This window comes from Perca flavescens, chromosome 22, assembly GCF_004354835.1.
Source record: "Perca flavescens isolate YP-PL-M2 chromosome 22, PFLA_1.0, whole genome shotgun sequence".
NCBI classification, from domain to species: domain Eukaryota; kingdom Metazoa; phylum Chordata; class Actinopteri; order Perciformes; family Percidae; genus Perca; species Perca flavescens.
Window position 1 is genome coordinate 4,323,743 of NC_041352.1, and position 72,089 is coordinate 4,395,831.

Genomic DNA, 72,089 nt, shown 5'->3' on the forward strand with positions numbered 1-72,089 from the left:
TAAGGCAGAGTAGCCTGCTAAAAAGGCATGATCCGCGGCCTAGAGATGGAAGTGGGCCCGAGATAAAAACCCACTTTCCACTGCTTTTTAAAGCCTCAATGAGTGGTAAACTATTTCTTTGTGCGCTCGCATTCCTGATAGTTGTGTCCACAGTGGACCACGATGCGTTTAACAAAGGTCGGGACTGAGGGTTTCAGATCCACAACTTTAGCCAGGATGTCTGCAACTTTGGCTCCAGGAAAGCAGTGTGTGACAGCATTATGAAACGTTAAATATTTGGTGAGTCACCGATAATTACTATGGTTGGGGGGGAGGGGGGGGGAGAGAGAGCGTACGAAGGGGGGGGGTGTGGATGGCCGGTGACGGGAGCGAAACTGTCACACGGTTACAGATGGACAAGGAAAAGAAGAGGACGATTGCTTACCGTTCGGTTGGGGAGATTGATTTTGAGGAACGTTGTCGTTTGGCCGGTCCAGGCAGTGTAGGCAACCGGATCGTCTGGCTACCGCGTCCATCAGAAGCTGTAGCCGCGGGGTAGCAGTCCTCTTCTGTGACGGCGGCTGGTCAGTTGGCTTTGAAGCGGGGCGAGCCCGGCAAACCACATCAGCCGCTACTAGTTCCGACTCCGAGAGGGCACTGAAACGGTTGGAGAGGCTGAGGGCAGGACGATGGAGCCCAACTCGAGGCTCCCTTTTGGCTGCGAACCACCTCAGTCCAGGGTGGCTTGATGACCGGTGTCGAGCAACAAGATGGGCGTTGGCTGGCGGTTGGGTCCCATAGTGCGGTATCCTGAAAGGCGATGAGATCCGGAGCGACTGATTATGAGCCACGTCCAAGCAGGCGGTTAGCAAAACATCTTCGGTCATTAAGTCCTCGGAAAGTCGACGAACATCTTCCTTGAGGTCAGCAATTTCTTTGTTTGCGTTCTTAAAAAATGAGGAAATTTTGTGTGGGAGTGGTGACTCGCCAGGTGTAGAGGCAGTCATGGGGCTAGCGTTGGTTTAGCCGATTGGTCTAGTCTTGATAAGTTAAGTTAGCGTGAGGCTAAATGGTTACTACATGTAAAAATGTATCTTTGGTTTTATAAAAACACTATATTAATATAATAGAAACTAGGCTATAGAGCCGATGGGTAGGAGAGTGAAGGCAGCTGCCGGCTCCCTGTTTCCCGCCGACTGCGGTCGCTTGTGGATGACGTCGACGTTGTGATGAGTTTAGGTACAACTGGGAAATAAATAAATAGAAATAATAATAAAAAGAAATAACATTTCAATAAAAAACAAAAAGAAAATGGTGTTCTAAAACTTTTGACCAGTGTATGTATGTATATATGTGTGTGTGTGTGTGTATGTGTGTATGTATGTATGTATGCACACACACACACACACACACACACACACACACACACACACACACACACACACACACACACACACACACACACACACACACACACACACACACACACACACACACACACACACACACACACACACACACACCTCATCAGATGACTGCAAACTGCAACCAAATCTATTTCTCAACTTTTGTAGCAATGTTTTCTTTCTTCATACCAGCAGTTTTTTTGAATACATTTAAACCCTGCATTCAGCTCAGAAACCGGCTGAATGTTTTTGAACCGTGATGTAGCTGGAAACTTAAGGAAACAACGTCAAATGTTTCCTTGAACTGCTCTTAATTATGAAGGGCAACTGTTGGTGCACCTAAAAACTCATAAAGCAAAATGCAAACAATTTACAGTATTTGTTAAGCCCAAACTGTTTATGTTGTGAGGTCTTGTTTTTATTATTATTATCTCAACATCTTAAAATCAACTTTATTCATACCTTTTTTTTACAAAATCAATGATAAAAGCAAAAAAGAGAAGAAAAAAAAAAGATATCAGTATTACAAGATTATTTTGAGCATTCCTACAAGACATTGTAGCTGGTCTTCATCAGACATGTAAACGTGAAATCTCTATCGGCCCAAACAACAAGACCATTTAAGGCTTCTCTGCTCAAAGTGCACCGGGAGATCAATGCTACTGTGTTACTGAGAGCATTCTCAAAGGAAAACTCTAGCTTTAGATGGATGTAGATGTTCAATGCATTTCTTGTGATGACATTTTATAATGTTACTTTTCAGTGTACACTCTTTGCATAAATCTGCACTGGCTGATTCTTCATTAGTAAATAAATGAGAACACACAGTATAGACGCAAGACCTAAACTTGCTTTCAGTCAAAGGCGTGCATGATAAATTATCATTATTATTATTATTATTAAGACAGATTGATAATTTATTTGTGCCAAGGTCAGTGTCAGATTAGATCAAAAAAATTCTAGCTGTGATTTGTCCAAAACACAGCGGACTTCATGCTGGATCCCGACCAATCAGAGCCTGTGTGGTGTACAGCCATACTAATCCACCTAAATATTGGACAGAAGAGCCAGGAGTCTTCTTTTAACTTTTGGCAATGCACAAAGAGGGAGCGTAAACCTTAACATGTGGATATTTGGCTCACAGTGTTGGTATTAGTGATGCACCATCATCACTGGAATGGCTGGTTTGGATTAACTTCTTTGGCCAGACAGACAGACAGAAAGAATGAATGAAAGAAAGAATGAAAGAGGCAGAGCGTGCTTGTTTCGTACATGGTGCATGTTGGCATAAGTGGACATTGGTTCAAAGTCTATATTTGGTTGTGCTGGAGAGACAACAGAGTCTGCTGGAAAGGCGTTTCGATCATCTACACACTTTAAGAGGCGTCTTCCCCAGCATTCTGCTCGCTGGGCTCCGCTCTCTGAGACAGGAGGAACGACTCCCACACAGCCAGGCACTGAAAGAGAAGACACACCATCAGCATTATAATAGAGGTTTTGGTGGTTTCCTTAAAAGTTTAATGTGCCAGACGCTTGAGAACAGTGTCTGAAAACCACTTTCTGACAATGCAACATCTGGGGACAGGGAGATTCCATAATCTCTTAAACTTTCTGAAAAAAAGTAGTAGTAGTTGGCCCAGACCTTTGCCCTAAACATGTAGTACAACCTATTTAGTTTGAAAGATTCTGATGCATTTATACTGTTTAAGGAGACAAATCAAAAATGCCTATTTTTCCTCTTACCAGCCTTTTGCTGCGTGTCATCCCCCATCTCTCTGCCACCTGTCTATCCACTGTCACTATCAAATAAAGGGGAAAAGCCCCCCCAAAAAGAATCTAATATAATCAAACTAGATGACACTCGGCTTGTGGAGCTCAAAGTGCCAAAAAATACATTTAAAAAACTCAACAGCAATGTCTCGTTCCTGAAATCATGACCGGTTACTAAAGATAATGCAAAATGTGGTTGTTTTTATGTAGGAACTATTTTCTTTCAACCAAACTACACCCGCCGAACCAATCACAGCGCAGAAGGAAGCCTACTCATTGCCTCTCTTCAGATCCCCTACAGTGTGCAACATTAGCTTAGAAATGGAGTCTGCTAATGTCAACAAACGACCGGCACTCACGACAAGACAGTGTGTGTTTCTGATGTGTACATTTAGCAGTGGCGGCCCTGAGACGGACCTTCAAATTCAGCCAGCACAATAAAAGCATTCCATTAATCAATGACATCCTGTTTCGTGTATGCCACGTCACTGTTTTGGCCAATGCTCGCTCAAGAAGTTCAATAAACCAAGGGATTTCTGAAAGGTACACTTAGAGCCTGGCTAAAAACATTAGTCAATGGTTTGGCACAACGTGCGCTGGAGTAACTCCTTAACTATGTATTGAACCCATTTTGAATAGAGAATCAAATCTGAGTCGAATCATTAAACCAAGAATAGAAATCCGACTCCAGAGACTTGCACCCCTACCAACACTAGGGTTGGGCATCGAGAACCGATTCCTACTTGGAATCGTTTCAAAAATTACGATTCCATCGGAATAGTTTCTTTATTGGAATCGTTTGGAATCGTTTAGAGGATTTGGTTTCAAATCCGATCATCACTTTCCAATTTAACTTGCTCAAGTTTTGGTTTCCGTAGCGGCCAGGTGCTTGTTGTGTTTGAGCCTTGGAGCACAGTAAGCGGCACTCTGGCTTTATTTTACGTTGAAAAAGCTGTAAAACTGCAACCCACCATTGAATCAAAATAAAACTTTTAAAAATAAAAAAGCTTATTTGTGAAAATAAGCATGTGACCCGTTTCAACTCCACCCCTCAAAGAATCGGAATCGATAAGAACCGGAATTGAAAGGAAGAATCGGAATTGGAATCAGAATCGTTAAAATCCAAATGATGCCCAACCAACACAGGTCTTTGGTGGCATGAATTACCAGTTAGCTATGGTGGGATGGTGGGTGCTACTTGCTAGTCCTCCCTCCATCAAAGTCAAATTTGTAGTAACAGCAATGAACCCAAACCAGAGCCTCCACAACCCATTACAGATACATGCGTGGCATCACACACACGCTTTCACTGTTCCATTTACCATCTAAAATTCAATTTCAATTCAATTTCAATTTATTTATAGTATCAAATCATAACAAAAGTTATCTTGAGACACTTTACAGATAGAGTAGGTCTAGACCACACTCTATAAATTCCAAAACCCCAACAATTACAGTAATTCCCTCAAGAGCAAGTAAAATGAAAGATGATTCAGACAAGCAACTCTCCAGTGAACACCAACACATATAGCTACTACTTTACAGTACTTCATTTCATAGTCCCCCAATTTTAGGGGACTAAAAGTAGTTTGATGAACTGAAATAAAGTCTGCTGCTTTTAATGTTTTGGTTCAAGTCCTTTCGTTGTCGAGTGTCTGCAGTCGTCAGCAGACACTTGGTGTGTTCCCTAAGGGCGTTCTTCTAGCAGCTTACTTGTTTTTGTGGCTTTTGATTGTGACTGACAGTTAAGAACATTCCACACTGGCCATAAAATCTCCTGGATTGTTCAAGCCCGCAGTTCTCCTGCAGTGTCATAACATTGGACGGTCTACGTTAAAAAAAATTAAAAAGGGAGTACATCACAATAACAATGTTGACACCCTTTACAATCACTTTAAATGAACTGCATCATAATCATAGTCCTACAGTTGGCCGAGTATTGACTGATGTTGACATATTAGAATTTTGACATATTTGTTGTATGTTGTCTCGCATTAACTTGACATCACATTTTAGTTTAAAAGTTTTGATGAAAACAAGTTTTGTACATTTTCACAAATGACAATTGTCATGGTTATTACTTAATGTCTATCTTCACTACTGTTCCAACAGACATAAAACAGTCAGTGTCTAAAGAGCTTTCCCAAATGTCTTTCCCAGCACTTTTCTCCCCTTCCTCTTCTTTTTTCCTCTCTCTCTCTCTTCTCCTTACCATCTCATCAGTGACGGCACATTACTGCACCGACAGAGGTGCTCAGAGAGTCCCGTTGTGGATGGAAGAGTGTATGTGTTGCAGGGGACTTGACAAAGCGAATCACGCTTTTATGGCATAAAAGCAGTTATCTAGATGGCAGAGGCAGGAAGCCAGGGAACCGGAAATAGAAAATGACAAGCACACACCAACAGGCACAGACACACTCAAAAGCTAATCTGTGAACTTCGGGTTCCAGTCTGTCAGCACCCATCAATAAAGCAGTCCGCTCTTCCAAGGTAATAGCGGTTTGTTTGGAGGCAGCAGTAAGTCAAAGCCTTGGCCCGTCAACACTAACATTTAACAGCCAATCTCTTTCAATAGCACCCACGGCACCTTGGTAGCACTGTGGCAGTGCAGGCTGGATATGTCATTGGGTCTGGTTAGGGTTCGACTGGAGGAGCGAAAACAGGGTTTAGGTAATCTGGACAAACCTGTCGGATCATCTAACGGCTCCGGTTTCTCGTTCTGTTGGACTTTGTTCATAGCGATGTCACTGCGTTTCCAGTAGCGAAGTCCAAATGAAGCTTGGTGAATCATTAGTTAGTACTTGTTGACCCCACTAGATGGCGCTCTTGGTTTTAAGAAAAGGATCGAGGAATGGCAATTCAGTGTGCTTTCAACCGTTTGGTGAACACAGAGAGCCATCTAGTGGGCTCAGAAAATGAAGACAACGGTTTGTGAAGCTCCATTTGGCCATCACTAGTTTCCAGGTCTCAGCAAACACTTTGAGGAGTATATTTATATCAAACCGGATAGAAACGTTGGGGTAATCTATGTAAATAAGACTCAAGTTGTCCTGGAAATGTCCTTTAAAGGAGTAGAAATTCATATGAATGGTATTATTATTAAAGAACTGGCCTTGATGCATTATGAAAAGAGGTTTAACTGAGCAGATGTAAGCTTTGGTTTGAATGAATATGCACTTTATATTAGACAGGAACATACACATTAACACTACATACATGCAGCTATTAATTAAATACAGCAAGACATACACACACACACGGTCTAGCAGACAAACGCAGCTCTAATTACAGGGTTCATTTGGCAAGCAGAGGCCTGAACAGCTGACAGCTATCCTCCAGGCTCCACTGGAGCTCAACAGGTAAACACAGAGAATCAGGACACACACACACACACACACACACACACACACACACACACACACACACACACACACACACACACACACACACACACACGCTAGACACACTCATAACAACGCACACAATCACGGGTTTAGGTTAAGTCAGTGTATCATTCGTTTTTCATAATAAAACCAAAAATCAAAGAAGCAAAAAATGACTTGTTTTATTAATGATCGTTTCCAAAACCACTTCCGGGATCACGCAATTTGCATCAGTTGAAAAAAAAATTGAATTTGGTTGAAACGCTTGTCATTTACACCTACACGCCAAAATTGACTTTTGGTCATAGCGCCCCCCGCTGGCAACATGAAATGTGCCTTATATGACAAACATCATCCGATTTGCATGAAACTCAGAATATGTGGTCTACGTGTGATACTGAGCTGCCCCCTATACTATGGCCACGCCCACTTAATCAGGCCACGCCCCCTTTCATAGATTCTTATTTGAACCGTTTAAGGTAGAGTCTTGTGTGAGGTGCCATTGAACTCAGCAGAGTTCCTTCTTTATTGGTGATGGTTTGTCCCGCCCCCTATGCATAAGCCACGCCCCCTTTCATAACATTTGAACCGTTTAAGGTACACCCTTGTGTGAGGTACCATTGAACTCGGCAGAGACTTCCTTCTTCATTGGTGATGGTTTGGCCCGCCCCCTATGTTCAAGCCACGCCCCCTTTTATTACTAATGGCCTGATTGATGTAAACACTTGCGTGAGGTATCATTGAACTCAGCAGAGACTTCCTTCTTCATTGGTGATGGTTTGGCCCGCCTCTTATGTTTAAGCCACGCCCCCTTTCATACATGCTGACCCATTTAAGGTAGAGTCTTGTGTGAGGTATCATTCATCTCAGCAGAGGCTTCATTTTTAATTGGTGATGGTTGGACCCGCCCCCATGCTTTAGCCACGCCCACTTTCACAGCTAATGAACCGTATGACGTAGAGTCTTGTGTGAGTTATTGTTGAACTCGGCGGGGAGTTCCCTTTTCATTGGTGACGGTTTGTGGCGTCTGAGTGCCGCGCAAATGCACGGTCGCAAGGAGCGGTGTCCGCCGGTAACCCCGACGCGCGCAGAGGCGCGAGGGCCCGTCCATCGCTGCTCGCAGCTTTAATTGTTTTAAGTTCTCCTGCCTCCCCCAATGTGACATGAAAAAATGCCGCCCCGGGCGGCTGCCCGGTTCGCCTGTGCCTAAAACCGCCACTGAATCCAGCTATCATTGGTTCCATGATTGTGTAATTGTTAAAGCGGGGGATTTCCAATCTCACAAGCCCACCATTCTGAGAGACACTGGGGTCTATCTGGCATCAACATGTTCACTCTGCGGTATACTGGCACAATCAGTTTAGAAATACCAGCACTGACCTTTAACAGCTAGTCCAATTCTGTGAAGACAGAAAACATAATCCTAAAATATAAGCAACATCCTTGAATTCAAGCAGTCCCCAAACAAGATCCCTGTTGCTACGAGATAACCATGGCAACACTGACAAGGCTACTGCCTCTGCAATTCCTAGTGATGGCGGAGCACTCAGCTCATCAAAAACCTGCATGATGACCCCAGCAGCCTCAACAGCTGCTGGATTTGTCTGGGAAGCTAACCGTCAACTTAAATTATGTTCAAAAGGTCTGAATCAATTATTCTGTCTCATAAATAATTACATACTTAACTAATCCATGTGTATTATATCCGTGGTCTGTCCTGGTTGATCTGGTTTGAACTTGATGCATGAAAACGAACATGTGTGTGACTCAATTCTTACTGTCAACAACATGAGCAAGAATGTGACAAGACCTCAAAACATGTAAATACATAGGCACTTATTAAATTAAATCAATCAATCATTAATATCAGCTTTATGACAGGCTCTTGGCTATTGGAATCTTTCATCATGTGTGTTGAATAGGGGTGTGACGAGACGCTTACTCCACGAGACATCACGAGATTGGGTTCACGAGAACGAGACGAGATTTCTCGTCGAGGTGAAAAGTTGTCTCGTGAGGCGATGTGATGTCAGCGTGATGGAGCGTGGAATTACTATTGAAGATCCCCCGGCCACTTTTAAATCATTTGTGTGGCAACATTTTGGTTTTCCTGCGGAAATAATAAACGGCGAAAGAGTGACAGACAAGACGAACACAATATGTAAACATTGTAAGAAAAAAATGCCGTATACCGCAGCTAACACGAGCACTATGCAAAAACACTTACAGCACCACCACAGCTCTTTACTAACTACTGCACCCGCGACTTGCAAGTTGATACATATCCTTCTCATCTCTGTGTGTGCTGTAATGCTGATACCAGCTATCTGATCTAAATGTTCCATGTACAAGTTAAGCTACAATGGGGGAGAGAGGTGACCCTATAGCGGTTATTGTTCCATGTGGTACAGAGCCAAAGCAACAATGAAAGAAGAAAAATGGTTGTGTAAGCTAAGGGTAAGTTTGTCTTGTCACCCACTTCACACGCGTCCTACCATGCCTGCTCCTCTGTCACTCTGTGTTAATGGTGCATGCATGTCATATGGGAATAACTGTCAGAAGGACTTGACGGTTAAAGGGATGACTCGGTGGTGTTCGAGCATTGGGAAATGTCAAAATCCTTCAAGATGTCATGACTAAAGTTCTTTTAAGACAGCATCGCAAACAACCAAACCACAAATTTTCATTATCACTAATGTCTTGAGTATTTCTTTGATTCATCTTACAAAGATTAGTCCATGAAATGACAGGAATTGGTTTGGGCATCAAGAACCGATTCCTACTTGGAATCGTTTAAAAGATTACAAATCCATTGGAATTGTTTGGAGGATTTAGTTTCAAATCTGATCATGGGTTCCAAATTTAACATGCGCAAGTTTTGGTTTCCGTAGCAGCCAGGCGCTTGTTGTGTTGCAGCCAGGGAGCACAGTAAGCGGTGCTCTAGTGTGGCTTTATTTTACATTGAAAAAGCCCCGTCAAACTGCAACCCACCTTTGAATGAAAATAAAACTTTCCTCTTATTTGTGAAATAAGCATATGACCCGTTTCAAATCCACCCCTCAAAGAATCTGAATCGAGAATCGTTAAGAACCGGAATCAAAAGGAAGAATCGGAATCAGAATCGTTAATATCCAAACAATGCCCAACCCTAGACAGGAAACAGGGAAGCAATCATATTCAAATGTCACATTTTACAAGTCAATATTTCAGCTCTACATGACATGGGTTACTAAACAGCCTTAATACTTAAAACACATATGCCCCTATTTTAGTTCAGTGCGCTCTCATTTCTATATTCATCCTACTACTTCCCATCCTATTTCTTGCTCATGGTATCTGTGAGTCTCCTTCCTCCTCTTAACACTGCTCACCTACTCTGCCTTCACTGTGCTCATGTCTCCTTCTTCCTTCAATCTCCCAATCTACCCTCATTCATCCTCAATCTCGATTTCCCAGTCTCCCCATACACCCCACCTAGGAGCTATACAACCCTCCCAGGTGCAGGCGTCTTATTAGATCCTTATAGGCCGCCTTTCTGGGCTCCACTCCAATAAATCATTCACAGGCCCCGTGGCTACAATAGCCCACACCTGCACCTGAATAACAATATCAGCACATTGCCCAGAGTGATCTCATCCTTTGGGATCACTCTCAGCAGAGAGTTATTGTTTGCGCATTGTGTCCTATGGAATGCCAGGAGAACAAAAGGGTTGAATATGTTTTAAAATCATTGCAACTGGTTTGCTGTGTAGAGTTCAATTCAAGAGTTCAGGCAAATGAGTCTGTGAGATTAAATCTATGTGATGTGGTTATCAAATGTTTTAATAAAACCGTCTAAAGCACGAATTTGGCCATGAAGAACATTCTTAATTGCGGTGTGGGCGAGAAAATATTAACCATATGATCACTAGAGTTATAGGTATGGGTGGCAACTGAAGGACGTACAATACATCATATTCCTAACTCCCACACTTTTCTCTCTTCAGACAATTACAGAATGTACCAGTTCCCATAATGCTTTGGGAGATATAAACAAAGAAACATAGTGGGTTAGCTGTGGGCTACGACGTTTGTTAACATTTTAGTAAACTGGCACCATAAAGACTAAACTGAATTCCCATGGATCTACAGACAACTGTCACTGAAGTACTATATTGGCCCGTAGACACCACTGGTCCATATATCCAAGATTTTTTTTTACTGGAAATAAGTCTGGAAAAGTGGGGTCGTCTTATATTTGGGGTCTAGACTTCTTTTATGTTAATACACCCACAACAACAGATGTCGCCAACAACACGAAACGAGTAAAACGCGTGTTGCCCTCCTAACTGAAGCCAGTCACCGTCCCTCCCAGCTAGCTAGTGCCAGGGCCTGACACATGGAGGGACACAGCAATCGTCTCGAACAAAGTCTCAGCTGGACTCAGGCCAGCTGATGATCGCGCTGCGACTCAGGTGTTCAAGTTGCAGAGGCTGGTTTTAGAACATAATTTAAGTCACCTGTTTCAACAGCCAATAGAGAAGTCAGCTGGTAAAGTTAGCTATAAACTATAGAAATGTAATGATCCATAATCCATTTTATTTAAATGTTAAACAGCTTGTTGAAATGGCAGAGTTTTAGTCGGAGCCTCAACGACCGCCCGAAAGCACGGTAACGTCATCTGGTGGAGAGATAGAGCGAGACTGAGCCGTGAATCAGAGAAATAAAATGTGTTTTGGCCGATTCATCACTAGAAGCGTAACTGTAGCAAGCATCACAAGCATCACTAACATTATCCACATTCATATTTAGACACAACAAATGATATATCCAGCTACAAAAAAGTTGGAATTTAGAATGGAAGTATAACGAGCTGTTTTCATGGAGATGATACACCATCTAAAAATGCAAACAGCCAGAGAAAATCTTACCGTGGTCCTCAAAGTGGCCGCTTCCAAGAGATTGACAGGAGAGCGTGAGATTACGTAATGATGGGATGCCCATTACAAGAGTAGTCATTCAGCTGAAGGCCTTGGAAATATTTACCGTTAATTTAAATGTGACACTTTCATCTAAAAAGATATTGAAAATATAATTGTATTTAAAAGATGTTAAAAACAACAGCCTACCTTGTTTTATTCAATGTGTTTTTATTAGAAATATTTTCGAATGAAATTATTTTCTTTGTAAAAACAAGATTTGGTCTTCAAAAAATATTTTTCCAAAAATGTGTCTTGAAAGAGGGGGGGTTGTCTTATAATCAGGGTTGTCTTATATACGGACCAATACGGTAAGGTATGCTAAACTACAACAACTAACTAACCAGGGGTCCATTTCAGGAAGGAGGTTTAACAAACTGAGACTAACCCTGAATTTAGAGTTGATTTACCCTGAGATGGGAAACAGAACAGCTGATTTGAGTTGGCTCAATCAACTTGCGTGCACCACCACGTTAAAAAGGCAGCATGAATGGAGCCATGATACTACGATTCACCATGGTAACAACCACAAACAAAGGGGTCGGCGGAAATACTCATGCATACATACAGCGGGTTTGAACATATAGTTAAAAAAAAAGCAACACAGCGGCTAAACGAGAGAGAACTTGCGAAAATGCGTAAGTTCCAATATAGTGTATTAATATCATATTTAATCATAAGTATAATATTACTGGTGAAATGGTATTGAACCTATAATCCATTTCATTTAGGTGCAATCCTGCGGGAGAAAAGGTCCTAGGCCTACTAATCCCATTCTGAGGCTGCAGCACATCATTAACAGAATTATAATTCATAATCTTTTTATTTCAAAGGGTTTACATCATTCACCTTCAATACTGTGGAACTCCTTTTTAATGGCTCTTACTGGTTTGTGTCCATGGAACACTACAAAAACGTTTAAGAAACATTTCAGAGCGAGTCACACTCTTCTGACGGCGCTTTGCTACACAGTGTTTACTAAAATGCTCCACATCACCAATGTTGTAAAGAAAACTGCCATTTGCACAAAAAAAAAATTGAATGCAACACAAAGAATGTGCTGGGATGTAGAGCATGTCCACGATGGGTGAAGTTAGTGATATGAGGACGGATAAGGTTATATAGGATACATAACTGATAGACACTGATAAAAACCATACCGCTCAAATAGGTAGGCTAGTATCTGGAAATGAAAATGCATTTATAGTCGGGGCCTCAATATCATCTCCCGACGCATGTTTAACACCCTACGAAGTTGCTGTTTATAGAAACCCCCATGCGGTATTTTTGCCTCACGCCCCCCACGCTCTTCATTTATTACACCCAACATAACTCAAACTGAATAGGAGGTTGATAAAACTCAATAACAGCGTTGCAGCGTTTCATATGCAAAACTTCAGAATACATTTGGAAACACCAGGCATTATCCAGATGGATTAAATTCTCAGAGGACCCACAAGTGTGCCAAAAGACAGCAGGTATTTGTGGCCGTAATTAATACTGGGGGAAGGGGGAGGAACATCCTGCACACACATGTGCTCTGGATGGGATTCAAATCACTGAATATGCAATATTAAAATCATCCTACCAAACATACAGAACTAAATCTGGTCCAAATACTATGTCTTGAAATTTGAACTCAATGACAAGATGTTCTCACCAAATATGGGGCAAAAAAGCATTGATTTTAGGTTAGGGCTGGGCAATATTATATCGATGTGCCTAGATATCGTCTTAGATTTTGGTATCGTAATATCGTGATATGACACAAGTGTTGTATTTTCCTGGTTTTAAAGGCTGCATCACAGTTAAGTGATGTACTTTTCAGAACTTACTAGACTGTTCTAGCTGTTCTATTATTTGCCTTTACCCCACTTTATGGACATTATGTCCACATTACTGATGATTATTTATCAAAAATCTAAGTGTGAAGATATTTTGTTAAAGCACCAATTGTCAACCCTAGAATATCGCCATATATTCTCCCTATCGCCCAGCCCTATTTTAGGTTATTCACAAAGGAATGATATCACAGTAAAGGAAATAAGCCAACCTCCCATCTAAGAAAACTCTATTCAGTGCCTTAATCTGCTCTAACCTTGCTTTGTACAAGGTATGAAATCATCCTATGCACTGATAATATACTAAATATTTTTCAACGAGAGCTTTGCTGAGCAGGCATGCTCTATTTTATTTTAGCACTGTTCTGATCTACACACCACAGACATGCTCAGTAGAAGCAGCCTACCCTCCAGTCAATCTGCCCATAGTTTGTGTTGTTATACATTTATGTTAATCCAACTAAAGTAACAAAAGGTAAGGACAAAGTGATTTTTAACTGTATTTTTTACATTTTGTTGAACAAAAAAACCTGTTTACAGATGTACAGTACGCACACTTAAAGTAGCAAGTTATCTTGTATATGTTATCTTGCAGACGTGTTTTCATTGTTCAGACCAACAATACATCATCCAAGGGAGGCTCTCATCACCTGGCCCCTTTCTGGGTGAAAACAATCCCGCGTTCCCCCATAGAAGGCAACAGCGTTAACAGAGGTAGTTGAACATACCTCCAAACTTTTACTTTAAAACAACCCGTTTTAAATTCGTAATGGTATGAAGAAGAGTTGCTATGTAGTTGGTTGATCTTCAAATTGTCCCGCTGTCACGTCCTAAAAAAAAGATCCTGATAGATAGGCTATAGACCAGACCGACATTGCCGAGGCTTCCTTACGCTGTCACATCAGGAGAGAAAGAGGAAAATGCTGAAAAGCTGTTGTGTAGCAGATTGACTTTCACACTAAGATTTGAGGCTCATAGGATACGTGAATATTCACAATCAGTGTGGTAAACCTCTAAATGATGCTGGTGACAGTTACTACCAGGGCTGGACATTAGCACCCGCCAAATGTGGGTAACACAGTCACTGTCACTAGCCACTTTGGCGGGTGGCATTCTGTGGAAGACTTAGGTGCGCGTATTTGGCCGAGGTTTAGATATGCTTCCTTAAGAAAATGTTAAATTTTTCAACATTTCTCCATGCATTTTGTGTCTCTTTGTGTAGTCGCTTTGTGTCTCCTTTTCACATAATTTTTGACCGTAATTATCACCATATCTGTGTCTAAAACATTGGAAAAGCTAGAGCAGATAATAAATAAATAACATTCCAAAAGTTTAAAGACAAAACTTAAAAGGTAAAGAAGTCCAACTACAATCATTAGATCTGAGAAAAGTCAAGCTTAGGTGCTGTTCAAAAACGGCTCAGGTGCTGCACCTAAACCTTATAATGCCGGGGAAAACCCTGTACAGTAACAGTTATAGTAGCATAAGACTGTCATCTCCAACTAAATCTCAGCCTATAGACAGTTGGCTACTAATAACAGGTTGATACTTATACGTAGTTGACTGGAGAGAAAAAAAAAAAAAAAAACAGCTGTGCTGTGTGATTGGTTGTCTACACTTTGGCGCTCCGGCACATCGAAAGATGACCTTTCCGGGTCATGCCACTGGACGACTTTTGAGTGTGGAGTCACCGAGGGTGGCGTCAACGTGTTGTTTGGAGGTTCCATTCCCAACGAATGGCTTCCTGCCTAAAAAGTTTGAGTCCATAAGTGTTGAAAGGGGGTTATAGGACCAGACCATCTTAACACACTGATGTTGCCATTGCAGGCGCATTTGTGTTCAATGAGCTAACACTGAGCAGCTAATTAGCCTGCAAACTACCTTAAACAGTGCACTTTTACCCCCCTGTGGATGCTCGTTTAAAAGCATGTCAAACAAGGCAAGGTGCTGGAAAAGACCTCCAACATTTTAATTTATAAAAAGGCACTTCCAGAGCAGGGAAAGTTGCTTGCCTTTCACCATTAACTGCTGAGTTTATCACCTACACATGGATTATTGTAATGGGGTTTCTGTCTTTTGCCAGTGACAGAGCGGTTTCCTTGGAGAGGCCACTGCTGCTTAATAAATGTCTTGTTAGCACTGTGTTCTCTACAAGTGAGTGGCTGAGCTGTGTCAAGCTGATGTACTGACTTGGTAGAACCTGTGTCATTCAACATTCTTTGTGTCCAACTAGCTTAAGTTGATCTGCCATCAATATGGACTCTGTGCGTTGTGTGTTTTTATTTTTTATTTTTAAAGGCTGGATTGATGATCAGTCTGCGCTGGCTGGCAGAAACAAGAGGAGGGACAACAGACTTGGAAAGACAAGAGTCTGGCTTCCAAGAAGCTGTCAAGTAATCAGAAATCATTGAGCACTGAATGTAATGCTCACTCACACACACAAAAGGAACAGATGGCAACAGGACCGGCACAAAAGCACTGCACCAACACCGCGGGCCAGGGGGAGTTCTTTACAACACCCTGCATTAAGCATGCGATGTGCACACAATCAAAGTGTTGAACTTAAACTATTGTTTAGCTCATTTTGGCTAACACACATTTGCTGTTTTGGTTTTGCCTTTCATCATCCAGTGTCCTGCAGCAGCAGCTCTGATAAAGCCAGTGTAGTCTACCTGCTGCAAAACCGTAGACTGACAAAGTTAGAGACCAGCTAGTCTATATCGATGCGCCGGTGCCGCCCGAAGATCAACCGGATGTCACTCTTTTCTGCCGGATGTCGTCACCTTCCTCTTTCTTTGTGTTGGCGATGAAATCTCTGGTGGATTTCTGAGGACTATGGTTAACTGCTCCTCAGATCTCTGCAGAGTAAATCCAGACAGCTAGCTAGACTATCTATCTATCTATATGTTCCACCAAAATAAGTTCCTTCCTGAGGCCATTTAGCAGAGGCACAGTGGCTCCATCTGCCGCTTAATGCCGCCCAAGACGATTGCGATTGGTTTAAAGAAATGCAAATAAACCAGTGTGAATTTCTCCTATCCTGGAGTGTTGTGTGGACAAGCTAGACCTTCCACCGCAGCGCTGTGGAGGAAAGTCTGGCAATGCGAGACTAGGGACGAGTTAGTGAACATAGCGGAGCATTTAGCAGCTAAATACACAGGTGTTTCCCTCAGGAGCCGGTGGAGACCAAAACAAGCGCTAGAAGAGAGAGAATACTGAACTGGCATCATAAGGTGGGCACAGAAACGACTACGACGTGTAAACAGACACCTTGCTAACATCTTTCCCATAACATGAAACTCCTTTTAAGTGCTGCTTACTACCACACTGTTTGTTAATGTTGATGTTATGATCAGCAGCTTATGGCTGCAGACATGATACCATGCCAGTAGAGCTGGGTGATATTGAGAAAATCAAATAGAGATATTTTTGATCAAATAACTATATAATGACTAAGTGGCTAAAGGCAAATAATAGAACAGTCTGATGAGTTCAGAAAATGACTTTAGTATAATGTACTTGTGTCATATTACGATATCTAGCCTCACATATCGATATCAATATAATACCGATATATTGCCCAGCCCTACATGCCAGAGACTAAAACTAAAAAAGCTACACCTCCATGCAAAAAGTCAGTTCGCCCAAGAGTTAAAGTACCTTACGATATGAAAAATTAAATACTTATAGAATAGTTAGGTGGTGAGCAAATTTGCGACACATTAAGATTAGCAGCTTACATTTTAGCAGATGAACAAGCTGCATTTCTCTTGTCTTTTGGAAAGAGAAAAAATGTGTCACGATGCTCCAAACTCGTACAAATGTGCACTGTTTCAACATGTGGAACAATGCCAAGCCTTTTCTGAACATCTCTTACATAGACTCTAGCTGCAAGCTGCAATGCTTTGAAATCGTTTATTTTCCAACATTGTTATGTTATTCATCAAAAAAGGGAAGCCTTTCCTCATGCAGTATTAATACACACACGTGTCCCAAACCTCGGAGTGTTCAAATTAAGAACCTTGGAGAAGCATTAATATTTCATTTCTGAAATAATCCAAAGTAAGAGCTAAATTGAACCGTGGTAAAACTCATAAACTTGCAGAAATCAGCCTTGTTTGTCTGTACTGTCGTGTGTATCCATTGCTGTATCCATGTATCAGGCACAAAAAATGATTTAAAGCTCAGTTTCTGACAAATAAGTTTCAATGTCTGTATTAGAAATGCTTTCCCATCCAGAAGCTGAGTGCTCTTTGGCTGCTTACACACACACAGACACACACACAGACACACAGACGTACTCATTTGTCGTGTTGCATTTGCTCGCTGCGGGCCACTGGGCTGGGTGATGAGTGTTTGTGTCATACTGCTGCTGCAGGGAGAAGCCATGAGACAAAACCCAAATATGACAAAGACACCAACACTGTCTCTATTAATATTATTATTACCCAAATACCAATCTCTTCTGATGTATAACAAGCACGGAAGGCTTGTATCATGTAGACGCGCCGACAGTTTTGTTGTCATTACGTAGAACTCCTCGGGGGTGGGGGGGACACAGAAGCCACGCACTATAGCTTTAAGTTTTGGCGTCTGTCTGAAGTAGAAGTGAGACGCTCAGATGATCAATCGTTAAAAGCAACAATGACCAAAATCGGCATCTCTAAATGTTCAAACATTGGCTTGTTTGTTTCTGAATGTCTTTGGGTTTTGAACTGTTGATCGGATGGAAGAGGGCATTTAAATATGTCATTTTGGGCTCTGGGAAATGACACATTAACACGTCTAATTGGTTTTTTTGATACTCGGCAGACTTTAAAACAGGAAATGCAGTGTAGGACAGCCTTTCACAAGCCAGTTGTTTGAGGAGAAATAAAGCGGCGCTACCCTCTGCTGGCGGAGCTCCCAGCCTCCAGGACCAAAATACATCCAATGCAGAAGGAAGCATATTTCTGTCCTAACTGCATGCTTAAGACTCCAGCAGGACTAACAAAAAGCTATAACAGAGTAAATGATTGTTACGGTAACAGCTTCAGCGCCTCATTCTCCTGCTGCTTGGAATGCTCTCTCCTTCCAAAACAGCTCCATTCTTCTTCTTTTTTAACCATCCAATTCCCCCGCCCGTCTTTGCTGGCTGGCTGCTCGTTAATCTGGATTTCCAATTGTCTCGTCCCCATTTTTTTTACTTCATCTTTTTCACTCTCCTCCATCAATATCTCCGTCCTCTCGGAATAAACGCTCTCAGGTTGAAACAGCGAGGAGTTGTTTGAACATTCAGTCCATAAAAAGTGACAATTTATATCATGACTTATTGTGAGAACTTGACCGACCTTAGCAGCTTTCTCTAGGCCTTTTCCACGGCATCTTATGGTCTTCATCCGCACGTGGCAGTCGTCATGGCGATGGCTCAGCTGTCCGTTTGAATCACAGTGGTGTGTGTGCGCCTCCGTCCAAAACACGGTCTTTGGTGTTGGATGGGAACTCCACGTGACCAACGTTTCGCACGTAAACAAGAGATCCGTCACCGTGACCTATCACAGACAACTGAAGCTCTCCTGCGGTTTCAAGTTTAGTTCGGCCGCTATAGCTAAAAATAATCTGCTACCTGGCAGTAAAAAAAAAAAAAAAAAAAAAAAAACAGAGTGAAAGGCCTCAGCTCTCTGGAGGACGAGCTGTGGAGAGCGTCCTCGCCTCAGTCAGAGCGCGCCATGGCAACACGACGGCCCTTGAGAGGGGACAGCTGGCGTCTAAGGTCACATGATCTTCCCCTCCGTCTCCTCCTGTACGCCACACGTACCAGACCCAGAAAATGATCGCTGTCTCCTCTCACCCTGCTCGCTCCCTCTTTAAATTCCTCCCCGGAGAGAAATTCCAGAGCTGTAGACAGCCTGGGTCGGCCATCTGCCGGTGCGGCAAAAACACAGGTCTTACCGTTCATTTTGTTGGAGGTATTGCTTTTAGGTTGCAGCGTTTTTTTTTGTTTGTTGGAGAAACGCTACTCCATGTCATGTAACCGGTGATCAGACTTGTCGGGGAATACAACTCAGTGCCTTTAATGAGCAGGCAACCCTGTTCAGATCCGATCAGAAATGTCTTTTTAATTTAATTTAATTTTCTGACCTTAGCAGCTTTCTCTGGGCCTTTTTCACGGCATCTCATGGTCTTCATCCGCACGTGGTTTTAAATTAAAAATCAAATGCTGACATTAGGAGAAACTCATAAGAGGTAAAAACAGGAGGATATACATCAAAAGGGCAACACATCGGTGTTAGAAAGGTTTAAGACAGGTTTGAGAGTCCCGTACAGGAAACAGGAAACATTACTGCCTCTATTGCTGCAGCAAGAAGCACTATGGAGGGTAGCCTGCAGTAGTCTTTATCCACGACATTCCACTTTCGGGATTGCTCCGTTGTTGCCGAAAATTCTGCTGGAAGTCCCTCTTTTCGGGCCGGATGCCTGTTACCGTCCTCTTTCTTTGTGCTGGAATTTTAAACTCTGGGCGATATAAAATAATCAAAACAAGTTAGCTTCCTGTGGCTATTTTGCAGAAGCACCGTGGCTCCGTCCGCCGCTTAGAACCACCCATGACGATTGAGATTGGTTTAAACTTTAAAACCAATCTCAAATCGTCATGCGTCTCTTAATTGTCCATAATGAACACAATAATCTGAATGTGAATAAAAAATAGCCCAATTATTATATTTGTAGGACTTCAAAAAAATGGAACTTAACATGGATGGTATGATAACACAATTCTTAGAGAGATAGCTACAGTATGGCTGGTTTTATATGCCAGTTACAGGTTTTCTTTTATTAGAATTTATTTTTATTACATTTACAAATTGAAAGTTGGAGCAAAGTATTTCATGTTATTCAAATACATTTTGCATGTATAAAAGGCCTCAAGTTAGAAGTGTTTTTGGCATTCTTTTTCTCTCAATAATTTGATACGTAGATCTTGCATTTCACCAGGGCAGAGGTCAATGATCTTGGTGACCACTGGTTTAAAGAAATGCCAATAAATCAGAGCACGAGGAAGGTCTGGCAATGCGAGACTATTATGAAGGTAACTGCCTGGGAGTTTGTGTAATAGCTGAATGTTTCCTGCATCTCTCTCTCTCTCTCTCTCTCTCTCTCTCTCTCTCTCTCTCTCTCTCTCTCTCTCTCTCTCTCTCTCTCTCAGAAACGTTGAGATCTATAAACGATCTGACGGAAAACAGTCATTTTCAAATATAATGTAGTTATGCTAAAGAACACAACAGGATGTCACACAAATGGGCCGTTTCATTGACACCGCGGCAATTCGCCCTGATCGTGGTGTGAATGCCCCGTTGGGTGTAGGACACCTCGCCTCAGGAACTGCACACATCCTGAGGCTGTTGGATGCATTTGTCGCAGATTGAGCATTAGCCAACACGCACTTAAGAAGTTGGTAGGTAGCAGCAGAAAGCACTTAAAGGATCTGATCTCATATTTTATGTATGTTTGGGTATTAATGGGACGGTTTTTGCTGCCCTTATTTGACATATTTTATTTCATTGTGTGTGATTTTTTTAAGCGCTGCACTAAGGCAACTAGTGTTGGAATGTAAGTAAGTACATTTACTCCAGTACTGTACTTCAGTTCACATGTTGAGGTACTTATACTTTCCTTGAGTCTTTTCTTTTCATGCCACTTTCTACTTCTACCCCGCTACATTTCAGAGAGAAATATTGGATTTTTTACTCTACTACATTCATCTGTTACAGCTTTAGTTACTAGTTACTTTAGTTATTCCACTACATTCATCTGTTACAGCTTTAGTTACTAGTTACTTTAGTTATTCCACTACATTCATCTGTTACAGCTTTAGTTACTTTACAAATTAAGATTCCTGCACACAAAACCCATGTAGTTTATAAAATCTGATGTTTTATTCTAAAGTAAACTAGCCAACAATATAACAGCCTACAAGTGTGGGTAGTTTAGTTTAACCCCTGGCTTATTTCAATTTGGGAGCCAATTACTAATCACTGTTGACTTCAAAGAGCCAATCAGCTGCTCCTGTACCTCACCGTCTTCTAGCGCTGCCCCCCCCTTCTATCATACAAACTCATACAATCCGTGCCATTGATGTGCGAAGATATGTGAAGACAGAAGTTTCCAAGACTGATGATGGGCTTCTATAATTAGGAATTAGTCTGTCCTAATAGCTCATGTATTCTAAATCAATACTGTTGGCTTCATAAACCCTGAAATATTGATCCCACGTTTTAGAGCACAGTTTTAACGTTCAGAGGTCTTACAGGCTGATTCCATCTACAAAGTCCAAATCTGGAGCTCACCTGCTCGTAGTACTCCACGTTCTTCTCGGCCGTGGATAGAAAGGCTGACTTGAGGTCAGTTCTCATGCTGTTCTGCCAGCGGGACCAGTCCCCCTTCAAGGCGTTGTTGGCCAGCTCCACGCGGTCCGCCAGAACATCCACCTCGTCCTGCAGCTGCAAGTCAAACACACACACACACACACACACACACACACACACACACACACACACACACACACACACACATTACTTAACACTCTCATGTCAAGTTGCTCTTAGTCTCGCACAGCGAAACTTGTTTTGGTGGAACATGTGTACGTTCAAAAGTAGTTTTAGTCGTGCAACAGAAAACTCAGATTGGACAGATAGTCTAGCTAGCTGTCTGGATTTACCCTGCAGAGATCTGAGGAGCAGTTAACCATAGTCCTCACAAATCCACCAGAGTTTAGAACGCCAACACAAAGGAAGAGGAAGGGGACGGACATCCGAAAAGGACATCCGGCGGAACCTCAGACGGCACCAGAGCAATCCCCTAAATGAATCGTCGTCAATATAGACTAAGTTGTTCTATGTAGTCCAAGTGTTGCTGGAGTTTGGACCTTTTCATATTTATATGTCAAAAAATACACTGACCAACTTCACTAAACAATTTGGTCTCAATTAATCTACACCACTGCTGAGTCCCACTGTGCTCTTCACGTGAGAATACTTTCTATCTCTACCCGGTTATTGAATTATTTCAGCATTTATTCATTGATGTTGTTAAGCTGACTTCACATTAAGCCTTTAAGAATGCTGCAGAGTTTTCGCCTTTTGCTCTGGAGGGCTCATCTGACAAATACACAACCAAGTGAGAGCAAAAGTTAAATATGTAATGTGTGTGTAGATCAGTGCATTTAGAGCCTAAGATAGTTTGATTTGCCTGATCCTGGATGGGCCTTTATACAAATACACAAGCAAACTAGATGGAGAATAAATATACTGTAAAAATCTGAATTAAAAAGTAGCTGATCATTCATGACTACATGAGTGATTCCTCTATAATAGGATTAAATGAAATATATGAATGAGTATCTTGTAAACAAGCTTATTAATAGTGTCTGTCTGCCGAGGCGTTCGGTAGTACTGCTGAAAGAAGAGTAAACATCAGACATACATTCATTAGTGGACACAACTACGACTCCACGTGAATGCTAATGTTGCTCGGTGTTTTTAGGAATAAGCAACTGTTTTGCTAACTGATTATTAACATCGTATATTATGTCCATGATGTGTATACAGCTTGTTCTGTGAGCAAAACGTTATACAATAACTTAAATGTGAAAAAGATGGTGGAATGCATTCAATTACCTGCAGCACAGAACAGGAGACAGACAGACAGAGACAGACAGAGAGAGAGACAAAGAGACAGAGAGAGAGACAGACTGACAGACAAACTGCTTTACCACTGCTTCACCACTTTAAATAAGACGAACTGACTTATTCAGTTACTGGGTGTTTTCTCCTCCTCTCAGCAGAAAGTTACCATGCTGCAGCTGAACAAAAGGAGGAAGTCACAACTAAGTAGACGTTGTGTTTTATTGCACAATGTAATGGCTCATAGGTTAGTGGCCTGTAAAGCATTAGAGCAGAAAAAATAGCCACTGCAACAGCTGACTTCAGACTTGCGACTCGACCACAAAGACCTCAGACTTCACTCTGACTCGAGCTTCGAGACTCCTCAACAACCTGTTTTCATGCAAATATTGCTTTTTAAATCTAAATGTATTCATGTATTTCTATTTTCTTTTATTGCCGCATGAACGTTGGGGAAAACATGACAAGCTGCAGGTCCCCTGCCCTTTGCCATAATGTGCAACGTAACGCATGCGCTATGTCTGCGCACACTCACAAAAAAAAAAAAAAAATGCATTGGCAATGGCGACACCAAGCCCTCTTTCTGCTTTTTTTAAACTAAAAACTGATGTATAATATCATTTAAATTAGCTTTATTGACCATGAATAAAACAAGCGTTGAAAAAAAGTGACAAAAACGTTTATATATATAAAAAAAAAAAAAAAAAAAAAAAAAAAAAAAAAAAAAAGAGTCAAAAGCATTGAAAAGACATCAGAAAAAGCGCCAATAAAAAAGTTAATTTTCAAAAGTTTGACGGGAAGACACAAGGGTTAGAGCAGTTTTGGAAGACATATTAAAGGTACTTTAGTAAAAAGTACCCATACAACATTATTTAATGATTCTTATAAACATTTAAAAGTCCTGCATTCTATGCACTACCAAAGAAATTTGCAGAAGTACTCGGTCTTTAAACAAACTTGATAAATAATAACTTCAGTCAAATCATAGTGGAATATGCCTTGGTGAAACACACTTGGTTCCTAAATCAGAGCTACACTGCCCCCTGCTGGCTGTGTCCGGTCATAGAAACACATCCCGTGTCTGTGGAGAGGTTGATTCACAGGAATAGCTCAGTCTTTGTATTTCAAGGACATGTTTACAGGAGAGATCAATTTAATCCGGTGCCGTTTGAAGTTCAGAACAGATCTGCATCGTATCAGTGAGTACAGTTCTGAGTGTCTGCTCGTACCTTAGCCTTCTGGGGGATTGTTCCAATCTTTTCCAGCCTTCGCTCCAGATCCAATAGAAAACAAAGTGACAGCAGTGTTCTAAAGACACACACTGCCCCGCACAGTGATGCTTAAAAAAAATAAATAAAATACACCACATGTTTTGTGTTACAGACTGCTGGGTTATGAAATGTGCCTTCAAGTTATCAAATTAGCATTGCAGCCAAGCCGGCTGTTTTGGGACAAAAACGCAAGTCCGTTCAGCTATCTGTTGGTCAGAAAACATATGATCTGTATCACGTGTGAGGGGGAAAACATTTAATTCAAGAATTAATATCCAGAGGCCTGCAGGCAGCCTCTAGTACAGGAGTGTCAAACTCCACTTCACTAAGAAGAATTACATCAAGGGCCAGACAATGTTGAGTTTATTGACATGCTTTTTTGTATTTGAAAAAGTCAGAGATCTTTGACTGTATTCTTGCGTGTCTGATATAGTCTTCTCACTTACAGTTTGGTCAACATCAAGCCCCCAAAAAAAGTCAGGGAAAAAGTTCCTCAGCCATCATAGAAAAAAAGCACAGAAAAGGTCGGGAAAAGTGACAAAAAACGTCCGATAAAGCGACAAAAACTAGGCGGACCAAAATTGATTGTGAACCGAAATGGATATGTGGCCCGGGTCAGAATCAGCAGGGGCCGGATTTGGTCCCACGGCCAAACATGTGTGCTCTAGGATGTTCACTACTCCTGTGCTACAGTACAGGTCTGTGTGTCAGAATCAGATGATTTCTGGTCATTGTACAAAATGAACGACATTTTTAGCAGCAGTTCACCCAGTATCATACATTTAAATCTGTCTGTCTGTGTGTGTGTGTGTGTGTGTGTGTGTGTGTGTGTGTGTGTGTGTGTGTGTGTGTGTTTTCCCTCACAACTAAATGGTCCAATTAATCAGAAGGTCAAAGAATAGGTATGCTAATTTTTCACATCTGTGTTAAGATAGTAGTCCGGTTCCTCAGTCAACGCTGAAGCATGTTTCTCTTGCTGTAATCACTCCTCCTGTTCACACTGGATGGAAAGAGATCGCGTCCTAATGCACTTCTAGTGGAAGTTATGGGGACAAAGTGCAGTACTCACACACACAAAAAAAAAAAAGATCCCATCTCTCTGTCTCTGTTGAGCTGCAGTGGAAGGATGGTAACAGCAAAAATGAAAAATTACGAAAATGACCTTTTCACAATCTGTACATTTTGACACTCCTCACTCATAGAAACAGAGCCATAGTGTGTTGAAAACTTGTGGACATGCAGGCAAAATGTCTTTTCTTTTTTTTTTGTCCTCGAACATCTATATTATCACTGACATGCCCGCTGATGGACTCTGAGTAAGCCAATTCATCCTGTAGATACAGGAATATGGTCAGTTTCCTACAAAGAAGCCCTAAAGGTTTCCATCACCCTGCACCCCAACCGGCCCTGTTCATAAGAAACACGGCGTTTCCTTCCTTATTCCTCAAATAAAGTTCTTACCAAGGGGGTAAGCAAGCGTACCTCCTATGGAGACATTTTGATGCAAACGAGCCATCCCCTGCTGTTAGCATTCTATTGACTCCCATTCATTTTGACGTCCCTTTGACAGCGAATAACTTTACATCTGAAGCGTTTAAAGACTCTATTTGTCCATCTATTTGTCAGAAACACGACAATATATAAAAGGCTCCATTACCTTGTACCTCACGTTATGACTCCGTAGCAGACGTTTTTGTAAAAATAGACTAATGATTGTGTCATAACCACGCGACTTTCTGTACTTATATTACCATATAGTCAGGAGAAGCTCACAGGCAGTTTCGACTTACATTAGCTCTTTAAGTTTAATTACTCATGTTTACTAGCATTTTAGTTAGCAATAATTAGCCTGTCCCTGTTATCTCCTTACATATACCTACGCTCTCCGTCTCTGTAAGATTGGGAATGATTGAGATTTCTCTCGGCACAGCTACCAGAAGACTTCACACTTTCAGACACGTTGCTCACGTCACATTTAGGTCGTCTCTCTCAGTTGGAAGCTGCGCAGTAGAGATGGCCCGATACCACTTTTTTGCTTCCCGATACCGATTCCGATACCTGAACTTGCGTATCGGCCGATACCGAGTACCGATCCGATACCAGAGTGTCATATATTTCATTATGTTTTAACAGCTGTATACTACTATCCCTGTATGGATGTGATATGATTTCTATCTTTGTTGTCTGTCTGGCTCAGGTTAAACTCTTTGTCAAACATGAACAAACACAAACAATGAATGCCACAGAACTTTCTTTTATTCTCCAGTTTGACAGTCAGTTATAACGGAAAAAGAACATAAATAAACTACTTTAATGTAGATTTTCTTTAGGGCTTTATTACGTGGTATCGGATCGGTGCAGAAACTCCAGTACTTCCCGATACCGATACCAGCGTTTTAGGCAGTATCGGAACATCTCTACTGCGCAGTAACGCTCAGCCATCACCAGAAAAGTTCTTCTAATATCCTTCACTGGTCTCCATGGAAGTCTATGGCATCACTTTGTCCATTCTTTAACTGTCTATGGTTCTTACCAATCAACATTTTCCCCACATAACTAATACATTATGAAATCAGATAAAAGCTGAATGAAAGCTGGGCGGCCTCTCATTCAGCCCAGTGTGCGGCCACATCGCCTCTTTGACAAAAAAAAAAGACACAATAAGAAGGAAGCCATAACAAAGGCGTCTATTTGACATTTCCCTTCTCATTAGCGCATATCTGTTAAAGGCAGAAGCACACACACACACACACACACACACACACACACACACACACACACACACACACCTAATTAAAGCAGGGATACAATCCAAGTCTGTGGGGGGAAATCTCAGTCCTGCTTCTTAATTAAAATCTCACAGATGGAATATGATATTAGTTGGGTGAGTGAGAGACACACAGACACACACACACACACACACACACACACACACACACACACACACACACACACACACACACACACACACACAGACACACACACACACCTCAAGTGCAGTGATTGAAAATAGCTCTGTCCTTTGCTTGCCTAACTTTCCGTCTTCGCTCTTTGTCTCCTGACATTTTGAAGCGAGTTGCCATCTATAGAGGCTATATGGGAATTTTCATTACGCCGCGATTAGCTGCTGGGCTTACAGTGTGAAATAATATTGACGGCTCGTATTCCCACTGAGCTCAGGACTGACTTCCAGGCCACAAGCCTGGATATTTTGATAATCCTCTCAGGAAGCTCTCCTTCCTCCCCAATATGAGCTGAGGGTGGTCCCGTGGGAGATGCCTCACTTTATTACACCTCCAGAAGATGACTGGAGGACACACCAACCAACCGTGTGTGTGTGTGTGTGTGTGTGTGTGTGTGTGTGTGTGTGTGTGTGTGTGTGTGTGTGTGTGTGTGTGTAAAATGCACTTACTGCTTCTTGGTCCACTCTTCTGGATGCCAGGGCCTCGTTCTTGGCTTCAAACTCCACCTGGATGTTGTCTCTCCGTCTCATAACAGCCTAAGACAGGTTTCCCACAACAATTGATCTCGGTGAGTGTTTTTCGAAGTGTGAAATGTCAATGTCAAATGTATTTCTATAGCACATTAAAGGTGCCCTGCCACACATATTTCATTACTTTGTGGTAATGTCTGAAGTTCTACCATGGACTCTAACATTCTTGGTGGAAAAGATGCCTTGGTTACCTTGTTTCAAGCCATTCTAGCGTGGTATAGAAAGCCTACAGGAAGACTCTGCTTGATTTGTGCCAGTTCCCATTAATATTCAACAAGCTAAGCTGCTCGACTCTGATTGGCTAACAGCTAGCCAATGAGAGCCTGGCTATCAGCATCCTTTACCCAGCCCAACTGGGCGAGCTCATGAATAGTAATGAGCTCAGGCAACATGACGTCAGACTGACCAGCTTTTGTAATTGGCCTGATTTCTCCGCTTATTTCTTTTCAGTGGCTAGAGCTGACTCCTCTGTGGTAGCAGTTCATTTTCACATTCACCACATAACACAAACACATATGGACCTGACATATTTAAAAACGGCTTTGTGTGGCAGGACACCTTTAAGACAACTGTGGTTCACCAAAGTGCCGAACAAGACTGAATATCAAATATAAAAATGATCACGTATAAATACATAGTTACAAATAACATGGAACAACGAACACAGTAAAAGACATTTAACGTCCACCCTCAGCTAGGACCAAAGGCCAGAGAAAAAAGGGGTGTCTTTAGCAGGGATTTAAAAGTATATATAGTCTGCGCTGTCGAATATAAAACTATTCCAGAGGATGGGAGCACCCACTGCAAAAGCTCGATCCCCTCTACAAAAGGAAGCGGTTGGTTGACCTCAGTGTTCTGACTGGTGTCTAGCAATGTAAGAGTTCAGCCCGATACAAAAGGAGCCAGACCATTCAAAGCCTTGAAGACAAGCAATAACATCTTCAAAATCGATCCTGAAACGTACAGGAGGCCAATGGAGGGAGGCCAGGACAGGTGTTCATTCTGTACTAAGTGAGTGTACTACGTTAAAGTGTGCAGACAGCCACATAATGGAAGAAAGGACAAGCAGACAGCAGAACCCACCACGTCCAGCTCTTTTGATCAAACAGTCCCAGGAAATAAACTCAGGAACAAACTGGGTGATCAGCGCACCCCCGTCTCAGTTAAAAGAAACCTGCTGCTACGTTTCTCTCGGGGCTGAACGTGGTCTCCTGCTGTGATGCGAGTAGTAGGGATGTCCCGATCAGCTTTTTTGACCCCCCGATCCGATTTTTTTTAAATATTGAATATCTGCCGACACAGAGTCCTGATCTGATACTTATAATTGCTCAGATAATAGAGCTGCACACAGTTTTTTTTTTTTTAAGTTAACAAAGTATCTAAAATATGTCTTAACGTTATAAAAATGTAACTTAGTGTAGCAAATAAGTCTTTTCTCTCAACACCAAACCAGTTCTCTTTAGGGTCCCACCCCCAACCAAAGAATCAACAGTCTCAAGTTCCCCGCTGGACAACGAAAACTAAACCAAGTGACGCCCCTTGCGGTTATTAACCAATCTTTGATTTTCTCCTGTGTTTAACGGCTCACCTTCAGGGTCTCGGCGCAGAGGACGTACTCGTGCAGAGCAGGGACGAGCACTTCAGACAGATGCTGGATCTGCTCCTCCGTTTCCAGACCGCAGCGCTCCACACAGCTGGCCACGCCCCTCAGCGGCTCGGCCAGCTCCTCCTCCGACCCCGCCCACTGGCTGTAGGTGGGGCTGTACTGCTTCAGCTCGTCCAGATACTCTGGAAGCACAGAGGACACACTGAAACAGACCGCGAGTCCGCAATGTGTTTACCCAGGACGCTGTAAGTTCAGAGGGGCCTGGACCAGGGCTGGACTGAAACCAAGTACATTTAGTACAACCTTGGGGCACATTTCCATTTCATGTCACCTCACACTTATACTCCACTTCAGTTGAGAGAGAAAGATATTGACTCCTCTACATGTATTTGAGCTTGAGTTCACTTTACCAACAAAATGTGATGAGAATAAAACCCCCAGCATCATATTTAACCCTCTGAGGACAAAAGACGCACCGGCGAGCCCAAGCGATGTTTGAAAACAATCATTTTAGACATTTATTTACCATTTTATTCATGTATTACGCTACTTCCGTGAACGCAAGACTTTTGTGAACTCATTTCAAGCACCAAAACAAGTGAGTGTAGGAATGTTTTCACAAGAGATTTGAGAAATATTTCAGCTTTAGGGCCAAATTATCGCTTTATAAATTGCTCTGGAACTATTTTGGGCGTCACTAGACTGAAAGCTTCAATTCAATTCAATTTTATTTATAGTATCAAATCATAACAAGAGTTATCTCGAGACACTTTACAGATAGAGTAAGCTGAGTTTGTTCTGAACATTTTGATATGAAACACAGGGATCAGGTTATATGCAAAAGAATTCAAGAAGAGATCTCAAAATGCCCTTAGGCCTCAGAGGGTTAAAATGAGCTGTAATGCTTCATTGTACATGTCGGGTTATTTCCGTTGGGTTATAAATTGAGCGTCCAGCGTCAGCTGATGAGTCAACATGGTCGCATTAGCTGAGCTGCATCAGCGCATCAGCTGGTCAACCCCCCTCGCTGCTAAATGGCTACACTACAATCAGGGTGCCCTACTTAAAGCTGCTTTAGTTTGCTGATCACATCTATGCTATTTTATTGTCTGTGTTGTTCTTGACTTTGATGGACCTGACAGAAATTGAATAAATTTAATGTCTTAGTCAGTTTATAGGAGTATATAACGATACTACATATTACTGTCCTGAGGCGGTATGGCAGAAATGGGCCGTTTCAGTGACACCCCCCAGCGCGCAACCTGCAGGGAATCTGAATGACTGAATGAAGTCCTCAGTGTGCCCGTTAAGAGTACCTCTCTGTTCCTTGATGATCCGCTGCGTGACTTTGTCCACAGAGCAGATCTTGTTACTGAAGTCGTCCACGTACTCCTGCATCAGCGTGAACTCCTCCGGCCGGCTCCTCAGGCCTCGTACCGAGTTGGCCACCGCCCTCACCGTCTCCCCCATCCTGCTCAGGAAGCCCGGACCCTGCTTCCTGTGAGACATCAACTCCTGCCGGGGTCACACGCCAGAGCTTTGATTAGCATCAGCTCCCAAATGTCCACACTGGCCGAAAGGCATTACATATAACTGGAGTTTTATGGACCATAAAAAAGATGCCTGAGTGCTCTTCATCTCTTAAATCTCTGGACTCAGTCTATCACTCCGGTTTGAGATTCATAACCGGTCATATCTATGGTACACATCATTGTATTTTATATGAAAGAATTGCCTCCCTAGAATCGAGTATTAAAAAAATGCCTCTTCATTAAATATCAAAGTTCAATATCTAAGGAGCAAATGTCATTAGCATCGGAGAGCCAATCAGCACGCAGCACGCTTCTACCAAGACCTAATAATGTCTGATCGGCTGTCTAACGACGGCTCACGCAGTCGGAGCTGAAAAATAAATCGAAAGATTTGCGCCGTAATGTGTATTGTGGTCATTTCTTTTCATTTCAGAAAATTGGTATCGAAGTATTGCTTAGGAAACGGTATCAAAGTCACGGTATCGGTACCGGTAAGAGGTTTGAATGATACCCAGCCCTACGCAATACAAATCTATTCATCTATAAGGCTCTAGCTGGAAAACTGCCACACTATCTCACAGAACTTGTGTGTTACTCAGAGGAACATTATCAGACTCTGCCGACTGGCTTTTACTTCACGTTCCACGAGCTCGGCCTGAACTCGCCAAAAATGCTCTTTTGGTAAACTGACCGGATACTCTCGCTGTTTCACTTCCTGCCCGGCTGTCTGTTTTTCCCTGCAGCTCGCGTGAAAATAGACCTGGCGCGTATCTTCAGCGGACGCATGCTTCTGGGACGCGCCGTGATGCGGCTGGTGGAGTATCAAGCATGGACCTGAATGGCTGCGATTGCTCGCGCAGATGCGCCCGGTTGGAAAATAGGGGTGACTCCTGGAGCAAATTACAGCACCTACTTAAAATCAACTCATTTGTGCCTTTTGGACAATTTAGAAAACCTGGTTTCAAACCTGCAAACTTCTACTTGTAACTGCTTTACATACTTGTATTTTCTTTTGCATCCTTACGGTCTTGTTTTTTTTTTTTTTTTATCAAATCACTGTTACAATTCAGAACGTTTTTTGTCTTATGATGGTGTCGCTCTTTTCTGTGTTGTTTTGTTTTTGCCTTTGTAATTTGTCTCAATGATTTCAATAAAAGTTGTATGAATGAATGAATGAATGAATGGGGGAATACAGGTGAATAAAGAGAGAATATGGGACTATTGGGCTCCATGGAATCAACCGGCAGACATACAGTACATGTGGCTTAGCGGGAAAAAAAACAACATTCTGCTCAATGGTCATGCAACGGATTTGACATCTAAGGCATTAAAGGAATAGTGCAACATTTTGGAAAATACAGGTATTTCCTTTCTTAGGAGGGAGATGGGAAAATGGATATCATCGTGTTCAGTACAGTTCAACAGTGTACAGAGTTGTACGAAGCTGGAGTCGGGACGTAGTTAGCCTAGCTTATCATGAAGACTGGAAACAAAGGGAAACAGCTAGCCTGGGTCCATCCAAAGTTCAGAATTACACCTGCCAGCACCGCTAAAGCTCACCGATTAGCACGTTCAATCTCTAGATCGACGGATTATCAGAATCAGGATTTATTGGCAGGTAATTAACACAAGGAATTTGCCTTGGTTGTTGTTGCATACATAAGAATATTGAACAATAATATGAAATACAATCGTACACAATATGTAATGTTATATAATATATTTGTGTAGTTACTTGGAATCTATGTCTGATGTAGGCCTAATCTGTAGGGGAAGTACTGCGATTGGATTTTTTGAGTAAGAAGCTTTCTAAAGTAAAACCAATTTATTGAACCTTTGTGTGTGTGTGTGTGTGTGTGTGTGTGTGTGTGTGTGTGTGTGTGAGACCTCTGCAGTGAGGAAGACTTTGAAGTGCTGACTGTAAGACAGTATGGGGTGCACCGAGATCTTGTTGAGGAAGCGGTGCAGGGCTTTCCTCCTGGTCTCGATGAAGTCGTCGTTGAAGCGCTCCACCATGCCTTTCATCACAAACTTCTCCGGCAGCGGCTGAGGACACAGCCAGACACACATTCAGGCCTTGTATGTGTGCGAGGTAGTATGTGTATGCGTTTCATTTAAAAAAAATTAAAAGAAATAAATAAAAAACTAGTAGTAATAGGCAAAGTAATAACTGTACTTCTAGGTATCTAGGTAATGAGCTAGATTAATTGGTGTGGACATCTCAATCTCAAGAGGGTTTTATTGCTTTTCTGACCTGATGGCATTCAATATAACTCTAAATCATAGACCGTAAAAAATAATAGACAAAGCTACCGGGTCTGAAAAGTGAAGCCAATGCGGAATGGCCTTCAACCTGCATTCTATCTAATTTCCAGCAGGAGGCGACTCCAGTGGCTGCAAAAAGAAGTCAGCTTATCAGTCCTTCCAGAAAAATGTGGAGTTTTTTTGTGATTGTTGCAGGCAAAAATCCTTGATTATGCGGCACGTTTTCTTAAAAAATGCAATGGAATATGCGGGATATTTATGTAATTTTATGCGATGAAATTGCGGGAACTTGCAAAAACTGCGGTTTGATGAAAAAGAGAAAAACAAAAGTGAAAACCCTGCTTTTCGATGATGTTCATGTCGCGTAATTACGTCACTTCATAACGTTCCCATGGCAACAGGGGAAAATGGCTGCTTGTGTGAAGTAAACGCAACCTTTTTCAACTTTCTGTTAAGATATATGTATATATATATATATTCATTTTGCAATGAAAATGCGGGGATTATGAAATCATTCAAGCCCTGCATATTTTGCGCGGAAATCGGCAATTTATGCAGCGTATTTGAAAAAATGCGGCCCCCGCATAAATATGCGGACTTTGGCTGATTATGCATAGAATTATGCGATCGCATAATCATGTTTTTCTGGAGGGACTGGCTTATATATAGAAGTCTGAAAGTGAGCAATTTCGTTGTACTGCTGTACATGCAGATGAATGGCGACAGTACCCAGAAGTCGTTCTTTACCCGCCGGCAAATCTCCACTGGATGACTCGCTTCAGAAGCGTCATCCTCCCCAGCTTCAACCTATCTTTCAAAAAAAAAAATCGCCACGTCCGGTGTAAAAAAAAAACAACAGATGGCAACGGCCACACTCGAGGCTTGAAAACCGCAGTCCACAAACCAAAGGGTTAAATGAGCTGAAACATCCCAGAACTCTGGTCCACGTGGACTGCAGATGCGTCAAGCAGCTGGTGTGGTGTGACGATACATACGTGGACAATGAGTGTCGGGTGGTTTTCTTCCAGTCTGCTTCGGAGCCACAGGAAGTCCTGGTAGCGCCGGCGCACCTCGAACTCACTGGAATCAAACTCGCTCCGCGTGGTCTAGAGAGAGAGGTTACAAATCAGGACCAAGACAAGATGACGCTTTAACCCCGGGATCTACCTGGAAGTGGCCATGTGATGCACAGACCTGAGCACACATTTATCAGGCGTGCCAGAATCTCTCCTTGGAATGGCACTGGAAGCTAAACTACTGTAGGACTAAAACACTCTGACCTCAGAGTAAGAGTAAAGCCCAATCCCAATGTCCCCTGAACCCTCAGCCCTGAAACCTCACCACGGAACCCTCAGCCTCAGCACGGAACCCTGAAACCTCAGCCCTGAACCCTCAGCCCTAAACCCTGAACCCTCAGCCCTGAACCCTCAGCACTAAACCCTCAGCACTAAACCCTCAAAACCCTCAGCCTCAGCACTGAACCCTCAGCCCTAACCCTCAGCACTGAACCCTCAGCCCTAAACCCTCACCCGCAGCCATAACCCCCTAACCCTCAGCACTCAGCCCTGAAACCTGAACCCTCAGCCCTAAACCCTGAACCCTCCGCCCTAAACCCTCACCCTCAGCATGGAACCCTGAACCCTCAGCCCTAAGCCCTCAGCCTCAGCACTGAACCCTCAGCCCTAAACCCTTAGCCCTGGACCCTCAGCCCTAAACCCTGAACCCTCAGCCCTAAACCCTTAGCCCTGAACCCTCAGCACTCAGCCCTGAACCCTCAGCCCTGAACCCTCAGCCCTGAACCCTGAGCCTCAGCCCTCAACCCTCAGCCCTAAACCCTCAGCCCTCAGCCCTGAACCCTCAGCCCTGAACCCTCAGACTTAACTGATGTCACCTGGTAAGTGTAAGTAGAGTTTGTGACGCTGAAAGGGCTTGAAATGGTATAAATAGGAATGGGACTGCACTTTGCGACATATCATGTTACCTTGATGGCACCAAAACATGTTACATACAATTTCTACAATTTTTTTTTTTTTATAGATTATTTGTTGGGGCTTTCCCTTTATTACATAGACAGTGGATACACATGAAAGGGGGAGAGAGATGGGGGATGACACGCAGCAAAGGGCAGCAGGTCAGATTCGAACCCTCGCCACTGCAGGACTCAGCCAACATGGGAACGTGAATGCTCTTACTGGGTGAGCTAGAGGCCGCCCCTATACTTTCTTCACGGCCTTCAAGGGGCCAATTGCCTGAAAGCAAGTTAGGAAATCATTCCCATTCCATCACAGGACAAACACACTACACACATGACATTTGGGCAAACGCCGCTTTACTGAAGCTCTGTGTGTTGTTTGTCTAAGACAAAGCCGCCCAATTTGGGGAACTTTGATTTGGCCCACCATGGAATTTGACTTGACTCATGCTTATTCTAATAATACATCCATGTTATTTTCCTCTTATTTTGAAAGTGCTGTGAAATCCTACTCGTGACTACAAAACACGCATTTTGTGCAGCTAAAAAGTACTTAACTTGTCTACATTAATCGAGCAATTTAATGCACAGTGCTGTTAAACTTCCTTTTTAAAATGACACACGGAAGTTTTATTTACGGAGAATTCCAAGAACTATGGTATTCTTATTCTATAGCTCCACACCTTGGTCACCACTCTGTACATGATGAAGGTTTCGATGGCAGTGACATGGCTCTCTGGGTTATCAACGCTGACGAAGAGGTCTCTGGCGTTGGCGTCCTGCTGCTCCTGCTCCTCCTCCTCCTCCAGTCTGTACTGGTTGACCATGGAGCTGGGAGAGTTGGGCATGGGACTTCCATCAGCCAGGGACGTGTTCTGCACCAATGAGACAACGCCACTGTTAGCACACTGTAATCTTTACAGGAAACCCCATTCTGTCACTATTCATGCGAACAACTGAGACGGTTGTCTAGGGATCGACCGATATGGATTTTTTAGTGCCGATACCGATTTTTTTCTTCCATCAGCATTAGCCGATGACCGATACGGGCTGCCAATTTACTTGAGCCGACATTTGGAGCCGATACTGCTTTTGCTCCCTCCATTTACATCATAAAAATGTAAACCCTGCCACACTGGATTTGTTTTCGGAATATGCGCTGCCATTTCTTTAGAAATAATAAACAAAAACACAGATCAGTGTCACTTCTGCAATCATATTACCCAAATTATGTGTGCAATGTGCATCATATGGATGGGTGCACTGCATATGGTTAACTGTGTCATCACAAAATGTCCTTTGTCAACACATTTAAATAATTGAAGAAAACAATAAACCTGAAAAGTAGCCATTGAAATAAAAGTGCTTGATTTGTAATTTTTTAATTTTTTTGTAATTTAAGACTGCCATGGTGCTAGTGGTGGAAACGCAAATATCGGCCCGATATATCGGCCGGCCGATAAAATCGGTCTATCACTACTGTTGTCTTAAAGGGTTTGTATATTTCGTTGCATCTTCCTGTCTGTATGACAGCAGGTTGAGGGGAAATGACACAAAGTTTAAGTTATTGTAAAACCCTCAAAGATCCGGACCTTTTGAAAAAAAAAAAACATTCGGGGCTCGAGCCCCAGAAGCCACCCCCACCCCCCACTCCACCCTTGGTGGTCTAGACCTACTGTGTAATTTGAAAGTTTCCTTAGATAAATTATGTGATGATCTGACACAATTAAATGTAAAGGAATTTAATTATTAAAATAATGGCTGCACAGGTAATCTGGGGTCCCTTTAACAGCTGGTAATCCAGCCTTGAGTATGTATTTAGTTGTTAGGTATTGTTCTTGCTGCTGTACCTTTGTACAGAAGCGACAGCCTGATGAAAAACGTATCACCGGAGTTATTAAACTCGAGCAGAGATAATCCTCTGGCATCACTCAGGAAAGAGATCGAACATGCTCATAAATGACAAACGGCAGAAGAAAGAGCCCACGTCTTTACTGATCCTGATTGATCTCACTGAAGGAGACAATAGGGCTGCACCATATGAGGAAAGTATGTAATTTTTGACTGATATTGCAATTGCAATATGATTCACAATACTGAAGGGAATGATCATGTTTGTATCATTATTTTCATTTTCATTGACTAATATTAAATCTTAAAAAATTAAAGTGATTATAGTGTGAATTTTGCAAGGATCTGTACCAAACAAAAGAGGTTTTCTGTAGTTTGTAGGATAGGATGTGTAGGCTGTGACGTCTCTGCAGCGCCACAATACTTCATTCAGAATGGTTTGACACATATTTTGCCTTTAACAAATATTGCACCCCCTCCGCGATTTGGATATTGCGCTAGTCCATGTTGCGATTTCGATAAAATTGCGATTAATTGTGCAGCCCTCGTAGACAAACAGTTTCTGCATGATTCAATTCTTCCAATTAGACTAGAAAGCATATTGTGGTAGTTTGGAAATCTATTCATCACAGGACTGAAATGTTAAGGTCGACCTAATATAAACCATTTTCAGGCTCAGACTTGTATTTGAACATGTTTACATGCTTTAATGACAAACTCTTTATTGTTCTCATCCCGTCTGTTTGAATATACCTGTCTGAAACGCTCCATTGTAGAGCTGTCTCTTTGAAAAAAATAAAAAGCCTAATCTGCCCTGATTGGTCAGCGTTTCCGGATCCCCGGAGCCTCCGCATCCGTGCTCGGTTGTTGCTGCCACTGTACTGTCTGCTGCGGAGTATATAGCAGGACTTTGTAACATGAAAAGTGTAGCCATTCAAATAGCTGTTTATAGCTATTCCATATGGCTACATTGGTGGGGCACACAGCTCTTTTGTTTTTGGAAGTTCTAAACTAATTTATTTTTATATATATATATATATATATATATATATATATATATATATATATATATATATATATATATATATATATATATATAAAAAACACACACATACATATATACATACACTGAGTCTGAATTAATCACTTCCTGCATGTGCTCTACAACAGGTAGATAGGTAGGTACAATAGGTCATCCCAGAGGTAATGACAAAGCTGTTCACGGTTAGTTACCGTTCTTAAACTAGATTAAGAAATGTTCTGCACTTTGTGTCAGGAGATAGTTTTCACAGTGTGACATTGCACAGACAAAATACATTTATAGGAAATACATTTTATCACATGTTCAACAAATCTTGCGCGTGCATCATAGGGACAAGTGGGGCTCTTTAATTTTTCAATCATGTTGGCTGTGCTAAAGCATATTAGCATACATTTTGATACATTTCTTTCTCTCCAAAATTTGGAATTTCAACCTCAGCTCCTATCATAATAAATAATCTGTGTAGCCAAAATACAGACAGACACTCAGACCCTGAAGGACAGAAATGTCCCAGCGAAACCCATTAAAACTGCAATTTTCAATCCCACGGCCATTACAGCATAAAATCTTACATTCTGTTATTTAAGGCTTTCAATCGGTTTTCCCTATGGGGCAAATAAATGCTATTTTCCTGGTTTCCTAGTGCTGTATTATAGAGTAGTGCAGTGTTTGATGCAATCTTGTTGCTAATCACAGACACATCCCAGACTGTGATTTCAACAAAACCCTCTAGCATTTAATATACAGAACATAATTCATTTTTTGTTTTCATAACCGGGACATTATGGTAACAACTGGCATATGGGCATAGGGCATTATCAATATTTGGTAATGATGATCAGGGCTGAAGTTGGTTAAAAGATTTAACCCAGTTTAAGTGGAAAACAATATCAATTTATGATTGTATTGACACAGACATTTTTGTCGTCTAAAGCTGCAGACACACCGACCAGACGGTCAGTGTCCCAGACTGATCAGTGTCCCCGAGTTGGTCAAAGAAGTTCCTCAGAATACACCGAAGAGACGAGATGCAATACGTCTCCATAACAGCAGGCGGTGCAAATCTGTATTGTTGCCCAAAAATTAAAACTGTCAGCTGATTGGACGAACGCGTCATGTTGGTCTGTTTTCTGTCAGCGACTTGTTCAGAATACGATCTCATATTGTACTAACATTTCAAAAAGTTCACCGAAACGTGTTTCCCAAAACATTTGAAGCGAGAAATAGGCCGTGCAGTTGCTGAATCTGTCTTCATTTCAGATCAACAAAGGTCAGTTTAAAACATTTTCCTCCGATTTTGAGAGACTCTAGTCAAGCTCATTCCATTCTCTCCACCAATCAGATGGGTTATTTGAGTCCGACTGCCGGCAGCGCCCGCCCCGCTGAGTATACATGTCAAATCGGCTAAAATGAAGGCCGACGGCCCCTCGGACGGACAACGGCACGGGACACACCGAACAGACTCAAGTCACCGACCTCGCCAGACTGTCCGACGGCCGATTATCAGCTCGGTGTGTCTCGTGCTTTAAGTAACAGGGAGGGAGGTTTTTTTTAAGGGTTAAATAGGAAAAAAGCTCAGAAAACAAAGACTGATGTTACCTCCTATTAACAACACACTTTCAGTAACTGGAGTTACAAAAGAACATTGGAGAGACTTGGTATTTTGCAGCTTTTCTGCGTTTGTCTCACAGGCAAGTGCTTTGTTGAAGACATGCAAAAGCAGGAAGTTCATTTCATTCAAGCTTTTTCCTTCCCTTTGGACAGCATCAGCTCTTATCTCTTCTCACAGCAGCTCTGGGGTGAATAGGCCGGAACGTCTGTGTGCTTGTTTGAAATGGCGAAATAAATGGGTGAAATTGAGATCAGTCCACTTTGAAGACCTTTGAGATGTGTGTGCTACCTTTTTACGTGTAAGTATTTAATGGAGCAGCTCAGTGCAGTTTCTCAGCCTAATCCTAGTCTTGCATTGCCAGACCTTCCTCCGCAGCGCTTTAAACCAATCACAATCGTCTTGGGCGGTGCTAAGCACTGGACGGAGCCACAGTGCCTCTGCAAAATAGCATCGGGAAGGAACTTGTTTTGGAACTTTTTGACTTTGATGTGTACGTTCAAAAGTAGTTTTAGTCGTGCAACAGAAAACTCAAGATTGGACATCTATCAACTAGCTCCGCTACCTTCTTCGTTGCTCTGCTTGGTTGTAGCGCTATCACATTACGTCCAGAGGGAATGTGACGTAATATGGATTGAGCTCCGTCAATGGTGACCCAGACCCAACATCTGGATGTGGGTCTGGCTTGTCAGGCTAATAAAATTGAATAAAACACCCAAATTCAATGACAGTAGTGAACTGATCATTCATTTTACTTGTGAAGAGCGTTGTATAGGGAACCATCCACGTCATTCTTTTTTGGACAACTTGGTTGAAAGAAACCCACATTTCTGATATAGAAACTTTTTGAAAAAATTAGTCAAATTTGACCCGAGGACAACACGAGGGTTAAGACTTTGATACGTTGTAATGACACAATTTCATAAACTTTCTAAACAATAGTTAAAAATAGTTACAATTTGCAGAAGCGCCAGCAGCTCCCACACAGAGAGCTCCACAGACTTTCAGACTGCTCTGGTATCCGACTGCTACTCTGTGTCCTCTCGGCTCGGATCTGTTAAAGACATTTCGGCAGTCGCGTGACATTCTTTCCACGACCACAACCGGGCTTCACCTCCTCAATCGTGGTTAAAAAAAAAAAAACGGCATCATAGCAAACACTATTAAAGCTCTAAATCCTTTGAGTTGCCGTGTCACTGTACCTGGATTTCCTGTCTCTCACACATCTGACGTGTTGGACCCAGCATGTAAATCTGTGGTTTTCAATTTCAGCCCTATAACCTGCCAAGAACAATGGATCTATGTTCTGACACATGGAAAGTACTAGGGAATAACTGTATTTATACCATGGTCTGGGTGAATACTCATCCGATTGGCTGGAGGGTGTCCATAAAAAAAGTGTTCTAGGACACCTACTAAAGAGTTCCGGTGAAACTGAGTGGTTACACTCTATATTACCGCTGGAGCGGGCTAACTCATTCTATTTTGTATGGTCGATGCACTGTGCTGAGCTGCTATTTCTTTTCCTTTAACTAGTCAAATGACCACGGAAAACAGTCCAATGTCCGTTCTACTCTCATCCTATTTCTAGAAGTGAGCCTAGCGTTTTTGTCACAACGGAGTAGATTTGCCTTCCGTACAATCGCTGCGTTTCAATGACTCGTACACATTTTTTATCATTTCCAAAATGGATTTTTTTTTTTTTTTACTCTGCTGGTCTCTGGCACACGAGATGTCCTGACCCCTCTTCCAGCATGCCTTTCAGTATTGCTGTGTATTTGGAATGAGAAATAACAAATTGCAGAACAGAAATGCTACCGACCAGTATATCATACACCATAATTATAACTATAATGATTACATCCTTTATGCTTTCACTGCAGGGAAATACACACTTGAACACATTTTTAAGGAGCACACCATTTTCGTTCCACAAGACTGTGACTGCTGTGACTTTCAGCGAGTCCTCAACAGTAATGCACTACCGTTTATCTTTGACTACTAACTGCGGGAGCCATCTGGGCCCTGTGGGCGCATTTTTAAATTCACCAAACCTATCCAGATGGTGTGTGGGGTAAGAATTTGATTGAGGCTAAATATGCTCAGTACAACGATTGGACTGGATTAATCCCCAATTAGTCCATACACACACACACACACACACACACACACACAGTACTGTACACTCTGTAATAAAGAGTAAAACTGTTCCAAGATTATGAACATTTCAAGCAACCGATACTAAAGAGGTCAGAAGCGAAAGCACAACCTTTACTAGAAGATTGAGCGTGCATTTTATATGAAGAGGAAAAATCTCCAGCGATTTATTTGGACCCAAGTTACTGGATAGCGTTTGGGGGCGTGTGAGTTACATGATTTCAACAGAGGCTGGAAACCGGTTTGCCGAAAACAATAAATGCTATGAACAGACAGTGACATCTCACAAAGAATGGAACCGGAACTTCCGGTTTTTAGACAGGAGAGATTACAGGTGACAGATTGGGAAGATAACTTCAGGTGAGAGCATTTGCTGTGTTCTACGATGACGAAAGTATCCATGCTGCTGCACTTTTACATTTTATTTAATTATTTATTTATTTTTTTAAATGGGAGCTGTAGTTTTTTTCTTTGCTCACAAAGTTACTCTGACTCTTTATGTTCTGGTCGCAGAACACTGTTCTAGCGATGCCAGGGCTTGACATTAACTTTTTGAGGCACTTGTCCTTCGGACAAGTACATTTACGTTTCACTTGGATGCATAAAAGTCACTTGTCCGGGTAAAGATTCATCATTTTATAAAAAAAAGTGTTTTGCTAATGCAGAATTTGAACAAACCATTGAAAGCATCCAAACACTATCAACATTAATACAATTCTGTTGAAACTGTAGAAACAAAACGTGCCCCAGGTTGATTTCCCCTTCAACAAGAAAAAATCTGGATCTCCAGACTCCATAATACAAAGTAATATGTTGCACGCCGGTGTGCAGAAGTTAATATATTGAGATTCTAATTCAATATTAGAAAGTTTGTCATTACTTTCAGATTCCTAGTCAATATTCTAAGTTACTTAGTCAATATATTGAGATACTAAGTCGATACTTTGAGATATTGAGTCAATATATTGAGATTGTAAGTCAATATTTTAAATGTTCTTATTGGTTTGAGATTCTTTGTCAATATTCTGAGTTACTAAGTCAATATATTGAGATACTAAGTCAATATTTTGAGTTAAATCAATATATTGAGATACTGAACAATATAGTGAGATATTAAGTCAATATTGAGATACTAAGTCAATATTTTGAGATAAATTAATATATTGAGATACTAAGCCAATATATTGAGATTCTAAGTCAATATTTGACATTTTCTCATTACTTTGAGAGTCTTAGTTTATATTCTGAGATACTAAATCAATATTTTGACCAGAGGTAGTGGTGACTTGAACTTCTACTATATCTAAAATAATTTTGTAGACATAACAATGGAATTTGCCACTAAATGTTGGTGTTAACTTTTTTTATACAATTTCACAAATTTCTATCCGGCAGAGGCTGAGTTACCGAAAGGATCCTTTTAAAAAGGTGTAGCTACTTTACAGTTGATTATTACCTGATATTTAATCTGCATATTATTTATTATTTTTGTTCAAAAAGGAGCAAAAAAAACGACATTATAGAACGCCTTGTTTATTGCTAAGGGAAATTTAAATGATTTATTAAAAATGTTACAACAATAACTTATAAAAATAACTTATTTCACCAGTAAGTTCCTGTTAAATGACAAAAACAACCACTAGCTGTCAGCATTTTAACTGTTTACTCCAGCTGCTAGCTAACGATAGGCTAACGTTACTTGCTGTTGAGTGTAGTGTTAACTAGCGTAACATGCGGCGATGTTTAGGTTGCCTCTAACGTCCGTTTTCGGAGCATCCGAGAGAAGCGCAGGCATTTCAGTGGCAACGCGTTGCAATTCGGTCCGGTAGATAACGGTCGTTAAGGCACCGGTGCCGTATTAGCACCGGGTCTCTCCTTTTCTGTCAACGATGTGACGAGGAGGTAACGTTAAGGCGGAGTTAGTTAGCAAGCTAACGTTAGCTAACTAACACCGGCAGGTTCACCGTGCTTTCATGCAGCATTGCTTACAGAGAACGAGCTGAACAGCGGGCTGGGTCTAACGTTAGCGGTCCGCTGACCGGGATTGCGGGGGAAAGAAATTATAGTTTCAAATCGGTAACATAGACGTAATGAGTGGCACATGACGTGAATTAAAATGGTATTTTAGTTTGTTTGAGTTTTAACTTGTCCAGTGGGACAAGTAAATTTCTCTTCCACTTGCCCTACAAAAAATCCACTTGTCCCGGACAAGCGGACAAGCCTTAATGTCGAGCCCTGCAATGGGTTCATTTTCTTCATTTATGGCCATAAACTCTGCCATGTTGGGGTCGAGATAGAGTCAGAGGTCTTCCTTACTTTGGTTGCAGAAGTCTTTTGTGCAACGGTTTAACTGAGTATTAAGACCAAGATGAGGAAGAAACCTTAAATACTTTGTGCACGAGCAAGAAGCAGCACTTCTAGCAAATTTGCTTCCTGGATTCCATCCCCTGATGAGTTATTATGGAACCCCCCCAACTTCTAGGCAAGACCCGCCCTTCAACAGCATTCACACACTACTATTGGCCAGGCATCCATGCTTAACGCAAGGTCACGGAACCCGATTTGTTCAGGTCCTATCCCCTGACCAGTCGGCTATCCTAAACCTTAAGTCCTCGAGGTCAATGCCTAACCCCAACCAATCGGGCTGCTTCGTAGGGCGGGACGTGCCTAGAAGTTACGTGGGATCCGTAATAACGCTCCCCTGACTACTTCTGTTTTTGACACATCCCATGTGTGCAATGTTCATCAAATGCAATGTGCAATGCTTAGCAACTTGGGACAGTGTGTTGCACTCAGATTTTTGTGTTTGGCTGTTCACTTTTATTATATATATATATATATATATTTTTTTTTTTACATGCCAATATTATGTAGATGCATGCGCAAAAGACCAATAACAAGGACGACACATGTTGTCGTGTGGAAGTAAACATGGAGGCCACTGAAGTCAGCGTTTACGGTTTCATTTCTAAGTCTGTGTGCAGTCAGTAGAAGCCAGCGAAAATTGGTGAGCAGATGGTGACGAGGACGAGGAGAAAGAGAGCCACATTTTTGTTCATGACTGTTCCGTACGGAGGTGTGTGTGGATGAGGAGCCGGGACTGGTGGGATGATAGGACTTTCTGCCAGAGCAGAACTGGAACGAATGCCGACCTAGAGTGATGTAAAATTTGCATGAATTCCGATATGACTGTTCAGACTGAGGTCGCACTGCAAAAATATCCAATCTGTATCTGATTTAGGAGCACGTAGGAAAGTTAACAACATCAGAATAGAAAAGATCAAATTGCATGGGAGTTGTGCTGTTCACACTGCAAGAAAAAAACAATACATATTTGTGAAATTTTTGCCAGAAGTCTGAACGTGGCGTAAGCTGCCAGTATGCTTAGTTTTTGGTTATTTTAATAGTTACGGAAACTCCCTTCTCCCACAACTTTCCACCGGCGTTTAGGGGTGGGGTGGGGGGTGTCCGAACCATTTCTGTAACTTTTTTGGAATCCAATGATCCAACATTCACACCCACCTCACTCAGTTATTGGCCGGGTGCGTGGAGATGAGAAAGAAGCCTCTCTGGCTCTCTTTGGTTCCTTTCTTCACCCAACTATTTCTGACACTTTCCATGGGAATAACTGAGTGCAACACCCCAGGAGAGAACGTCTGCGAAAGTGTGCCGTTATCTCCATATTCAAACAATATCCCCTCCCCTGCCCCACTCGATTTTCGACGTGCATTTTTCAAGACTAATCCGACCCTTCAGCTTAATATCTTTATGTATTATAATTTCTGTTTTTACACGCCTCTATCTGCTTTTGTTGGATTTTTTATTAGTATTATTTATGCAGTTTGTTGAGCTGACTGCTATTTACACCTTAACCTCACAAGAGAACTCAACATTTGGTTCGTGATCCAATGATCTGACATTTTCGGAAACTGAAAAACCGGTACAGACTTTAAGATGGAAGACAGAATGTTGTCAACATTTGGAGGAGCGGGTCATTTATTAAACAAGGATCGGACAATTATCGGCCAGGGGGCGATTATCGGGGCCAATGTCTGGCAACGTGCAGACTTTCTGTGTCTGCGTTTTATTTTACAGATAACCGATGAAGTAAATGGCTCAAAAGTACCCTACCCGGCTCCGCTACAACTCGGTTAGCAGTCTGCAACACTTGCAATAAACTGTTAGCATGTTTAGACTTCAAGAAGATGTTGGTTTTTATGTATTCATTTTTATTTCATTTGACTGGGTATTATGTTCAAAGTTTCACTTTTATTAAATAATTGCTGAGGCATTTGATCTAACTTTTGTGTTGGAGTTTGTAACATTCCAAAATCTTAAGTCAACTAAAATACTTTCATTTTTACAATAAACTCATAAATAATCTTTTATCGGTTTCATTAACCACTAAAAATCTGTATCGATATTGGCCCTGACAAAAAATAGGTCGACCCCTATTATTAAATGACTTGAAAGCATAAAAAAAAAAGAAATCAGAAACAGCAACAACATGTAAGATCTTATCTAATGGTGTCACATTCAAATGATCCTGACAGCACTGAACCATCACTGGGCTGCATGCACGCCTGTTTCCAGTAACAACAGCAGAGAGGCTGCTGAGGTCAGCAGCCCCGCCCCCTTTACACTGCTCCACCATTGACATATATAAAATGGACCAACGGAGCCCGTTGCTCTGGACGGAGACCAGTGAAGGATATTAGAAAAACTTTTCCGGTGATGGCTGAGCGTTACTGCGCAGCCTCCAACTGAGAGAGACGACGTAAATTTGCAACGAAAATGCAGGGATTATGAACTCATGCAATCCCTGCATATTTTGCGCGGAAATCGGCAATTTATGCGGCGACAGTGCGGCGTATTTGAAAAAAATGCGGCCTTTGGCTGATTATGCATTGAATTATGCGACACCTCGTGGGGCATCAACCCTTCCTCATGGTACACGTCTGAGTCACCCTGCTGACACCACAGTGCTTTCCCTGGGTTTGTCAGAGACTTAGGTGTGCGTATTTGGTAGAGAGGTTTATGGGTCTGTCCTCAAGAAAATGTGATTTTTCTCAATAAAGACAATATGCAAGTTGACATCATTTTGTTATTATCACCATACTGTATCTGTGTCTCAAACAGTGGAAAAGCTGCCATTACAAGCAGAGAATGCTTGTAATGGCAAATTTACATTTAAGCATGATTCTTTATATTTTTGTCTCATTTCTGTTTAAGTTTCTCACACAATGCTGAAAGGCAGTTTCTCTCATTCCCACATGTAGATTCGGATTCTAACTAAGTGAGAATCACAAAGTCTGAACATAATGCAGTCCCACCAGAAAAACGAGATTATGCGATCGCATAATTCAATGCATAATCAGCCAAAGTCCGCATATTTATGCGGGGGCCGCATTTTTCCAAATACGCCGCACTTCCGCCTCATAAATTGACGATTTCCGCGCAAAATATCCTTGCTTGCAAGATTTCATAATCCCCGCATTTTTGTTGCAAAAAAGTCACATATATCTTAGCAGAAAGTTGAAAAATGTTGCGTTTACTTCACACAAGAGCAGTCATTTTCCCCTGTTGACATGGGAACGTTATGAAGTGACGTAATTATGCGACGTGAACATCATCGAAAAGCAGGGTGTTGGGGAATCACTTTTTTTTGTCTTTTTCATCAAACCACAGTTTTTGCCAGTTCCTGCAATTTCATCGCATAAAACTGCATAAATATCCCTCATATTCAATCACATTTTTTAAGAAAACGTGCCGCATAATCAAGGACTTTTGCCCGCAACAATCACAAAAAAACTCCACATTTTCCTGGAAGGACAATGATGATAATGATGATGATGATAATGTGAGCACTGTTTGCCTGAACAGATAGGGGCTACAAGGTCACCCTAAAACTCTCTCTCCTGATACATTCAGTTTTCCCATGCCAGTTGAGATGTAACTGGGGGGGTGAAAGTGGTACAGGGGGGAGGAGGCGAAATGGCTGCGAGATATCTCCTGTGATTTTTGATGGTCTTCATGTGTGTATCATTGTATCAGTGTAAACATACTCAAAAAGCTTGAAGACCAAACTGGCTAACGAAGTCCACTGGAGACCAAACTATTTTAGGATTTCTGAGTATCGTATAGGGCTGTGTATTGGCAGGAATCTGGCGATACAATATGTATCACGATACATGGGTCACGATTCAATATATTGCAATATATTTTGATACTGTGCGTAAGGAGATAAATTGGGATTTTTTTAAAGTAGAATTTTAGAAAAATGAATATTTAAAAAAAAGACAAGATGTGCGTAAAAGTCAAAGAAGTTTACTTTAGGTAAACAATTCAGTACGCAGAAAATCAAACTGCTAGTTTGGGATTGTGGTTCACAGGTTCTTATTGAGCCAATGTTTATATGCTAAAGTAGGCCAACATTCAGCCATAGCTACGTTGTTAGCTTCTAGCAAAAAGTCAGGCACTGCTAGGTCCTGTTAGGCCCTGCTAGGCCGGTTACACACTGGCTGCGTGGCGTTTCTGTTGCATGTCAGCTGTGTGGAGTCTTTACACAACAGAAACGTGTCTGACGCAGCACTGCTGCTGCTGCTAGCCTTGTCTGGACGGACACACACACACACACACACACACACACACACACACACGTCTTATATTTTAGATTCTTCAAAGTAGCCACCCTTTGCTTTTTTTATTAATAGGGGAAATAATTCCACTAATTAACCCTGACAAGGCACACCTGTGAAGTGAAAACCATTTCAGGTGACTACCTCATGAAGCTCATTGAGAGAACACCAAGGGTTTGCAGAGTTATCAAAAAAAGCAAAGGGTGGCTACTTTGAGGAATCTAAAATATAAGACATGTTTTCAGTTATTTCACACTTTTTTGTTAAGTACATCATTCCATATGTGTTCATTCATAGTTTTGATTCCTTCAGTGAGAATCTACAATGTAAATAGTCATGAAAATAAAGAAACACATTGAATGAGAAGGTGTGTCCAAACTTTTGGCCTGTACTGTATATACATACTGATTTGATTACACCAAAGACAATGTCTGCAGTATTGACGGCAAAATAGGCTACAGAATATTTTGTTCTGTATTGACAGGTGTTTTTTTAATTACATTTATATCAAAACCTAGAGGCTTTCAAACATCAACATGTCATGTATTAATCTGTATTTGTGTCTTAATGACATATAACCATCTTTTCCTATTCTGTTTTGCCTGGAAACGCTTCCACCACGCTTGCATGTCGCGTGAAAAATAGGCGTCGGTTCTATTTCTAGCTGGCTCGAGCCGCGCGTGTCACGCAGGCAGCGTGTAAGCTCTAACCTGTTAACATGGGAGCCGAAACATAAACGGACACGCAACGCAGCAAGTAGGGAGACCCCTGAACCACTTTGAACAGGTGTGTTGGAACCGTTCCGTTTGTAGTGGGTCTCACAAAGAATTCTGGATATGGATCTTGGATTTCTCGCTCTTTAACCTGTTCAAATCCACCTCTTTTGCTTGATTTTCATCTTATTTCCCTCTCCCAAAGGGAAAAGCTTATAACAGAAGAACTGTGAGACCAAAATACAGGTATGAGGCATTAGCATGTGATTAAAACACAACATACACTACAGCAGTTCGAACATGGTTCAAAATAGTTATTTTGGTTCCTTCTAAAAAAAACAATTTTTGAAGAGAAGAAAAAAAAACTAAAAACTAAAACATACTTTGTGCCACACTATGCAGAACACAACCCATACCTTCTAGACCTTGTCAACAAGACCTCTATGGAAGTCTCAGAACTCTGGTCCTAACCTAATGGGAGCAAGGGATGTTTCAGTATTTGTTACAGGTGGCACTGGTGTGCCAAAACCTCTCCAAAACCTCATCCTTAAAATAAATAAACTAAAAAAACACAGCATTCCTTGCTTTGTTTGAGACCTCCCTTTGTTCACATTCGGACCTGAACCAAGCCCAGCACAAGCACAGTACGGGGGCTTTAGTGTGCGTTTGTACAGGCTGTACCGCGTTCACACATTCAACAAATACTAAATTATACTCTGCATAGTTCACAGTAGCCGTTAGAAAATATGACCTCTTTTTATAGTACAACCCTAAGAAAAATACAGAAGAGGATTAGGGCCACATGGGGAGAAAAAATGTATTAGATTCTGAGTGTAATCTCACAATTCTGACCTTAAAAAAAAGAAAGAAAAAAACTTTTTAAAAAAAGTGTTAGACTTTAAAAAAAATCTCAGAATTCTGATTTTAAATTTAGAACTCAAATAAATGTTTTCACATGTGGCCCTAATCATCTTCCGTAGGAATAAATCCATAAAATAAAAGAAGAAGTTCTGGCAGCTCATTACCTGGACTTTGTCCCGTAATTAAAAAACTACCGTGGCTACCGTACAGTAAAAATACCGAACATGTGCTATTTCAAATTCTCCCAGACACAGCTGCTCAGTTATAACTTCTGAAATGAAATCTGATCTTTAATTCATTTAAAGCTCTTTTTTTTTTTACGCTTTTGGCGCTTGTTGCCTGCTTTTTCCAACACTTCTTATTACGCTTTGAACAATTTTTTTACAACTTTTGACTCTAATTGCTAATCCGAGTCCTGGTTAATAATTTACGATATTACTGTTGCTAGGATATTACTGTTGCTAGGATAACTATGTTAGTTGTCAGAGCACAGATAAAGGTCCCATAATGCAATTTGAAATGTAAATAAACAGAAATACAACTGTGAGTCACATTCCAAGAACAATTTTGGCGTTTTTCCATTACATGGTACCAGCTCGACTCGCCCCGACTCTACTCGCCTTTTTTGGTTTTCCATCATGATAAAAAGTCTTATATAAAAGAGACTTCAGATACAGTATTAGGGGACCACTAAGGCCTATATAAAAGAGACTTCAGATACAGTATTAGGGGACTACTAAGGTCTATATAAAAGAGACTTCAGATACAGTATTAGGGGACCACTAAGGTGTATATAAAAGAGACTTCAGATACAGTATTAGGGGACCACAAAGGTCTATATAAAAGAGACTTCAGATACAGTATTAGGGGACCACTAAGGTCTATATAAAAGAGACTTCAGATACAGTATTAGGGGACCACAAAGGTCTATATAAAAGAGACTTCAGATACAGTATTAGGGGACCACTATGGTCTATAAAAGAGACTTCAGATACAGTATTAGGGGACCACTAAGGTCTATATAAAAGAGACTTCAGATACAGTATTAGGGGACCACAAAGGTCTATATAAAAGAGACTTCAGATACAGTATTAGGGGACCACTAAGGTCTATATAAAAGAGACTTCAGATACAGTATTAGGGGACCACTAAGGTCTATATAAAAGAGACTTCAGATACAGTATTAGGGGACCACTAAGGTCTATATAAAAGAGACTTCAGATACAGTATTAGGGGACCACTAAGGCCTATATAAAAGAGACTTCAGATACAGTATTAGGGGACCACTAAGGTCTATATAAAAGAGACTTCAGATACAGTATTAGGGGACCACTAAGGTCTATATAAAAGAGACTTCAGATACAGTATTAGGGGACCACTAAGGCCTATATAAAAGAGACTTCAGATACAGTATTAGGGGACTACTAAGGCCTATATAAAAGAGACTTCAGATACAGTATTAGGGGACCACTAAGGTCTATATGAAAGAGACTTCAGATACAGTATTAGGGGACCACTAAGGTCTATATAAAGAGACTTCAGATACAGTATTAGGGGACCACTAAGGCCTATATAAAAGAGACTTCAGATACAGTATTAGGGGACCACTAAGGCCTATATAAAAGAGACTTCAGATACAGTATTAGGGGACCACTAAGGTCTATATAAAAGAGACTTCAGATACAGTATTAGGGGACCACTAAGGTCTATATAAAAGAGACTTCAGATACAGTATTAGGGGACCACTAAGGTCTATATATATACACACATATATATATACTAGGCTATTTATTTTAGATAACTTTCATTTACATGTGTTGCAGCTGTATATTTTCAAACTGGTAAAGGAAACCCTGTCTTTGCATTTTATTTTTATCACAATCTGTTTAAAGATCTTGTGAAAAGTGGCTTTGACTTAAAACTGAACATTTAACCCATTTAGCTATATATTGTTATATACGGCGATGCCATATATATATATATATATATATATATATATATATAGTTATATACGGCGATGCGAGGCAATATTTCGGTGCACCTACATTTTGTGCTGGTGCACCTAAATAGAAAAAGTTAGGCGCACCAGTGCAACCAAGGCAAAAAGTTAGTGTGGAGCCCTGGGTGTTCATTACTGTTTTGGAGCTAACCCGGATTGTAAAGTGTTAGCCTATAGAGACGTTAAATCTCTATGGTAACGTTAGGCGAACTTTGTTTTTACATAATGAGATGTTAATGTTTTGCAGCTAGCGAACCGAACCATTCAACATGTGAACGGAGTTTTAACGTAAAAGCAGACAGACAGGTTAGTCGGGTCCTAAGGTCAGCTCATCAGCTGATTCCACGACATTTGGGTTCCTTCCTTCTCTACGTGACACAGTATAACCCGCACAGACCGAAGGGAACCTTTAAAGTGACGGTACACGGCCTATTCTTCTACAATGTAGAGTTAAAGCGGGCACGTTGGTGCCTGGGCTTAACGCTAGATCCACGTAGCAAGAGAAGCCAATGGAACCGTTGAGAGAGCGACGCTTTCGCCTTGTTTTCATGGAACTTTTTGTCCTTTTTGACGTTACCTTGCTGAAAACCTCCAGGTCTTCGTCCTCGTCCAGGTCCAGCATGTGTCCCGAGAAGTCCGCGTGGACCGTCTGTCCGCTCATCTTATACTTCCAAACTGTTAAAACCGACTGAGCTCATCGGGGCAAACGTGAAAGGTAAACTTCAAGCACAACTTCAGACTCAGAGCGGCGGAAAGACACCGAGAGCGAGCGAGAACAGCACTTCCGCTAACTGATTTTCGAAATAAAAGCCGTATCTACGTGTTGGGGCCATATGTCAAGCTAACTCTGGTGCAATGTATCAAATGGTTACATTTATGTTATAATTGCACATTGTCCCTTACAAATAAAATTGAAATTGAACTTTCTCTATTTCTGTATATCTATGTCAGTGTCTGTGTCCAAACCGGCAGCGACAAATGCCGCCCACCAAGAGCCAGGGTCTGTCCGATGTTTCTGTCTGTAAAAAGGACGATTTTCCTCACCGTCGCACCAAATGCTTGCTCGTGGGAAATTGCTGGCTCTTTGTAAATTATAGAGTGTGGTCTAGACCTACTCTATCTGTAAAGTGTCCTGAGATAACTCTTGTTACGATTTGACACTATAAATTAAATTGAAATGAAACGGACACACCTGATATACCTGTGATACAGTGAGCATGCACCGTCATGAAATAAATGGGTCCCCGCACTCAACGTTATTTAATGTACTGGACATTGGTGCAGCCCAGAACACAAGTCCCAACACGTTCTCCCTTTGTCGCACCACATTGACCTAATGTAGGTCTGGTTAAAAGACTCTACTCTATGATCCCTTGGGGTGGCATGACTGATTCAACATTCACAAGAAATGATTATTTGCCAGGATTATACAGCAACCTCATTTATGGTTCAGAGGTGTATTCTACAGGGGTCCAGACATGGGATACTAATAGCAAACACAACACTTTAAAGTATTATGTTTTTATTGCACGCATCCCAACAGCATAAAATGCTGCACATTTATTGTTCAGAATAAAGTTGACATTTTTACAGATTTTCCAATTGTTTAGGAAATAAAATGTTTGCACTATGTTTTTAGCTGTATGTTTATTTCTATAGTCTACTGGAACCATTGAGAGCAATGTGTTCTTTCGCTTTCGTGTACACATACTTGGCCAATAAAGTGGATTCTGATGAGTGATTATAAATGTATACATTTTGAGACAGCTTTTAATTTGTCGCTGTAGCTTCAATCTAGATTTAATCCAAATATTACACTTTGAGTCACTTTGATGTGACTTGCGGAACCTTAAAAATAGCCTACTCAAAGATAAAATTGATTAAAATCTGATTCTGAAATTAGAATGGTTAAAGTAATTAAAAAAATGTTTTTGGGATGCCTGTCTCTCGTGTTTCTCTGTATTTATCGTTTTAAATGATGTATGATTAAATTATCCTGTCTTTGTTCTTTGCATTGCTGTAGGCTATATATCACAACTATCATGTATCTGTTGGTCCGTTCATTTTTGCAAAACTCTTTTTAAACAATGGAGGCCTTTATTTTGACAATGGATTGGGGTACTTCCGGTATAGTGCTGTTCACTCTTGACGCAGCTAGATTGTCAAGCGCGCAGATGCGGAAGGGTCAGAGCAGAAATCCCTCTCCACGATTCAGCTGGGAGGAACAGAGCAGAGCGCTTTAGTTTTACAACAGCACATAAAACCATGGTGGACATGTTCTGTACTGTGACATCCCCTTAAAGTCAAAATACTAATAGTTATCAATAAATAGCCTATTGATTCATGTGAAACAAAGAAGAGAGAGAGAAAGAATGCCATGCAGGCCACATTTCTGCTCTCAGAGGGGGAAGACAAGCCTCCAAACTGTCCTACAGGCCAGTTTGAGATCAGCTGGGACTTCCTCCAAAGTTGACAAGAGTAGCCGGTTGTAGTCTGTGTGTGGGGGGGGGCGGTGATCGAACAGCACCTAAAGTAGAACTGCTCAGAGTTTCTAGGGAAGCGTGGGAAAGACGGGAGGAAATCATGGGAGGAGAGAGGACGAGGTAACGAGGACATGTGTTTTTAGAGGGATGAGACGTCCTTTCCTTTCGGCCAGAGATCTTCAACAGGGGGCGCTCAAAATCACTATAAATATGTCTAAAAATATACATTAACATGAATCCGACATATTATTAGCAAAGATATATCGGCCTATTCGTAAAAAAACTACTTCAACACTGATGACTGCTTATTGGCCTACAGGTAAGCTTGATTTATAGTCCCGCGGAGGCTCCGCGCAGAGCTTTCGCCGTAGCCTACGTAAGTGGCCGGTTTATTATACTTGTGCGTTGCTGTGTGCATCGAGCCGGCGTGTGTGTGTGTGTGTGTGTGTGTGTGTGTGGGGGAGTGGGTGATAGAGCGAGGGAGAAAGTGAGAGAGTGACGGCGATTATCTTCAGAGCGAGTAGCGACTCTAGAGTCCTAGTGAGAGGGGGGGGCACAAGATGTCCACGTCAGGCTACGGCGTAGGGTCCATCGTATACGTTTGTGTCTCCTTGTACCGACGTACATAGCAACGGCGTAGATTTTACGCAGAAGTATAAATCAAGCTTAAGCCATCCACATATACAGTTGAGCTTAAGGATTCACTGTGCCTTCCACATGTATGTTTGACATTAAAGCATGATGATATATGAATAAGTACATAGTAGCTTACAGTAGTATTGTAGGGCACCATAAAAGGTATGTGTATAGGCTTTAGGCCACCCTATTGTAGACCCAGTTTATTATGCAACTCAATTTTATACAATATTCTGTATGTAGTAGATTGTCCCTGCTCGTCTCTCTTTCAAATTAAGGGTCCTGTGACCCCTGCTCTAATGGGACATCCCACTTCCCTTATTTGATAGCTCCTTGCTCCTCGGTCCTTACTCCTCAGTCCTCGGCTGAACCGGCAGTTGTTCTGTCCCTCCTTTTGTGAAGGCCGTCTCAGAGCTCTTATTTCTAGGGTTCATCGAGGAGCTAATAGGCGAGCATACACGAGAGCAGCCTTTCCTGGAGGCCGTGCAGCTGAAGGAGATGCTAACTCCGCCCATACTGACGAATTCACGTGAGGCTTCAGAGGAGAGGACCTCTCATCCCGCTTAAAAACACATTTTGCTCGTTTTTCCTCTCTCCTACGATGATTTCCTCACGTCTCTCCCGTGCCTCCTCGGTGGGAGGGGCTAAGACGCGAGGAAGGGAGGCAAGCGGAGGACTCAAGGAGGCAATATAAGCAACATGAGATGCAGCACTTATTTCTACCCCGAGGAGCGAGGATGGAGGAGAGATCTCTGAGGAGCTACGCACATTTGCCCCATAGGGTTAAATTGCAACCCGGTCTGCGGCTGCCGGTTACAGCATTCACACATAATGCTGGACCAATTTCAAAGATTTTTTTTTTCCTATCAGTCGCTTACACACAAAAACATAGGAAAATAGGGTCCAGGTTGACAAAAACGGTAGTTACCCTTTAAAAAGTCTTAGATTTGGTGAAACCTGCAGAAACTCTGTTACATAGTCAAGCTATAATGAAATAGCTCCAGTATAATCGGTCGTGAAGGACAGTGGGCCGGTCCAAGGCATGAAACCCAGTGGTGTAGTCTACGTGGTACACAGTTTTTTAATGCCCGACAGGCATTAAGATATTTATGTCCGAGCCCGACCCGAGCCCTACACAGTTAAAATCTCGTTTTTTTCTCATACTAATGTGTAATGGCAAAATTTACATTTAAGCATGATTCCTTATATTCTTATGTTTTTATTAGCACATTGCATTTTCTCACAATTCTGCTTAACTAACTTGGAGACAACGAGTCTGGAGACGAATTCGCATGGCCTTTGTTTGAACCGATAAAAGGTACAAGGCCACAATAAACTATCTCCCTCCCCAGATCCGTTCCTCCCTTGCCAGCGGAGATGTACGGTGCATGTGACCTCAGGGTGAAAGTGGGGCACAGGGGATTAGATGAAGTGGCTTCATGACGTCTCTTGAGATTTAGCAGTATCTAGCAGTGTCTTTATCTTTATGTTGCCTGTGAGAAAAATATATATCTTAATAAAATACAAAAACCTAACTTGGTTTAGTCTTCGACTGTCTTATTTGTTTCACTTTACTAAACTTTGAAAACTTTACTCCTGCTGCGAAAGAAACTTCCACAACAACCAACACATGTGCGTTTGTTTGTGTGTTTGTGCTTTTATTCAGCAACTGTAGGAAGGCATTGGGAAATGTCAACAGATGAGCGCATCAGCGCACACGGGGCAACAAGCGCACGTTAACACAGGCGCGCACCTACATAATAAGCTGTTTTAAATTTAAAATGTTCAATGCCTTATCGCGGCGATGTGACCGAGCCCGATCCGAACCCGAACATCATTTCTAAATGACCCGGTTCGGGTATCCATCCTCTAATACAAAGGTATACCCACTAAGAAAGCTCCAGGATTTCCATATACCCACATAAAAATGCCCAATGACACGCATCAACATACTTTCCATTATACTTTTGATATATTTTGAATTGTCATCTGTGTTTATTTTCTTCACATAGGCTGAATAAAGGTATTTCCATCGTAAATTGGTGCATAAAAGTGGATCCAAATACAGGAAATGAAGTAATTGATGCTTAAAACTTACCTGGAAGAGGACACCCTGACCCCCCCACACACACACACACACACACACACACACACACACACACACATTATGATATGCCCTCCCCCACGTGCAGATTCTGGCCAATATACAGTGCAGTATACCCACTAAAATACATTAGACTACACCACTGGTGAAACCTTGCCCTGATCTCAACCTGTGAATATTGCCAGTGCCGCTGGCTGCTCCAGCTCACCTATGAAAAGCTCATTTCATGCTCGGCCAGCGCAATGCACCTGAAACAATATAATATATTCCCCCATATTTTGTCAGAGCAAGACTTGCTATCACCTTCAGCCTTGTCAACACAACGGCTGCGCAGTCAAACTCTCTCTGTCGCCTCCAGAACTCAAATAACTGTCAGAACACAGAGCGAGAGAGTGCAGGCTAACACGAGGGAGCTGTGTACAGATGGAACACGCATTTGCATAATGTGATCATAATCTTTTATTTACTGCAGCGTGGCTCAGCCGGGGCCAGGCCGCACTGGCACACAAGATGTCACTGTTGCACAAGCCACGCCGTGTGTCACGCCTCAGCCCGTCCCCCCGATACGTGCATCCTGCTCATCGATCACGGGCTGCACTTCCCTCCCTCTGTGCTTATCAGCCCCGCTGCTGCCTCGCGGATTCCCCATTCCTCCACTCCACAGCAAACACTGCTCCTCAAAGAAGAGAAGAAAAAAAAAATAAATAAAAGGGATTTGCTTTTTGAGGCTGAAGCAGCCAGGGAGATGTCCCTTCTTCATTTATTTCCATCAGAGAAATAAGTCCTTTTGTGATCTTGTTTTCATTTATTTATTTTTTTAATTGTTCTATATTCTCCAAACATACTGCACACACTGTGATGATGCAGCCACATGATACCAGACATAGCCTATCAGAATCAGAAACGACATTAGTTGTGGCACTCAGGCGATGCATTCCAACATAAAAAAAAACCTAAAAACACAAGACAAAGGACATAAATAAATAGATAGATAAACATAAAAGTATATCAACATGTAAACATTCCCCCCACGCTGTCCTCATCCTTACCCCATAGTCAAAGAAAATGTATCCTTTACATTATTTAAGACAGTTGCACCATGAATTGATGCAGAAAAATTCACCAGAATGCAGGAAATGAAGTGTGTGATATGCTAATTATGTCTATATATTACAACTGACTGTATGGTTCCTGGGCTTATATACTAAGTGTAGTTTGGATGGGTTATTATTCGGTTTTATAGAGATAGACGGAAACGAAGAAGATAGATGGAAAAGAAAAACAAATGTGTAAATGTGTGTGTATGTATGTATGCATCTGTGTCTACGTGTATGCATGTGTTTATGTGAGTGTAGGTAGGTAGATATACGTTACATGTATGTGTATGTATAAATAAGGGAAGCATCAAATTGTTTTGTATTTAACCAGAAAAGATTTTTTTTGAACTTCTTCCTACTCCTTTTTGAACATGGGAATTTCTTATTTGAATCACTAATTTTGGAAGATTCTACTGAGATGTACAGTACATGTTCTTATTTGTCTGTTATTTTAATTATATATATATATATATATATATATATATATATATATATATATATATATATATATATATATATGTGTGTGTTTGCATATATGTGTATATTTTTACATGTTCCAAATAAAATACAAACTAAACTAACCCCCCCCCCCCAATGTTGAACCCAAAGTTACGCCCTTGTCTGACATACTTTGCATGAGTAACCTAGCTATGCCATACATTTATGCTTTTTATTTTAGCATCGTAGGCCCATGTGGATATGACGTGTGAATGCTGCGCATTGTCTTACATGTTTATCTTATGCAGTCTTTATTTGACTGGCTGTCGGAGTGGTGGTGTGTGTGGGGTGTGTGGTGTGTGTGTGTGTGTGTGTGTGTGTGGGGGGGTGATAAGGAGGAAATGGACATTAGGTACTGCAGGAGTGGATACAGGATGAGGGGGCTATGGTACATAAACTTTGTAGAATAAATACAAATGAAAAGATTTGAAAAGAAAGAATATGTCCATGTGAACGCAAGGGGTTTTCATAACGCAGCTAACACTTATTTATTTACCGGTTAGTGAATACGATATGCTGTTGTTGGTTCATTATCAATAGGCATAATTTGCTTGTAAGATATTTCCATATTAAGTAAACTATAGAATGAAAGACACCATTCACAAATCCACGAGTAATGTTTTTAGAAGCGTTGTTCAGGTTGTTCCAAACAGGATGTTGGTCCACTTCTTCATTGGAAGAAGAGAGATTCTTTCAATACATTTTGGGGGAAAAACTAATTCTGGGAAAGAAAGATCATTCTCGATCGAGGAAGATTGTGTTAAGAAATGTAAACAAATTAAATTGGCGACAGTTCCAGTTTGGATGATTTCAAATATCTAAAATGTCCGAAAAGCTTCAACAAAAATATCCAAACGAAAAAAAGAATAATAAGAAAATCCTTGGTTCTTTAAGTCACAAGGTTGGGGCGTGGGGGAGAAATTCCCCAAAATGAGTCTCCCCTTGTATCGATTGATCCCGATAAAGCAAAGCTGTGGATGATCAACTAAACTGACTGTCAAATTGTGCATTTCTTGGGAATCGATGATGTTTTACCCCCAGCTCACTTGTCAATGTGTTATCGCGTCGCTCGCTCAAACATCACCAATTATTCCTAATGGACAGAAGATAGTCAATACTTATCGACCCGCTCTCTCTCCTCTACAGTAACAATTACTGCTAGTCTTTCCACTTGCCTGGGTCACACTGCTCAGTCTGCACTCAGCGCACGTACCCGTGCACACCCTCGCATGTGCGCACGCACAGCGCCGCTCTAATTATCTATTCAAACACTCCACGGGATATTTTTTTCTGTATTTTCTCTCTAAATGCACAGTGCCAATGGCATTACAAACAATGTGTCGTTCCACTTTTGGCATTTTGCAATTCAAAGCAATGCGAGCGCTGCCTGAGCGGAATACTGAGGAGCAGAGAGGCGTTCCAGTCAGCAGCATTAACATACAGGAAGCCATTATCACATCTGGCCTTTGCAGCTAACAGGAAGGTTGCTACGTGTGTGTGTGTCTGTGTGTGTGTGTGTGTCTGTTTACATGCATGTTTCAGTTTGATTGCACAGTTCTACCTTGGGTGTGTTAATTATTTTCATGCATGCACATGTGTTCAAATATATTCATCTACATGGGTGCATGCTGTGTGTGTGTGTGCGTGTGTGTGTCTATATGCATGAAGCAGATGCTTGTATGTGGCGTGTGTGTGTGTGTGTGTGTGTGTGTGTGTGTGTGTGTGTGTGTCTCCCCGTCCCCCACCTTTCAGATTAGAGGCTTCTGTAATGGTTCTACAAAGGTCAGGGTTTTTCAGTGGTTGGGATGTAGCGGCAGGCCGTGTTTAAAGGTCACCACGCCACACCATTGCATTATCTCCCTGCCATTTCATACCAGTTTGTCTGTCTGATTGATTTAAAAAAAAAAAAAATAAAGCTTCACCTCCTCCAAGGCTCAGTGTGGCTGCTTTTTCTTCCACAGTGAAAGCAGGGAGAAGGTAGGAGGAAGGGGGTATGGGTGTGTTAGACCGTAACAGAGACGTCTAGTTTCTATCTGATGGCGATGATGACGAGGGCTCGGCGCCGTTCGGGTGGCTGGGTTTTTCTCTGCGATGCTGTGCGTGTGCGCTGCCTTCCGAGCAGGTGTGGAAATCTAATGTCATAGCGCTTGGCATTCTGGCTTTAACAGGTGCTAGTAAAAAGAGTGGCGGTGCAGCCAGGCCCAGAGCTAGGCATAGGCCTTTTCAAGGCACTTTTTCATGCTACACACTGGTTATAGAAAATAAGCTGAACACACTCTGGCGAGATCGTTGTGCTTTGCTACACTCTGACAAGAGTGTTCGAATGAAAGATTTAGTTTTTCAACTTTACTAATTTAGTGGCCCGTTAGTTAGTTAGCTAGCTAGCTAGCTAGCTTGCTAGGAGGCTCAGTTCTCAGTTCAGCATCATCTGCAAAGAATCACTTCACCTGATATTTAAAGTGAATAAAATTGTTTAGCCAGCCTACTTACTGGAGTTCCACAACTTACGTTACACATATCCTATACAAGTACAATGTTGTATGTATTATCTGTGTCCCCTTCAATAATTGCACTTGACCCATTTTCCAAAAATGTCTATATAACAAATTTGGGTTTCTTTCAACCAAACAACGCGGATGGTTCCATACAACTAGCAAAGTAAATTATCAGTTCACTACTTTACTTTCATTGAATTTCGGTGTTGTATTCAATTTTAACGTTGAAACAATCTCAAAAACATCGGAAAAAGTGGCAAAAAAACTTGTAAAATAATAATGCAGAAAAAAGTGACAATTGAGAGTAAACAAGTCATACATCTGGTCAATACTGACTGGGCCTTTAAGACAGGGCGAGGCACGTTTCATTCCAATCCTCCCACAGCAAAATGATGAAATGGTTTGATCTGACATACATATAGCAACAATAATAAACAGGCCGACTATGTGTCGATATGATAGAGGAAGCTCATTATGTGAGCGGTGGATTGGACCACAGCTGATTCTTAATAAAAGAAGTATTGAGAAATGGATGCATTGGTGCAACCCTCCACTCACCAGATAACTGGCACAGTATTGGGATCACCAGCAGCATAATAATCAGATCAACAATCCCCAGGTCTCCTTCAACAATGGCTTCTGTAGATCACAGCTGTCAAACTGCTTTATTACACACCGTCTCAGGCATTAGCCTATACTGGCCCGAGTGGCTTCTTGCTAAGACAAAATGGGAAATAAAATCAAAGCAAACGGAAAACATTCACTGTGACTGTTTGCCCTGTACCACGTTCCAAAATGACTAGAGTAGAAAAGCATTACTGACAATTATGGCACAACTCTGATGTCTGTCAGTTACCAATGTTTTTTTTTTCCCTTCCTCTCCATCAATCCATCCTTTCTGTCTAATGCTGACTGAAGGCTGAATGCTCTTGTCCAGGAAATTGCTGCTAACGGTGACAGGCAGCGCCAAACATGTTCCACTTAAAGAGAGAGGAGAGAGACCGACACAGAAAGAGATTAAATGGGGGGACTTGGCCACCTGGATGAATGCAGGGACTGAATAATTAAAAATCAATTTACCGTCAAAAAGCTTTGCCTTCTAATTAGGACAGCATGCAGACCAGAGGGGCTTTTCTGTTGAAGGGCACCACTTCTTGTTTTTCCCTCCTCGCACATTGTTTCATATTTGTGTGTTAATGTGTTCCACCCTAGCTGTCCCATTGTTTTTCATCCTCTGCTTACATACCCTCATAATGATAATGCAGCGGTAAATAGTGTATTTCAGAAAATGGAGTAGTACAATAGGCCTAAATGTATCCGCCAAATGGAGAGCCATTTGGTTTGATTCTCAGCAGTGTGCAGCGTCTTTATTCTGATGACAGTGTATCATACAGCATGTGTAAATGACAAATGATTGAATCCTCATGTTTTTATGACTACACTGTAAGAAAACATATCCGTAGAAAAAAACGGCAGAAAACTACTGGTACCTTTTCCATTAAGTTTATGGACATTTCAATTCTGACAATTTAAGTATATCCTATGTACCTTTAACAGACACTTTTGAACGTACACAAATGTTCCACCAAAACAAGTTCCTTCCCGAGGCTATTTTGCGGAGGCATCGTGTCTCCGTCCAGTGCTTAGCGCCACCCATTATGATTGGTGTAAAGAAATGCCAATAAACCAGAACACGTTTTTCTCCCATCCAGGAATGCCGTGTGGACTAGCCAGACCTTCCTCTGCAGGGCTGGCAATGCGAGACTATCATCAAATCAACACCAATACCAACCTGTAGGGAAAATGCCAAATTTGTACGCAAAATGTGTCACAATCTGACAATCTAGTTTTTGATTAAAAAAAGAAGATTGGCACAGTTTCCCTGAGCCTTTTTTGATTGGATGGCCCAAATGGCCTTTCCTGGAGCATGTTGTGGAGCTTTAGCTCAGCAAAATCGTGATTCTGTTGTTTGTTCCATCCTTTAACTTATACGAGGAATATTGCAGCCTCTATGGGCCACTGTAGGAGCTTCTATCCTGGTTTATTTAATTCATGATTTATGTTGTGTGGTCTATTCCTTTATTTCCATTGAAACACTGCCATAAGCACAGCTGCCTGGGCTTCAGTGTTGTCTTCTGCTCTGCCCACCACATTGACTGAGAAACAACCCAGCAGACAGAAGTCTATCTGTCAGACAACAGAGACTTTCTGAGCTGCCAGTGTGGCCACCCACTTACTGCACGATAGAGTGTAGTGGGGGCATGGAATATATTTACACAAATTGAAATAATTTACTCAACAGAGGTCTTTGTTTTTCAATCAGGGGACAGTTTCAGTTAAATGATAATATCTCATTAGAATGAATATTGTGCACCTGGTAGATATGGATGGTCTAGCCCTGGTTTAAAACAAAGGATCCAGGTTTTTCAGCTCCATCTGTATGCAATACTCACATGTCAATAAGTCGTAATATTTCTGAGGCTATCCCTTCATGGCATGCCTACATGTAAAAAATGCCGTCAAATTGATTGGGCACATTCCAAAGTTACAATCAGTTTAATGCGAAATTATAATATAATGTTAGTTTCTGAGCTGCGACGAAAGGATACATACCGGTAGTCACATATAACTGACAATGAACCTTGCATAGTATGCCAGTTTCCTACAGTGACTAGTACCTACCAGCTTATAGTAACAAATGTAAGCATATTTTAGACGTTACTGTGTAACTAGTCTTGCATTGCCAGAGCTCCACAGCGCTGCCGAGGAAGGTCTGGCTAGTCCACACAGCATTGTGGATGGGAGAAAAACGTGCTCTGGTTTATTTGCATTTCTTGAAACCAATCACAATCGTCTTGGGCGGTGCCAGGCGCCGGACGGAACCGCAAAATAGCCTCGGGAAGGAAGTTGTTTTGGTGGAAAAGTTCAAAATTGATTGATTGATTGATTTATTTCTGGATAAAGACAATAAAAAAACAGTAATCCAAAGGATAACATGCTAAAGTAAAATACTTATTTCCAGCACGGTCCTTGGTGTTTCACATGTAAAACAATATACAAAAAGCAAACAAACCATTATGGAAAGACATACAATATGGAGGAGGAAGTTGAAAAAATATAAACATCACGTAAAAAACAAACTAAATGAAAAACAAAAAATAATAATATAAATGCTACACAAACTCACCAGTTTATCAATAGATATTCACCTTATTCCATAAAAACTGCTTTACCTGCATTTTAAAAATCCTTCGTGATGATAGGAGTTTTGTAGTAGTAGGCAAACTATTCCATGCCATGATACCAATGTAGAAAAAAGAATTTTTAGTTGCATTAGTAGCTCTAAGAACTATGCATGAGCGAATGCTGGCCCTAGTATTATGACTATGCTGCATGTGGACCATAGTTACATTGGAGCATAAATAATTCGGGGCATGACCATTAACAATGTTAAACATATGGTTCAGCTTAAGTTGTTCTACTCTTAGATGTACAGGTAGTAGACCAGCTCTTGTAAACTCCTCCCTACCTATGTGAGTACGGTGGGGTGCTTTTAATAGGTACCGAATAACATTGTTTTGCAGCACTTGGAATTTGTTTTTAAGTTTTACAGTCAACCCAGAAAACCATGCAGAACAAGCAAAATCTACCTGGCATTGAATCAAAGTTAATACCAATAATTTCTTTACAGAGAAATCAAAAAACTTTGTCTTGCGATATAAAAACTTCAACTTACAGGCACATTTAGCTAAAACCTTGGCTGCAATGGATTCACCTGTAAGTGATTGATCCAATGCTAAACCCAAATATGTGACACTGGATTTGGATACAATTTCAGACCCATTACACATCACTTTTAAAGTATTTAATTTTGCCAACTTCCTTTTTGTACCAAACAGGATTGATTCAGTCTTGCCCAGATGCATAGAGAGCTTATTGTCTACCAGCCACTGGTTGACAGACTCTAGCTCTATACCAAGAGTATTTTCAATGTCAAAAGTAGTTTTAGTTGTGTAACAGAAAACTCAGATTGGACAGATAGTCTAGCTAGCTGTCTGGATTTACCCTGCAGAGATCTGAGGAGCAGTTAACCATAGTCCTCAGAAATCCACTGGAGTTTAGAACGCCAACACAAAGAAAAAGGAAGGTAACGGACATAGGCTGAAAAGAAGGACATCTGGCAGAATGTCATGCAGCACCTTAGCAATCCCGGAAATGGAACGTCATGGATATAGACTACTGTGGAACTGACAGTACTGAGTCAGATTGTTACTTGTAGCCACAGTGGCCTCTGTTCAGTAAACATGACATTCCTGCTTAAATGACAAGGCAGACATTCTTCATTAGTTTTCCTATTGTCAACAAAATCCATTAACCGACCACAACCGTCTCGCCATGCTGTCTGACTTCCTGTCTGTTGCTTTCAGCTCCAAGCTCATTGGTTCCTTCTGGAGACGTTAATCTTTAAAAACAGATCACGAATATACTAGAGTTAGTCACAGTAGTTTCCTAAAAACAATTCCCTAAATGGCTGGTCACTGTAGTTTTTTTCAAACAGGAGTTAAATGTTCTTGTCTTGGGGACTGTGTTCAGCGGCGGATTAATTCACATTTGATGCTTTAGTGAGTATTTGTGGCAGCAGGACGGTGTGTGTGTTTATGGTGATGAAGAAACATGTCAGCCAGCAACAGTGTTGCTCACTAATGAGTTGTAATAGTTTTCAACAACAGTGGAGCTCTATGGCAGAAGAAGATGGAAGAAGATATATCAGGCTTTGATTCCTAAACACTTGTTAGTTGGCATCACTCCATTCTTTTCCTGGACCTGCACATGAGCTAGCGTTACAATGAGATTGGAAATGTTGGCTTTTAGTAAAATGACTGGACAACAATGGGCTGGATTGCTCAGAAATTTGGTAAAGATATTCAGGATGAAGTCTAAAGACAGTGTTGATACCTTGGATTTTCCATTGGTGCCATCAGTAGGTCCAAGTTTTCACTTATCCGGTGACATATCTCAACATCTACTTTACAGATTGGAATCAAATTACATGGCTCCTAGACTATCCTTGTCAGGTCGGTCACAGGATGGACTCAAATACAACTCAACAGGCTACCCAGTTCTAGACATGTATTTTACGAAGTACAATCAGAGACAACATTGTCCAATGGGCTAATCCAAAAACAGGCAGAGAAAAAAAATGGCAAAGGTTTCAACTACAAGAAACACGAGGAAGGAATGCTAGAACTCTGTCACTGTGGCAGGACTGTAGTTAAGTCCAAGACCAGGACTAGTCGAGATCGAGTCGAAATGAGAAACAGTCTAGACTAATCGAGACAGAAAATGAATCCTCTTCAAGACCACTTACTCACTTGTTCATAGTTTGTGTCATGTAAGAGACAGACTTCTATTTTAAGATGATCATTTTGCATTATTTTAATGATCAAAAAGCAAGTGCAGAGTACAACACAGTAGGATCAAATTAGGCCATATTATTTACATAGGTATACCAATTTCACTTAGGGACTGTTTGGTATTTATGGAATGGACCACTGGAGGAAACTAGGGTGAGGGTCATGTCTTTTTATTCTTTGTTGATGGGAGGGTCATCTAATTTCTTTTGTCTAGGGGGAGGGTCATCCAAAGTTTGTATTCATGGAAACAGCAACATTTCAAAGTGGCTTGTTTGGTGCATATTTATCCATGTAGCTCTCTCAGTCTCGGCCCCTATCGATAGCAGATGGGTCCCTCCTTGTTTATCCAGCCAGACAATTTGAGCTGTAGCTTTAGAGACCGTGGGATTTCCCAAACTGAATAAATCCCACTCGCACATATAAACACAAAACTGCTTTGCTAGCTCCATCGTGTTGTAACTAAGACATCTGTTGAAAAAATAATTGTATTCATTAGCATGATTGCCGTACAGTTTAGTTCAAAAACATCCAAAACACCATACGAAAACATAGCGGACCAGACGCAAGCTTTTATTTTGAAAAGTCAAAGCTCGCGGACAGCATCAAGCCGGGACTGTATGAGACGGGAGGTCTCCAGGCTGCAGCCATACCCGACTCAACAACAGCCTTTTTAAGGCATTTGAGAAGGAAAGAGTGGTAGCATGCAAGCTCCCAAATTGACGCTCATCTGAGAAATGGAGTTTTGGATAATGTTCAGCTTCGGCAGTTTTACCTATGCTAAAATATACAATGACTGAGGAAGCCTAGTGACGAGTCCATAGCAACCAGTGTTGTGCTTTGTTGAATGTTGTCTCAATGTGTTATTGTTTTATTTCAGGTGAATACTAGTTTACTAGAGGAGTAACTTAGTATTTGAAGTAATGCAGTACTTTGCTTATTTTGTTTCCACAACTATGTTAGTGAGTAAATCTACTGAAATGGCCACCACACCATAACAGTGGAATAAATAATAAAGTAATTAACGACAGTCCCTTAAGTAACATAAAGCTGTGAAGTGCAACTTTACGTATTAGATGTTGAGTCTTTTTATTCTGGTGTAACAAGAACATTGTGGACTGCCGATGGAAAATCAACAACAAATAAGCCACACAGGTGTCACTAAAAAAATTATGATTATGAAATGATTGATTGAGGGATATGATGCAACCAGGCGTATACCAGGCGGCCAATCTTAATGCCTGTTCTAGATGGATTTTTAAATAAACCAGTACATGTTTTGTTTTCTATATGCTTTTTTGGAGAGAAAAAAAATAGATAATGCTGGACTCAGTCAATTGATATTTTACCCCTATTTTGCAGTTACTGTATTCTTGCTTTGTATTACTTACCAAAAACGTGGCACCATACCAAGGAAAGAGGCAGTAACTACAGATTCTCCAAAAACTATTTTGCCACAACTTGGGCTCTGGGTGTGTTAGATACACTGTATTTGAAATAATTGGAACCATTTGTTTTCCTGAACATGGATATACCAAAACCAAAACTAATTTGACCAAGGGGAATCCAAATTAAATATATAATTTTATATTCAGAAGAAGAAACCGTGCAAAAAAGTAAATGCTTAGGAACAGAAACCAATGTGTTTTAGCCTGAGAGCTAAGGGGGGCGTAAATACCTGCCGGCTCGCTCTGCAGAAGTTTTGCTCACAACTCGCTAACTTCTCTAAACAGTATTTGAATATTTTTCCACCGCTGGTTGGATTATAACTTTGTGACATGAACAACAAAATGATGACATGGCATCGGCGATGATGTGAAGTTACAGAGGATAAAGTTACAGCTAGAAGCAGGGAGGATCAGGGGCAGGTAAGCAAAGCTATTTAAAACATCGCCTGTTAGCATAATACTATCTGAATGGACCTCTGAGAGAAAGTCCCGCCCTGGCGGCTGACAGGTGTTTATCCCCTTGACGCCTGAATTTATTCACAATTATATAAACAAAATATTATGTGTGTTTCTGACTCCAAGCTGATGCTAAATTAAGTTGAGATTGTTAATTTGTCCATAGCATATGGAATAGATATAAATTTAGGTATGATGCAAATTAGCGACAACAGGCATTATGGTAAAATTCTTTACAAAATGGTAAAATTAATAAAACACATAGTAGATTTCGTTCATGTCACAAAGTTGTTAGAACTTCTAAACTGTAATCGACAAATACATGGATCTTGACAACGGCATGAAAGAAAACACTCTTCTACTCCCTAACATTGACAGTAGTTTCTTTAGGGTTAGGGGTAGGGTTAGGTGTAGGGGCAGGGTTAGGGGTAGGGTTAGGTGTAGGGGCAGGGTTAGGGGTAGGGGTAGGGTTAGGGGTAGGGTTAGGTTTAATTTCGCTTCCGTGAACCGTATGTCTCCCACACTCCGACCGGTCCTACGAGAAACCAGTGCATGCAAAAGGTTCCGAGGTATGTATCGCATGTAAACAAACCGGCATTGGGGGGAATACACACGCTATGTCGCCTGCAGTCGGAATGGAAGGGGTTTGATGCAAATTAGCGACAGTCAGCGTTAAGGGGTTAAATTGTGATAGCCTAGACTCTAAATGTTTAATTTAATAATTAAATGTGTGCGAAATTAGAAGGGTGAAATCGCAAATGTTAAAACCGTCTTGTGAGGATGCCGCGAAATCAGCTGTGTGTGTTCACCATGGAAACAGTAACTTTACTGCGCAGCAACACGGTTATTTTTTGTTAGGTAAAACATAACAAGAATACAGTAATGGATGTTACTGTACTCTTGCTTTTTGCAGTTACTGTACAAACGACTACCATTTTTCTCCAAAACGACACACATTTGAGATAAGTGGCCCTATCTTGCACTCAGCGCAATTGCCTTTGTACACCGACGCATATATCATTCCTATTTTGACATAAATGAGGAAATATTAGAGGACTTAAGGAGACGTGGTGTTGAACTACGGTGGGATTGGACACTCCGGCGGAATCTGGTCCGGGAGTAATGAGCGATGTGCTCCTGGTGGAGCGGGTGGACGGAGATGGAGTGGGGGGGAGGAGGAAGGGGCACAACAGGAGCAGGTGGTGCGTTTGGAGGCCCACGCTCCATGGCTGCAGCAATCCTCTCCAGATTGAGGAGATCCGCCCGAGAGGAGCAGCAACATCGCCAGCCAGTCAAGACGGGCATTTGTTACTTTGCCGCATCTCGGAGAGCTCCCGCTGGCGCGCGCCAGGCAAATCCGCCGTCATAATAGCAATCCGCCATGGAACAAGCGCCTGCTATGATTGGTTATTTTCACATTACGCCCAAACCACACCTAGCTACTTCAGACCAACCCATTTTAGATTTGCGTCGGGCGCAAGACTCATTTATCCCGCCGGTATAATAGCAACAGCGCCAGAGATCCGCCCACAAAGCTACTTGCGTTTTGCGTTTCACACTTGCGTTTCAGATCGTTAAAATAGGGCCCAAGATGTTTTGTCACATAACAAAGGATGCCTTGAATGTCATGAAAATGATAATGACTCATTTTTGACCAAAAATGCAGTTACTTCCTTTTTGCTTTGTTGGGCAGAATAGATAAACCTTACGAGTCCGGACCGAAGTACTACAGCTCTGACATGAGCTTGGTTGACATGAAGAAGAATACAGAATATTGGCAAACTCAAATCTGTTGATTTCTTCATTATTCTTTTATTTCTTTTCATTGAATTGTATACAGTATTTTGTCCAGTTGCTGTCTGTAGCTTCTTGCAGGTGACATAAAAACCCAAACATATACACTTTAAAGTGTAATAGCAACACATTTACGTGGAAACAGTCTCTAAATATGTGTGAAAAGACATGTCAGTATACAGAGTGCATCACTCCTGAATCCATCCAAGGGGACCGTAGGTGTGGGAGTTGGGACAGACAGATGGTACAAGCCACGTCATGCTTTTTTTTTTTCTCTCCCACTGACACTCCCTAGAATGTCCCAAATGTTGCTGCTGCCAACACACACATACACTAACAAACGTGTTGTCCACTCCTTGAAACGTAATCGTTCTTAACCTGCTGTTACGACTCAGACCAGTTTCAGTGACAGGTCTCAATTAAGATTGGGTGTAATTATCAACGCCTCTCAGAGAGTCGCCCTGTGACCTGTGAAATCTAATTAAGTCAAAGACTTTGTTTGGCAAAAACAACCAAAAATTGGCACGACCAATCAATTTGTGAGGAATAAGATACATGACAATCCAGAGAGAGGCGTGACACAGGGCTGAAGTGCTGAGATAACAACTTAACAAAAGGAAGTCATGCCAGCATGCTGAATCCCATCCAGCTGCTCCCAGCGGGTGCCACCGAGAATACACTCCTCAGAGGTCACCATCATGTGTGTGTGTGTGTGTGTGTGTGTGTGTGTGTGCACACATCCACCACGTTTAGTGAAGTCCTCCTGCCATTTAAAACCCATCTTGTGCAGTTTCATAATAGATATGCATATTTACGTCCAAAGTAAATTGTAGCAAAGCAAAGCTTTATCATCCCAGTGTTAAACAATAAATTAAAATAGCCGTCTGGTGAGTTACTTTTTATACAGCTTATATCCATGTAGATCCATGTTCATCTTAATCTCTACAGCAGCATAAGCACACACAGCATCATACACCATTCACAGCCAGGTATTCTATCCAACAGCTTGAACCAAAACAAAACCGGTGAACTGTTAGCTGTGTAAAATGTACCATTTAAGAGAAAACATTTTTAGTTGCCACCCAATGCAGTAATAGTCCGGTCATTTGCGCTCTGTGTCGTTCAGTTCAATTTGATCAACACAAACTGTTGGAAGTTTCTGTGAGAAAATCCCACAAAAAGATGTTTTTTCATGAAAAAATAACATCTATTTGGTTCTACCTGATTCCGATCTGAGTTGTAAGCATATAAGTATAACCTGCAGCGTAAACACATAAAAGGCATGAAACAAATACTGAAATATTGTAATGAATTTCAGGTTTTGTATTTTGGCAAGTAAACTAAATCGTAAAAATAATCACGGTGCAAAAGATTAAATTACCTTATTTGGTCTAGTGTGATTAGTTTTGCTTACATTTCTGATATTTTACACATATGACAGGATAAATACTGTTGGCCTGCATACCTTATTTTGATTATAATTGATTATAAATATGAGTGAATATCAGTGAATATTAGCGTGCTAATGAATTTCTCTGTCCCGTGCAATGCACTGTATATAGCCTGGATTTCAGCTGAATTTAGCCCCGCCCACAACATTTGAGGTCGGGAAGTTTGGTCTCGACTTGATCCGTTGTGGAGTAACTATGCTCAAACCAGAGC

At 41.5% G+C, this 72,089-nt stretch overlaps 1 protein-coding gene across 1 annotated transcript; it reads right to left on the reverse strand.

Moving 5' to 3' along the window:
• Nucleotides 1-1,781: 1,781 nt before the first annotated feature.
• snx7 (sorting nexin 7) lies at nucleotides 1,782-52,801 on the reverse strand. Its single transcript, XM_028569271.1, has 9 exons — nucleotides 52,583-52,801; nucleotides 35,819-36,010; nucleotides 34,159-34,269; nucleotides 32,786-32,944; nucleotides 30,683-30,881; nucleotides 29,349-29,548; nucleotides 27,680-27,766; nucleotides 21,662-21,814; nucleotides 1,782-2,842 (listed from the first exon to the last, which is right to left on the reverse strand). The coding sequence occupies exons 1-9, from the start codon at nucleotides 52,664-52,666 to the stop codon at nucleotides 2,762-2,764; spliced, it is 1,266 nt and encodes a 421-aa protein (XP_028425072.1). The 5' UTR covers nucleotides 52,667-52,801; the 3' UTR covers nucleotides 1,782-2,761.
• Between the last annotated feature and the right edge of the window lie 19,288 nt (nucleotides 52,802-72,089).

What these genes read in the sequence shown, in the direction of transcription:
- snx7 (XM_028569271.1), bottom strand. Translation starts at nt 52,666, where the DNA reads ATGAGCGGACAGACGGTCCACGCGGACTTCTCGGGACACATGCTGGAC. An exon ending in ACCTGGAGGTTTTCAGCAAG is followed by an intron (nt 36,011 to 52,582) that starts GTAACGTCAAAA and finishes TCATTGGTGCAG; the next exon opens with AACACGTCCCTGGCTGATGG. An exon ending in ACCCGACACTCATTGTCCAC is followed by an intron (nt 32,945 to 34,158) that starts GTATGTATCGTC and finishes CTGTGTCCTCAG; the next exon opens with CCGCTGCCGGAGAAGTTTGT.